Genomic DNA, 72,089 nt, shown 5'->3' on the forward strand with positions numbered 1-72,089 from the left:
TTTATGAAAGAGCTAGTTGGAGTCCAACTCTAATTGTATATATATGCATATTGGTTGGCAGAAATAATAAAAAAGTGAATACACATCTTGACAGGAAAATTATCTTTTCTGATGCTTATTGGATCATTATATTTTGGAGGAAACATCTCTCTGCAAACATGAAGTATTACGTACAATATGTAAACTTTTGTACATGTATGTCACTAGCTGCCTTTAATCAAATAGGAAAAAGAAATATGGCACAATAATTACTTGTCATAATACTTTTTACCCTAATAGACAGTTGAAAGTTGAAGCTGACAGATGAAAGAGGAGAAAATATTGGAAAAATCAATCAATCTTTGCAACAGCCTGCTGGGGCAACAAAATATATAATCTTTCGTAACGTACTGAGCTTTATATAATTGACCTCTGGCACTTGAAAACTGATTACTCATGCTGACGAAAGATGCGGGTAAAATTTAAGATACAAAGACCTGAAGCGCATTCCATATTCTGAGACCTACTTGTTTTGCCTGCAACATTCAGTGATAACTGATAGCAGAATTAATAAGATCAACCACAGCCTGGCTGGTGGCACTGAAATGAATGATGTTCAGCAATTAAAGGGGGAATTCCCTTCAGGGATCATGAACAGCTTTAGCTTTGCGTTATGCTCGCTAGCTATCCGCTGATTCGCAATCGCTTACAACCTCTTCGATCCCTGGCCGTATAGATATGATTGGAACTGCGCTTCACAGTTAATAAGGCGTTCAGACCTTCCTCACGCAGAGGGAGTAAGAGTTGGAATAGCTTCTGATCTGCTTACGATTTGCAATACATTTTCACACAGACTTTACACCAAAACAACTCGGACTTCAACTATACAAAATAGGTATTTTAACCAATACAATGCAACATCAATATCCATTCCAATTTGACTGATTATCCCCATAAACATGTTGATACGTATTATTATATATCTGCATGTTATTTCTTATAGTAATTAGTAAAAATAGTAACAATTTAGGTTGACTAACGCAGGTCTTTGCAATGATTGAACAAGACAAATGATCAGAATGTGTGATTCAAGATAAAAATTGTGGTTGCATCGTAAATAACCCATTGCCCAGTATTTATCAAGTTTATAGTAATTTTTTCACTTATATTTTAGTATATAACAAGAGACACAGCCATTGTTCTAAGCTTGTATTTTAGAGCTATCACTAGATATGATTGGTCAATTTATTGTTGTACTTCACCGATGATGAACCAACTTAGTCGGTAGCATTTCACTGAGCTTTTCTCACTTAATCAGATAAATTTATTTTACAACCGTTTAGGGTTTTAGAAATGCTTTTTAATGTGCTTTTAATGCTTTTTTATGCTTTTAATGCTTTTCCAATGATGGTTTCACAAATACCACTTCAATTACTTTGAATCAACACCCACTAAATGTTCTGATGTAAACATACCTTTATTTATAACACTTTATTCTAATGATATAAAGCTGATTTAATGTTATACCATGCAGCAACTGCTGTTTTGCTTATCACTGCTTATTAATTATATTACACAATCATGACATTGCTTCTACGAGGTTGGCTGAAAATCTAACTTGAGATAAGTAGGATTGATTTCTATTCAAATTGGAAACCTTATAATAACACTTTCCATCTGGACAAATTTTAATTTATTCATTATTAAATACATAAAAAATCTAAGCTTACCACATCACATTTTAGTATTCAGAAAAAGCATAGCTGTCAGTCAGCGGTCAAATCTGAGTCATTACATAATTTTCTTGTTGTAAAATTTGTTTAAGTAATCCTCGCAAAATGAAATTGGAACTACATGTAAATCCAACCAAATATTGAGATAAAAACATGCAAATATAGCAAACTTATCGATTTGTTTAAAAATACAATACTATTCTACATTGGTTTAAATGATTATTACAGGCATTATCAGTGGTATTAGATCAGCGGTACCCAAGGTCATGCCTAATTTTGACACTTATCACAAAAATCCAGTCTAGCATTTAAGGGGTTTCAAATCTTCGAAGTTGCTGTCTCTGTTAGTTTCTAGTTTTTAGTTCAGTGCTAGACTTGAAACGCAATTTATAATTTATTGTTTAAAACATAGCAATGTTTTTTACTACTTGTAAGTAAAGTTTATATGTCAAACATATGTTGGATACTACTACACAATGAAAGGCTAAGGTTTTGCAATCCTTCAGACAGTTAGCAGAAGATTATAATAAGGTTCTAATTATTAAACGGAACTGGTTGAGCTGTCATCATGACTCATAGCACATGCCTATCCTATGTGTGCTTTATATTCATACCACCTGCACTGCATGCCAATTTATTGTTTCCAAAATAGCTTGATCAGGCTATGTGTGTGTTATCTTCATGCAACGGAGTAGGAACAGGGCTTTTAGAATTTGTGTTAATTTTTAAAAGGGGAAGACCACGAAAAAATAGCACTTATTTCTGGTTTTGCTTAAATCAAATTAATGTTTTTAGTTCAAACAATTGAAAGAGACCAGTTTCAAATTATATCAGTGTTAAAATAGGCACTTGGGTGTTCTTTTTAAATAATAGAAGATGTGAGTTTTACGGCTCATGGTTCGGTAAATTCTAGATTATATGTAGTTTCACCACCTTTAAAAGAATAAGGATGCATTTATCAATAATCTTTAAACTAAAATTCTAAGTTTTTTTGTTGATAAATTAATTTTTTTTAGGATTTAATGAATTTCCTAATAATTACATGTATTAGGACATTAGCTAAAATGTCTTGATTTTAGTTAATACTTGGTAAAACCTAATATTTGTCCAAAGGCACTTGTAAATTATTTTAACTTTTTAACCAAATCATCTATGAAAAAAATATTTTGATGAGAAATTAATCAGCATCAGATTTTACTGCAGCTTTTGCCAAAAACGCTAGAAATGGGATACAGAATGAGCTTAACTACTTCTTCATCACTTTTTGCTATGACAGTGAGTAAAGATTTGAGCATGTTTCAATTCGGTTTGTAACCAGAATAGGCTCATAAAGATTACTCCGGTTATTGACCTTTTTCACATTAAGGTGGCTAAACCAGCAATTATACACATTTTTAATAGATTTTATAGATGTTTCATTGCAAAATGAGTTATAGTGCTACATATATCTATTATTGAGTTAAGCTGTGTTACTTTTGTCATGTCATAGTTTACATACTATCACTTGCTTTATGTAAATATAATAACAAATAAAATACAAGGAAAACCAAATATCAGCAGCTGGTTATGCATGAAAAATCAATAGGTTGAGTGTCTGGTTCATTATTAGATTGTTTAAACCATATTCATATGTTTTCTCTACAAATAACAATCAATTATGCAATGACACTATCAACTTCCATTTTTACAGTAGCTTCTCATGATTTTAACCTGTCATTCTTCCAATTTGGAAAAAAGGTGAAACCAATTTCTTCCTGAAGTTGGTCAAGTGGAATAGAAAATGTGCGAAGATTTGGTGAAGGCGTATCTGGTGAGCTGTTGCTGATAACATACGCTTCTGACATGACGTCATTTTTGTCCAATCCCAGTATTGCTTTATAGAGATGTGTTGGAACTGGTATTCTCCCTTCACCTAATAACTGAAATAGTCGATTCAGTATCAGTAGTGTAGAGCCTATCAATGGTTTATTAACATAGAAATTTTTATACAAAAATACAAATGGTTTTAAACTATCTAGATTTTGCACTGAAACATAAAATTTTAATTATGATTATTATGATAATGATCTAGAAGTTTACTTATTTAAGCTATTGTAACAAATTCTAAAGTTGATACAATGTTATCTTTTAAAAAAGATTTTTAGGTTAAATATCTAGGTTTCTATTTTAGAAACTTTGTATAACTTAAAAATACAATCTCTCAAATTTTTCAGTAAGAAAAAATATTTTAGAAGAAGCAAATAAATATTTTTATTGTATGTTTTTGAAGTGAACTCTACGGGATCGATGATGTTTTGATCGTTTATATCATAAACAATAAGTTGCCTAATGAAGCTCATAAAAACCTATAGTATATCTTATATTACCATTATGTATATTCTATAAGGTTTTCATCTAAATGTTTATGTCTATATTAGCTGTATGTTTATATATTTATGTTTATAGTTAACAACGTTTACGATAATGAATGAGTTTACAAGTAATAAGAACACCTTAAGTTTTGTCATTGTTGTAGATACAAGAAGGTTGTGCTGTCAGCCTTACCTTGTACTGGCAGCTATAACTCTCATCAGCATCCTTGGTGGCTCTGTACAGAGGTCCAGTGACCACTACAACTAGTTCAAACCGCTTAGTAAGTCTTCTGCAATAAAGCTCTAAATGTTGCCATAAGCCCTGATTTAAATGAAGGTTTTGTGGCACGATATTTGTAAGGTAGTCAACTTGTTTTCTGGCAATCTGAAATTTTAGAAATTATTAAGCTTTATGTGCGTGACCTTTTAAAGGTGATATCATTAAACTAATGACAATAGATTTCAACTAAAACATTTTAGGTTCTATTAGTTTTAAACTGTTTTTTGACACAAAAAGATGAGTTTTTTTTACATTTAAACTTAAAACCCAGTTTTTCTGCTATAATAAGAACTGTGTTTAATTGTATGTTTGAAAGCCCTGTTAAAGGTCTGAAGAAAAAACTATGTAATACAGGTTTTGACATTCAGCTTGGCATCCGAATACTTATGCCTCAGCTAATTAATCATATTCTAACATATCAGATAGCGGTGTACATGTTTGATCCTTCTACTTTATTAGTACATCTGACAACCATTGAGTTTCCATGCTCTGGAAACCAGTTTTGTTTTTATAGAGTTGACCTCTGCTTTATAATTTGCAAAATACCGTTTCAATGACTCAGACTTACAAATTATTTAAAACAGAACGCAATAAAGTAGACTCGCTTTCGGGTCACGGTAACTTTTTGATTATTGTTTTGTAGTCACTAACTCAATCAGGATGCTTGATCAAAAGGTTTTTATGGTTAACAGTGTCAATACCCTTTTATATTACAAAACAGTAACATAATTTACTACTTGCTATACAGTTATTACTCCAAAACTTGCATTAACAACAATCGCCGTTAGTAAAAACATTTCTTTAGCCTAGAAAGAGTTTGGCGCCGGTTCAGTAGGAATCTGTACAATCATTTGATTCAGTTATTTAATGTGTAAGGTAATCCAATAAACAAAAAGGTAAGTATCATCAATTATTTCATCATAATCGTATGAGCAACCTATGGTTGATAGTAATAATGAGAATACACTCGTGTGGTAGTGTGATGGAATGTGCTGAACTTTTACCCCTCTATGAGAGAGAGCTTAAAACGGTATCACATATTTTAATTTATCTGCAGTGTGCGCCTCTTTGACATCAATTGAAAGTTTCACAGTGAATGCCTATGCACAAAGTTTGTGAATCAAGATACTATCATATCTGTCCTGGTTTTACCATTTCAATGATTCAGAGTGGAAGAAACTCTGAACCCATTCAAAGCAGAGAAACCCTGCAAACCTTTTATAGCACTCTAGCCTATCAAAGTATTAATTGTGATGATAGGAAGCTAAGAACGATAGTGTAGCCATGTAATGTGTAGGTTCAACAGCAAGTGATAAACACACACAACTTAAACAAACTTTAAATTAAACTAAGAAATCTGTACTAGTATCTTTGCTGGCTGGTAAACCATGAGAAATGGCTGTTAACTATCCTTGCAATTAGTCAAAGATGTACTAAAATAGGCAAGTACTGCAGATGTTAGGGCACCATGCTGCTAAGCCACAAGTCCTAAATTAAGTCACATGTGATGCAGTATCCTTTCCAACAATTAACTGTTTTTTAAGACAGATGGACAACTTGCACAGCTTTCATTACAGCAAAAACTTCCATTACTATTGTTCTAAATTAATTTACTGCCAGATTTTGTAATTTTAATTACAAAGCCATTGAAAATTAACTTGTAAATTTTTTTTATGCTTCACTGAAAGTATCGGTATTTCTTTATAATTTGCAATTTTTTTTATGTTTTTGATGATCTGAATCCTAGCATGTTTTATGATTAAAATTGACCAAACTTGATTGCGATTGAAGCACTCAGAAGAAAAAATGCGCAAAGTGATGTCACTAGTTTTTATCGATGCGGTAGTTAATATCAGCAATAGTTTTCAAGTTGCAGCATCATGTGTCTCCATTCTATTGGTCTCTTTGTGACTATATATGTCATAATCACATGTTTGATTATTTGGAAGTTCAAATCATGATCCGTTTTTGCCGGTTTCAATCTTGAAACATCTAAGCTATCTAAACACTTGCAACGTTAAAAACAATCTCAAATGATGCAAAAATGCTTTCTCATAATATGTGTATTCACAAAAGATTTGGTGCAAATTGACATTTAACGTTTCAAAAAATGCATGCAGCTATATGTTTGCATTTTTTCATAACAGTCAAGGTCTGTTTAGAAAAGTCTAGTTTATCTATTTTACGTACACTTTACATACATCTATTTTACCGTACATTATTTTGCTACTTATTCAGACAAATTTGTTGACCAAAACTTGGCTTTTTCTGGAATCTGTTTCATAAAAACACAATTAGCTAGCGGCACACGCATTTAGATACATGTACATGCCTTGTTTGATCTATGATTGGCAACTGCCGCAAGGTGCCCTTTAGACCACTCAGAGTTTTTATAGTCCCAGAGCCTAACAAGTTCTGTTGAATCTATTTGTGGATCTTGTCGGTACTTCCTTCCGGTTTTCTTTTTACCTTTTGCTAAAAAGTGTATTTGAAGAGAATAACATATAATAAAATAATTTGTGAGATTTCATAGTAAAAACCTAGGCACTTAGTTATATTATATAGCAGTGCAACTTTAATAAAAATAAAGTCAAAGAAATAAAAAGAAAGTCAAATATTAAAGTATATAGGCAACTAAATAATAAACGGATAAATAAATAAATGAATACAAAAAACAAAATAAAAACAAATCAGAAATGTTCAGGCAAATAATCATTTTTTGAACTGTTTGAAAACTTCACACAATCTCTGCACCACAGCTCCAAGTATTTCTGTTTGCTCCTTATTGACTGACTTGTTTAAGTGTAACGGCTGTTAGGTAATCAACTTCAAAATTATTGGAGTAAATCTTTAATTCCGTAGGTGGCCTACATTTTAAAACCCACCATGTTTGTTCATGCCAACGTATATTAGTGGTATGTCATAGTTTAAATTTGACATAAATCATGAAACATTTAAAAATACTAAACTCTGTGAACTTATGTTCAACTTAGTTGTATTGACTCTGGTGTGTTTTGCTTCATGTAAACAATATGGAATGCTAGTGAATTTTTGTTGATTTCCTGTTGCAAAGAATACGCGTATTCTGTTCTGAGAATTTTAACCAAGATTAAGTTTTATTGATTTCAATCCTAAAACATCCCGGCAATCAGATCAGCACAAATATTAAAATTGATTGGGAAAGTTTGAAGAGGATCTATAGTCTCTGATAAATCAACAAAAACTCTCTGTAAGTTTATTTTTATCTTTCAACCTTCTTCATACAAAATAGAAAACATCATTTCAACTATTTGATGCTAGTAGAGCCGTTTTTTCATATTATATAAATTACGTAGAAGGCTGAAGTAATGGTTTGTAGATTTAAAAACAAAACATATTGAACCAAAGCTGGATAAAGATTTTTTATATTTTGATAAAAATTTTGCAGTTCACCATTTTGATTTGGAAAATCATTGAATTTCCTGACCTTCCAGAGAGAACTTTGTCAACTTCTCATAAACCCACAAAGCCTGCTTGCGAGATAGGTCATAGTAAATACTGTAGTCATTATATTGAAGAAGACGTTTATGGTCTACCGGAGTTCCAAATGGAAACCTTTCCATAAATCTGGCTGCAAAATAATACATTCTAGTTATAAAGTTTGAGCTTTTTCATAAATTAGTTTGTGCATTTTTATTAAAAAATAATTTCAAGGCGTAAAATCTCTGCTTCACAGTTAGGTTTAGACTTAACAATTCAGCTTTTGAGTTATTTTTTATTGTCAAATTAAAGAGGCATAAGCTGGGTTCGCAAACTCTGATCATAGCTGTCAATTTTTGCGCAAAAGTGCGTTTTTGACTGTGGTATTGGCATGGAAATGTTAATAGTTGGCTTCAGAACTAAAACTCATCGTACATCTGGTCATGGTAATTAGGAAGCACTAATTGAAACTTTTAGTAGGATCTGTTTAGTTAGTAAGAGAGTTGCCTGACTTTTGGAGTGCCGATCTCTTCTCTTCTTTGCAGTCAGTCGATGCTATTAAGACTATCTATGGTTTTGGTCTTTGATTGCTAATCAACTAGTAGAGAGAAATTTGATAGTAAAATTTGTAATGAAATAGGGTGAGCTTTATGAGAGTTGCTTAATGGATTTTTAGCAGCTAGAAAAAGAGAACAGAAAGAAAAGCTGTTTGGAAGTCAGTGATACACACAAGCTTAAGATTAGCAAACTTTTACTGTGTGTCGGCTTTGGTTAACATAATATGTTAACCAAAGTCGACACACAGTAAAATTTTGCTAATCTTAAGCTGGTTTGTATCACTGACTTCCAAACAGCTTTTCTTTCTGTTCTCTAACATATAACATAATATGTTAACCAAAGTCGACACACAGTAAAATTTTGTTAATCTCAAGCTTTTGTGTATCACTGACTTCCAAACAGCTTTTCTGTTAAAACTGTTATAACTGTTAAACATATTATGTTTAACAGTTGGAAAAAGAGGAGAAAGCTGGAAAAAGCCTAAACCACAAAACAATCATTGTAAAAATGATCGGCAGACAAATATAGAAATAGATTATATGTGTTTATGTGTGGTTATGTGTGTTTATGTGCGCAGTTGTGTGTATTCAAGCAAAACACAGTATTTAATAAACCTCGAAAGTTTTCATTTAGTACAATTTTACAATTTGCTACAAAAGCATCTTTACTTCCAAATTTCTTCAGAGTAAAACTTTCTTTAGATTTTTAAGCCGAATCATTAGATAACAGAAGCCAATTTTTACATTCACTTGCCCTCATGCTTTAGTTTCTGTTTCTTTTTTGGTGTTGCTGTGGTTCTGTTGGTTAAAAGGAGAGAACTTTTCTTCAATGTACTTCTTGATCTAAAACAAAGAGCTGTAAAAGTGTCACAACCTGGTAAGCCAATCAAAACAGAAAAAATTAAAAAATTGATTACTTACAAACAGGTACACAAACCACTTTCAGTTTTAAATAATTATCAGTTAATTGAACATTTTTATAGAGCTTGTTCTTTTTGGCTCCATTTTAATTTAGATGCTATATAGCTCAATTTGAAGGTTGTAACGCTTTTGGCCTCATACAGCATAGCCTCAAAGTTAAAGAATTATTTTAGTATTCTAATGAGAATGCATATTGCTCTATTTATTATATTTTATTTTATATGTTTATTGATATGTATAGGTTTAGGTGAATTAAAAAAGTTTTCAAAACTTCACACTGATGATAATGCAAACTTTAATGCAGTGTTTGACATTCGATCGTCTGTGAATTTAGTAATTAGTGATTATTTGCAAACATTCTACAATTTATTTTGTTGACTGCCAATAATAATAAAATAAAACATAAAACTGTGCAGAACCAAAATCTAAGGGCAGCAAAGTACTCAGCGGAAAAGAAATAGTGCAAAATCAATCCACTCTTTATTATTATAATCCTATGTATCTCTTAATCACATATTGTAAAACCATAAGTTATAATATTTTTGTCTGTTTGTTTGTTTATTTCATCATAAGGAAAATAAAACAAAAAATTGGAGTAATAAACACATCACATGGTTGTCAACATAAAGGTGTATAATTAATTTCTAATATTGAACAATAAATATAACAACACAAAGGAGGTGATGACGAGGCCTATATGCGACGGCGAACCGGTCAAGGCAAGGCCCAGTTAGACGATAGCAGAAAAAAATAGACTCTCAATCCCGCTCCTTAAGATGAACTCTAAGAATATTTTTAAATTCAGAAATGGTCCTATGTTTTTAACATATATAGACAATTGGTTCCATTGAACCGATTTTTGGTATGTTGTTTTTCGATGAATGGCAGCGGAGCTCAATGGTGGAATGGGTGAATTTATAAAATTTTGTTTTTAGTTTTAATATCTTGGCATAGTTAGCAAAGTTTTATTACCATTTTCTCTCATGAAATGATGCCTTTGTATTGTTGTTTATACAGTGTCATATTCAGTATATAGTTGTTGAGGCTAGCTTCAGATGATACTTTCAGACTGAAAGGCTTGTCTAGAGAACCAAATAATACAGAAATGGATAGTTATTATCAGAGTCTGAATACCCTTAACGCTGCTGATCTGAGTGTGTTATTAGATGTTGACTGTCTGAAATGCTCAGATCACATCTCCAAGCCGTCTTACTCTTTATCACATAGGTACTTCTCCAGAAAATATATACTGCATATTACATCAGACCCCAACACCTTGCTAATATACATTATAGAACTATGTTATTAGAAAATAACTTTCTTTTTCAATACACATAATTTTACAGTAGTTTTTGTCTCACTGTCTAACTTTCTTCAAACAGCATTAAATAATAGACCAATAATAATTCCCGCATACATAAGTTTATACCCGCCTGTTTACTCACAGTCTAAAACAAGTGCTGTTTTCTCAGACACAGATGAAAAGGTGGCACTGTAAATAAGCTCTATAGAGAATCAAAAGATATAGCTTAGGTTGGGAAAAACTATACATTAATTAAACATGTTTTTGTACAAATTTCCAAACTGGTTCTTTTGCATTAAATATCATAAGTTTCAGGAAAATTGTTTATTCTAACCATTTGTCCTCTTTTCGGTTCATTTTAACCATACTTGTCATATATGGAATCAGACGCTCACAATAAATGTTCTCTGAGCCTTACCTGAAGTTGACCAAAAGCATTGAAATCTGTAAACGAAGTGTTATTGCTCGCAACATTGGTAAAATTCAAAATTACTTTTTGCACTGGTTACAAAAATTTGACTTATGCAAACCTTCTCAATTTGTCATTAAATTCTGGCTTCACAAACTGCTTTCCTCTTAAACTATTTCAGTAACCCAATTATTTTTATTTACTTGAATGATGAGTGTTAGCTTGAAGTAAATGTAAACAAGCATGTTTTAAATTTCTTGTTATTCGTGATTGTATAAATGGTATTTTTGTTAATTGTGAAACCATAAATATATTAAAATTATATGAGCTCAGTTCCGGAATGCATTAAGTTCATGGAGCCAAGGTTTGACTGTAATTTCCAAATTTTATTGCATGTAATAACATATACGATATCTCATTTACATAAAATAGCCTAAGTCCTCTAAGGCTACTAGTTTACCATGAATTTTCCAAAGCAAATCATCCTGATTTGACTAAGACTTTGACTGATTTGAGCAAAGCTCCAGCTCATTTCTCAATTTTAAACCTTATCTATATGATTCATAAAGATTTCAACTTATAATCAAACATTACACTCGATTCATTACAAGTCTGTCACTTGAAATAAATCTAGGGAACTCGGTTCCGCAGGAAAACATTTATTCCTGATCACGTTGGTCTTCCTGAACCAGGTCCATCTTGTGTACTAGACAGAATATTCTGGCATCTTTGGAATGAGTTAGAAGGGCGTCCAAACCGCTTTGGTAGTAGTGCATATCTTTCTCAAGCTCCTGGCTTTCCATGTCAAACACATATATTAACACCTGCCAAAAGTTGGCAATATTATAATTAGCTTAAAGGCCAATGAACACCATCGCTTAAATCAACGATTAGCTGTGCGATTGATAGCAACGATGGGACACTATGAAGTCATTTTGCGATGAGCGGCCAACGTAGTCGTTGCTAGCGATGATGCTATGGACTTTTGATATGTTGACATTTGATGCCGATGATTGCAACTGTTAGCATCTTGATTGGCTGTTTGTTGACCGCATCGGATCCAATTCAACAGTTGTGGAGATTGGTGTCAATTCATATTCGACAAGCATGGTTATAATTTACATAATCAGATCATTAAAAGATAACAAAAGGACTCACGATATCCGGAATGCAATTTCACAATTTCTATTAGTTGTTGGTTAGCGATCACCTACAGCTCATCGCTCATAGTGTCTACACCTTATCCTTGATGGAGACGCTAAAGCAGTTAATCATTGCAGTCCATCGAACAGCTAAACATTGATTTGAGCAATTGTGCGCCAGCCTTAACATGGATTTGCTAAGATATTGTTTGTTTGTTCATTTCATCAGTAGGTGAATGGAACAAAAAATTGAAGTAATAAACACATCACATGGTTGTCAACCTAAGAGTGCATAATTACTTTCTAACAATGAACAATAAATATAACAACAGGAGGTGATGATGAGGTTTATGTGCAACGGTGAACCTGTCAATGCAAGGCCCAGTTAGACAAGTGCAGAAAAAAGACTCTCACTCCTGCTCCAGAAGATGAACTCTTAGACTACTTTTAAATTCAAAAATGGTCCTATGTTTTTAACATATATAGGTAGTTGGTTCCAAATCACTGATTCTTCATATTTCTTTTTTTTATGACTGGCAGCGGAGCTATATGGTGGAATGGGCAAATTTATAAAACTTTGTCTCGTAATTTTTACAAGCACAGTGTTTTGAAAACAATCTTGAAATGTTATAAAATCACGAAGCAAAGTACGATATTTATATAACCAAAAATTGTCAACTAGTTTTAAGGTATTAAAAAGCTCTTTAGTATGATATAGAAAATCTTTTTTACAAATAATATGAACTAGCCTTTTTTGAAAGAGAAATAAAGGATTTAAGTACACAGCTGGAGCATTTCCCCACACATCAACAGAGTAAGTTAGTTTTGAGTTTACGCAAGAATTGTAAATCAGTAGTGAAATATATTCAAGAAGACACTTTGAGCATCTAAACAATAACCCTGAAATAGGACGTAATTTTAATTTTTGAATAAAATTTCAATTTTAATTTTCCATATTATGGTTGCATATTAGAGATAGGTCAAAACCTTTATGACAAATATGCACAGGTGCTACCATAAAAATGACAAATATGCACAGGTGCTACCATAAAAAACATTACTGATGGTATCATGCTGGAGATGCAGTGGTATTTCAATATTCATGATACTCAGGTATTGGCGGTTGTTGAGATGTTAAGAGGACCGATAAGTCCAAAATCTCGCTTAAAGATGAACTTACAAAGGTTTTAGTAGATTTTATCAGAAAGTATCGATGTTTTTCTATCATTTACGGTGTTTAAGGTGTCTTATGTTTGAGGTTGTCTGATTGCCAGGGTGTCTCAAGATTAAAGGTGACAAAACTTAGTCACAGGTAAAATGATTCGAAGAAGAAACATGCTAAAATGATGTCGCTAGATCTACTGCTGCCGTGTTATTGATATCAAACTTTTGTGTTCAAGTTGCAGCATTACGCGTTTCTATTCCGTTGATATCTTAGCTGAAGTGAAGTCATAATTGTACATTCATTTGAATCTGAAGATTTTTTTAACCACAATGAAGTTTTGTCAATTTTAATCTTTAAACATCACGGCAGTCATATCACCTCAAACTTCAAAAACAATTACAATGGATAGAAAAACATCGATAATTTTTTACCTTTGAAAACCTTTTAAAATTTAATGTGAGTTCATCTTTAAAGGAAAAGGGATGATAAAAAGAACATAAAACAGTAACAACATGACCTGTTTTAAATTCTAGTTTTGTTACAAATTGTGGGCCTATATGGCCTAAAATGACATGTGCCACTTTTGATTTGACTTTGAACATGAATGTCAACTTTCCATGAAAAGAGGTCAACTCTCTGACACTTTTCCATGTTTCGCAGTGAATGCCAAACTCAGAGAGCTAACTTTTAAATGCACCCAACGCTGAGATGGCTGTGATTGACTCACAACGGTTTAAAAGAATAAATAAACCGACACTGTTAGAGATAAGCAATTTACCTCTACGTGTTTGAATATGCTATTTCTTTGGCTCACAAAGTATTGCTCCATAAAGGCCTCCCGTCTGAAATAACAGAACAAGGTAGTACGGAAGTGAACAGTTGTGTAAGTAACTGATACAAATGACTAGCGAGTAGGTTTAGACTATCGTACACAAATGATGTAAAATAAAAAGTAGTCTACAAACAAAACATCTAGTAATACCCTGCGAATAAAATTTGCATTATTGTACATTTTTGTGTATATTGCGACAGCAAAACTGAAATAAAAAACAAGTTCAAAAATTGAGTAACAAGTGAGCAACTACTTTACTGCTGCCTCCGACAAAAGGAATTTCATGAACACTTGTTAATATGATTGCTTATCTATATAAATTTAATTGTTTGTTTGTTGGTCTGCCGTATGTCCAGTTATAGCAATAAAATACACACTTACAGCGGTTGATATTGCTTGGAACAAAAAATTGCTTTGCACTGGAATTAAACTGGTTTTGCAGACAGGTGTGCTAACCACTTAACCATACGACCACTTTGCCATACTATGGAATAATTGTGAACATACTTATTAGACCTGCCATTTTTTAATGACGCACGGGACTACTAGTGTACTAGAAAAAAATACAGGGCCAGACTTCTCCAAAATGCTATAAATATATTAGCCTAATGGCCGGCGTTGCCAGCAATAAAAGTCTTTGGAAAGAAAATTCGTTTTTATTTAACATATACAACATTTACCATTTTAAATTCTAAACCTCATATCTCGAGTAAAATTGTTCTGCGCAGTTTAAAGAAATTAAGAAAAAATAACACTGAATGCCTATAAAAATGCTAATACAATACAACATAATGGTAATAACAACGCTAATACAACATGATGCTAGTAACAGTGCTGATGCAATACAACATAATGCTAATAACAATGCTGATTTAATACAACATAATGGTTATAAAAATGCTGATGCAATACAACATAATGGTAAAAAATGCTGATGCAATATAACATATTGCTAATAACAATGCTGATACAATACAACATAATGCTAATAACAATGCTGATTTAATACAACATAATGCTAAAAACAATGCTGATGCAATACAACATAATTGTGAAAAATGCTGATGCGATATAACATATTGCTAATAACAATGCTGATGCAATACAACATAATGGTGAAAAATGCTTATGCAATATAACATATTGCTAATAATAATGCTGATACAATACAGCATAATGCTAATACAAATGCTAATACTGACTTTATGATCTGACCATAATTTCACCTTTCAATTTACTTTGAGAAAGAAATTGGACTTGTCTTCCCTTGGTTTGCTCACATTTGATAACACGCTTAACATTTGCTAAAAATAGATATTATGCAACTTTTGCTTGGCACTATTAAAAAAAATAATTTTAGTAATATTTGGCATTAAGGATATCATTCGTTTTATAGAACTAACAAGTATATAAAAGGTGTCTGTTACATTTGTATTTCATAAACTGAATAGCAACAAGTAAGTCCTAGCCTGTGAGCACTGGCTCTGAGTAACAAGATCTAATTAATCACAATGATTACTAGACAACGGCTGCTCTCTATATCTGCTATGTTTTCTCTATATGCTCTACTCTCTAGAGTTTTATAAATGTCTCACATACATGACAGGTAGCATCTGATTGATATATGTTATTATTGACACCATGAAGACTTCTGTGTGAACCGAGTACAATCAAACCTCAACACGCTAGCATACCACGTTCTGAGACTGACCTGGTATGTCAGCTCTCTGGTTTACAAATTAGCTACAAATTAATTTGTACCAAGTAAAATATTAAAATGTTAAATTACAGTCATACTTCAACTTACGAGCTTAATGCGTTCCGAGACTGAGCTCGTATGTTAATATACTCGCATGTTGGTGCAATTTATTTATATATAGAACAATTAAATATATATTGATTGGTTTCCATACTCTAAAAAAAGCAAATAAAACACTCAAAACAAGATATTGTAACAGAAAAAATATGTTGGTTATTCTCCTTATATACGTACTGCATGCTTTTAAAAAGCAGCAAATAAAAAATAATGCAAGGAAATGTGATTAATTAAAATGTAAAATTAAATACATACAATAGCAGTTAACACTCGCGTTTGCCAGGGAGGGAGATATAACTTATCCTTCGTTACAACAGTTGACTTTTATAAATTTGGATTTTATCAAAGTGTTAAAAGACAAACTTAGAAGCAAACCTAAAAGCAAACTTTCATTTTCAACTAAACGTAATTAAAATTTCTTCGGCGTTCATAGTTGGAAGTTTCTTGCTGGTCCGCGAGAAATTTTTCCTTTTTTTCGCTTTCACGACTAGCCGGCCGTTTTAAGATAAACCTATCTAAGGACGTTTGCCTTTGTCGCCCTTGCAACATGTTGCGATTAGGACGAACACAGGTTTCGTCACAAATGGTTAATGCACGACCACTAGCCAGCTTGTCCGAATGTCTATTAAACAGTTTGGATAGATAGCGCCGGCCTTTTCACATAGCATCGTTTCAGTTACGCTGTCACCGGCTAATTGTTTGTTCAATGCCATCAGCGGTCGTGAAGATCGCTGCACCGTTTAGAAACTATGGTTAGTCCTTTTGCGAACTAAATGCCCTGAATATAATCCTTCTGTTTGATAATTATGAATGTATTTCTGTCATATTGCCGAGCTAGCTCAATCACGCATACACATTTCGCATATTTTTCAATATTTTTCCATTTAATATCAATTGTTATTATTTGCTTTTTCTTTGTATTATCTTTCATTTTACTGGCAAACTTTCGGTCTACGCACAGTACGTTTAATTCACATAATTCTGCACAGAAAATCGTGCACAAAAAACACAGTACAAAAATATAACCTGAGCAGTTGAAAAATACAGAGTGATGATGTTCTCAGAAAACACCTCCGGCATACTTGGCAACTTACACAAGGGCTCGTATCTCAAACATGGCTCGTATGTTAGTGCTAAAACGTGCTTAAAAACTGGCTCGTATCTCAAGTTTCTCGTACGTTGGAGCACTCGTAAGTTGAAGTATTACTGTATTGAAGTTATTATAATTTATAATTACAATTATTATGAGTTTATTTACTGAAATAAATTCATTTCCACCCACTAAACAAAAACCAAATGTTACGAAAAATTACAATGAAAAGGTGTTTTTGTAATTGTTTTATATCACTACATACACTCACAAAATAACAAATACCTATCTAGTGGTTATGATATGCAATAAAATGCAAACATATTATGTACATTACTGAGCAGAGTTCCTACCTTCAGGACAGGCTCTAGTGGCTATTAGTGGTGTAAAAGAGACTTGATGAAAACATGTTTGGTAAGCCACACTTTTGTTACACTTTGTTACATAACAACTTTTAAAATTTTAATTAAATCAGCGAATCTTACTACACACACATTACAATAAGTTTCTATCTTATGTTACACAAAACGTAATATAAACTTGTCTTCAATGTTTTGTTTTTCTCTTTTTATTCTCGTGCTCGGTCACTACTACTACGCGAGCTGTATAATATTTTGGTGTTTCATAAACAACAGGCGTACCCTAAGGTCTTGAATTTTTTGCCTTGCTTTCGACTTCCTTTCATCTTCGATTCTACCAAGGCTATTTAAAACTTTTAAAAAAAAGTTCAAGTTTTAAAAACCGAATGATGCTATTTTTACGAGTGGCTTCTCTCTTCATAAGTGGCCAACTAGTAGCCACATGGAGAACTGTTTCATATACCTGTATTTAACATTTGCATCCGTATCTATTAGCAAATATTTGTTCAGAAGTTTTGTCATATCTAAATAATCTCGTATGTTGGGCACTCATATGACTAGGTATAACTGTAGCATTACATATAAGTAAACTATAGAACATCCTTTTAATTATTGATATCTAAATATTGGCATAATGCCAGAAGACAAAAATTTAAAAACAACCAGCGAATAAGTTTAGGGAACTTCACAAGGTTTTTAATTAAATTCAAACCAAACTGTAGTTATTTAATAAATGGAGATTTCCTTTCAACCTATATTAGGTTGATAATTACATAAACCCTTTAGATATTGTGAAACACTCACACATCTCACGTCTCTGTGTGTCTTGTTACTCTCTGGATGGCTAGTCACCCTCTGCTTGTTCAGCCACTGTCTCCTTGACTATCCATCTTGTTCATGTCCAGCCACTTGTTCAGTCTGTTTCACCTCTTCCTGACATACCTAACCAATTTCTACCCAACCATTTGCAGTATTAAACACTAATTTAGACAATCTATTTCCATAGATTGTACATAGCCTTACCATCAAGCCAAAGGAGTCAACATTGAGTATTCAATTAGCAGCCATTAGGCTAGGCTACACTCTCAAAGATATTGCATAATGAACCTCAAGGGTAGACAGCTGCAGTCAGGACACACCAATGCTAGTAAACAAAGCTTTGCAACAAAGAAGCAATTAAAAAGGAGATTTGGCTTTTTTGGCTAAATTAGCAAATTTTATTGCGGGCCCTGACATCTCAACTGATCTGCCACAACAAATGTGAGTTTACAATCCTGGGCACAGTGCTAAAAATGAAGGCGTTGATGTTTTTAATGACATGTGTCACCAACAGCATCATTCTAATTCTTTGCTAACTAGTAAATAATTTGCTAGTTAGCAAATAATTACTACACTTTTTTTAACAACGTTCTTTTAGAAATATATACCAAGAAAGAGTACAGTTTAGCTTTAAAAACATTCAGAGAACCAATCAGAAAAGAGGCAATAATTGATGAGGCATCTGGGTAATGAGATTGAACTGAACTAAGACATTGTGTTAGACAGCAAACTCTGTAAGATGTTATACTTACCATTAACCTGGCAGTCTAGTCAGCCACGAGAAATCATCAAATATAATAATAATCTACAGCAAATGATTAGCATATACAATAGTGTCAGAGTTGGCCAACCGAGAGGTTGTCGGTTCAAACATATAGAGCTTTTATTACAGTAATAAAGATAATAGAAAATATTAAGCACACTAGGAGTTGCTCTCACATGACTGTTCATGATTGAATTGTTTTTCATTTTTTACTGCACAAATGGCTTCATGTCCTGAAAATTACAGAATATCAATTTTAACCAATTTCCCTTGGTTGGAGAGTGCTTGGATAGTTACGAATCACCCGCCGGCATCAGAAAATTATAAAATTAACTTATTAGTTTCGAGTAGATAAAATAAAGGTTCATTCGCAATTATATGACTTACATTGCTTACTTACAGCTCAGCATTAAAAAACTGAACTGAAGAACTAGCAGGCGCTACCCATCACTTGACATCTCTAACAGGTGCTTCCTATCACTTGACATCTCTAACAGGTATAAAAACTAGAGCGAACATATATATATCATGATGTCATGATGAAAGCCATTGGGGTAGAATGGTTAAACATACTTATAAAGATATATCACGTGTAACATCATAAACCGATGTCTATGGTACTGTTATTCTTTGATTTTCCAGTAGTTACATTAATTACTTGTTCACACCTGCTTATAACCCTTGCGAAATACTCGATGTTATAAATAATACACCAATTCTTTTTAATAAGAAAAATATTATTAAAAATAATATAATTGTCGTAATAATTATCTGCATAGCTATACCAAAAGGCCACAAAATGAATGATTCACGCATGATAGTATGGCAGTTGGTAAACCCGGATGCCGTGGGTTCGAATCCAGGCCGATGCAATTTTTTCTGCAACTATCATACCAGTTTTGATTAGAGTGATGCTGGCTTGCATCAGATAAGTTGACCAAAGGAGTTATCTTATCTATATATATGAAATGTTTTCTTTTTGTCTTTTTGTTAAACCCTATATTCAGTTGTAGCAGTTAAAATCTAGCAATGAAAAATCCGTGAAGTACTGAATTTCATCTTAGCGCCTCCAGGTGGCGAACATAACAATTAAGCCGGACACGAAAAACAATGGATTCTGCAGTAAGATGCTCACGCTGAAATCGCTTGCTTGAGGTTAATAACTAGCACTGTTAACTGTTATGCGTAACGATTGTTATGCTGGCCCAAAACTCGCGTATTGTTTCAGTAACAATTATAATAAAGATCAAGCTTTCCAGGTAAGCCACTCAATTTCATTAGGTAGTTATTCTATCATCCATTGCAATGGGGGCCTTCATCTAGTTAACTATAAATACAGCTAATACAAGTTCATGTGCAAGTATATAAATTTCATATATAGACCAATGTTTGATGAAAAACAGTGTCAAATAAGAAATGCCTCAAAAGTTGCTGAAAAAAGTTTAACAATGTTTAAATGTGTCCGCTGCAGACATTGGTACAGGTTTGTGTAAATAGCATTAGGTAAACGACAAGACAACTCCAAAAAGACTTACAATTAATGTGGAAAAAAACATTTCCTACTTTGTTTGAGACCATAGACCTATTAACTATACATGACTGGGCAATTTAATGCATCATGGCTCAGCATTGTGTCCTACCTAAACAGTCACATTCACATTAGTATAGTTAATAGGTCTATGTTTGAGACAGACAATACAAAACTTCCAACAATACATTACAAATCTAAAGTTATAAGGAAAGACAACTCAGAAAATATAGGCTCTAGAAATGTATCCATAAAATTATTTCTTTTAAGATTTCAAACGATTATTTTGACAAAAATGGGCTGGTGGTTGAAAAAACATCTAACGCAAGCAAAAACCTTTGACAATGAATGGTGATACAAAGGAACCACAGAGGTGTAGAGGATTCAGAGAAAGTGTCGCGTGTTTTGAATAGAATATGGTATTTGAGTTGCTGAAAATGAAGGTGTTACTACCCTGTATGATGCAAGTTCCCTTAAAGCGTGGCCAAAACCCCAGGTTACTACTGCTTTTTTAACACCTCAGAAAACCTTTTACATAGTAAACAAGTTAAAAAGCAGGTCTCACTTACATATTTTGGCGCAAATAAAATCAAACATTTTAGTGAGCACTCCTGGGCGATTAATTTGGTAACCTGCAGAAGCCTACACACAAAAGATTTAATAATAAGCCAAAGAGCAAACTTCAAGGAATAGTCATAGTGACAGAGAAATAATAATTATATTAGTAGTTTTTATTGCTACAATAAATGGCTATTATAAACAGTTTAACTAGAAACAAGTTAAGCAGCATCAAGTTTATCAGGGGTGTAGATTAACTTGTTACGAATATAAAAAAGGGGGGGTCAGCTAGATATGATCGGTACACTTGGACTAGCATCAATACTACTTTTACTAATTTTATGATCTGACAATAATTTCCCCTTTCAATTTACTTTGAGAAAGAAATTGGACTTGTCTTCCTCTGGTTTGCTCACATTTGATAACACGCTTAACATTAATTTTGCAAAAATTAGAAATTATGCAGCTTTTGCTCGGCAATAGTAAAAAGAAGATTTTTAGTAATATTTGGCATTAAGGAAATCATTCGTTTTACAGAACTAACAAGTATATAAAAGGGTGTCTGTTACATTTGCATTTCAAAAAATATGCTGATATAAATTATCACTGGATAGCAAAAAGAAAGTCTTAGCCTGTGAGCACTGGTTCTGAGCAACAAGATCTAATAAATAACAATGACTATTAGACAATGGCTGTTCTCTATATCTGCTATGTTTTCTCTATATGCTCCACTCTAGAGTTTTACGAATTTCTCACATGCATTGGTAGCATCTGATTGATATATATTATTATTGACACCATGAAGACTTCTCTGTGAGCCGAGTACAGTTAGACCTCAACATGCTAGCATACCACATTCTGAGACTGACCATGTGTGTCAGCTCTCTGGTATCTCAACTCAATTTGTACCATGTAAAATATTAAAACGTTAATTAGATTATTGAAATTCTTAACATTTTATAATTATCATTATTATGAATTCAAAACCCTTCAAAACAGACTGTAGTGGCCATTGGTGGAGTGGGAAAGAGTTGATAGCAACTTGTTTGGTAAGCTATATTTTTGTTACACTTCGTTACATAACAACTTTTAAAATTTTAATTAAATCAGCGCATCTTACTACACACACATTACAATAAGTTTCCATCTTACGTTACACAAAACGTAATTAAAACTTGTATTTAATTTTTAGTTTTTCTCATTTTAGTTTCCTTCTCGGTCACGAATACTTAGCCTGTCTTGATAAACTGTTGTTTTTTGCGGAGTTGTTCCCCCGTCGAGCGGCCGAGCAACACAGCAGCGTGTCAGGAGACGTACTGCACCTGATGCATCAGCTGCGCTGAAAAGGAGTTGTTCTCTTCTGTCAATGCGGCTTGGTCGCGATGTTATGTCGGTCGCTCCATCGGTTATCATAACGAATTTCGCGCAAAAATTTATGTAGAAAAAATAATATTATAACGTTTAACCAGTCTCTGCGGTAAACTTTAGTAGAACGTTGTGTTGCTCACCCGCTCGACGGGGAAACAACTTCACAAAAACAATAGTTTTTCAAGACAGGCTAACGAATACTATGCGAGTTGTAAAACATTCTAGCATTTCATACACAACAGGCGTACCACAAGGCTGTGCCATTTTGATGAGGTTACAATATATTTAGATAATCTAGAATTACTGACATAATATTATATTTATTTACCAGAACAATAGCTACAAACATCAGAGTACTTGGCATCACACAATATATTTATCTGTGACTTGTAGCTTGATAATTAGTAATGTATGTACGCAAACTCTTTGCTAATACGCAAATAATTTACTAACTCTCAAAGGATCTTCAAACTAGCAAATAATTTGCTAGTTAGAAAATCATTTGCTGACTTTATTTCTACTACACTATTACTAGAATTTTCTTCAGGAAAGTTTTTTTTTAAAAAGCTTGAAATTAAGCTTTAAAAACATTCATAGAACCAATCAGAAAAGAGACAATAATTGATGAGGCATCTGGGTAAGGAGATTGAACTGAAATAAGACATTGTATTAGACAGTAAACTCTGTAAGATGTTATACTTACCATTAACCTGGCAATCTAGTCAGCCATGAGAAATCATCAAATTTAATAATAATCTACAACAAATGATTAACATATACAATAGTGTCAGAGTTGGACAACCCAGAGGTTGTCGGTTCAAATCTGGAATGAGTCACTCTTTTTCCAATATCCAAGTTGCTGCAAGAGTCTGGAAAAAAATCAAATGGGCCAACCACAATCTAAATTATAAAGTGCAAAAACTGGAAATAATCTTCATTTTAATAAATTTAAAATAAACTTAAAACTAGAAAAAAAATTCAAATGTTTTTAAAATCCAACGAAACTTTTTGTATTCAAAAAGCGAAGATATCCTTGTAAACTAGGTTAAAAATTTCATAAACTCTTTAGATATTGTAAAACACTGACACAGCCAGTGTCTCACTGCGTAGTCTTGTCACTTTCTGCATGGCTAGTCACCCTCTGCTTGTACAACCACTGTCTCCTTGACTATCCATCTTGTTCATGTCCAGCCACTTGTTCAGTCTGTTTCACCTCTTCCTGACATACCTAACCACCTTCTACCAGTTCATTAGCAGTATTAAACACTAATTTAGACAATCTATTACAATAGGTCAACACAGCTTTGCCATCAAGCCAAAGGATTAAACATTGAGTATTCAATTAGCAGCCATTAGGCCAGCTAGGCTACCCTCTCAAAGATATTGCGTAATGAACCTCAAGGAGTTGACAGCTGCAGTCAGGACTGACCAATGCTAGTAGGCAACAAACTGCACCGATAAATCAAAAACCAACTAAGAGATGACCTTGACCTTACGAAGATACTGGGATTTTAGCTGGCTGTACCGTAACAGAGGTATATTTATACCGACTTGCAGTTCTAAAAATCAAGGTGCTGGTGTCGTTGATGCCATGTCATAAGTGTGACCAACATCAGCAGTCTTCATGTGAGCAGCATGAGCAGTACTGCTGGTGTTTAAATGCATGATATGAAACAGTACGTTATTTTGAGCATCTAAACACAATATGGTAGCCAATCAGAGCTTTTATTACAATAGTGTCAAAAATGGCAATCATTAAAATATTTTAAGCAATTTGCACCCTTTTCGACGTGAGCAGTTCTAAAAACATATATTCATTTCAATTATTCATTGCATATTATAAGAATGACAGAGTGATAAGACAGCTATTAAGAAGATGAGTATGTTTGGGAGAAAAAATAAGCACCTTCCTGACGTGTCACATTATTCCAAAACACAACTCATCAACTGAACAGAAATAAATATTATATTTCATACAGCTACGTATGACCAGACTAAATTACAGAGCTGCAGCTGGAGAGCTATAATAAATATCTACTGATATCTTATTGGCTAATGTAAAACGCTGCTCAAAAACTGCAAAGTATTTAGCAAAACCTAATAGATTTGCTTTTTGGTAATGCAATTTTTGTCAGCAATGGATTAGCTTATTTGCAAATGATTGGCTGAAAAGGACATCATTTGCTGATATGTAAAGGATTTGCTTATTTGCAAATGTTTGCCTGAAAAGGACACCATTTGCTGATACGTAAAGGATTTGCTTATTTGCAAATGATTGGCTAAAAAGGACATCATTTACTGATACGTAAAGGAGTTGCTCATTTTCAAATGATTGGCTGAAAACGACATCATTTGCTGATACGCAATGGATTTGATTGTTTGGACATCATTCATTTTTATTAAAAATTGATGTTTTCAACCACCTGGCATTTCATAAGCAATAGAAAATAAGTCTATAATTTGGTAAGTTAATTCAAAAGAAGCAATTAGGTCAAAATGTTTTCTTCATAAAATATTGAGTATTTATGATGCTCTGTGGATAGTAGGCCCATGTTTTTAACTGTTTCACTGTTTGTAGTTATGCTAGGCTTTATTACTCATCTCCAACTCCCCGTATCTCACATGATGACCGGCTGACACTCACTCAATGCTCCAGAAATCCATTACGTAAGTCCTGATGAAAACATGATTACTTACCCTTGTTATATGCAACATCCAGCCATGCCTCTTTACTTCATGTAGTTTTTGGTTTTTCAACATAGGAATGCTATTTTTGGGTCACAACTAGAGAAGAACAACTAATATTATTGGGAAAACATCAATTCATGCGAACTCAATGACTACAAGTAAAACTGCTTCATTTCTTTCTATTGTCATTGACACGACTTGCTTAAAATTTAAGAGTGGCTCTCACCATCACAGATATTTTTATTTTGTGGTCAAGTTCTGCGACTTCAAGATGGTATGTTCTCTAACATTTCAAGCCGCAATGGTTAGTATGATCTTTGATCATATTGTTTATTCTTCCACCTATTGGTTGCACAATTGACAAACAAGAGATCAAGGAGGTAAGCCGCTATCATCAGAGTATATTTAAGGGTCAGAGGTATATGTCTATAACATCAATATTCATAGTAAACTACAGTCAGTTTCATAATATTCCTGGATACTACGGACATTGATAAATTGCACTGAAACATATCAATAGAGTAAAGCAACTTCATGGTAGTTTTATGAAATTACTCATTAAGTGTCTACTTATAAGAGCAAATAGCAAAGCTCACAGAAACACAAAACATACCAACTTTTTGTTGGAATAAAATATTCTGAAATCACAAATTTCCTGTAACTATTTAAATACCTGATGGTATATGATGGAAGGATTTGTAAGTGTCAAAACTAACCATAACTAACCTCAGATAGGAAATGAGGCTATGGATGATTATGAAGACTATGAGTTTATGAGTTGTCCCTACAGTAATGCATCGATGAAATCTCATTTAATCAACTGTAATTTGAACTGCCGTTGGAGAGGCAATTTGCCGTCACATCTGCACTGTCAGTTTTTCTCTGAGTACTAAGCGATAAGGGTTTGATTTTTTGTCAGCCATGGGGATGGGACCCTGAAAAATGAAATGGTTCTAAGAATATAAATTGACAATGAATAGATACAACATAGGACTTCAAAACATTAGATATATACGTTTGAAAAGGACAAGGTGTGTGCGAAAAAAATACTAACAGTTGGCCAATCAGGGTTCAGCTTACAGAGCCAAGAAAACATTTGACCAATCAACACCTCTATGACGGAATATCTAAAGCTAAGAAAATGACTAATATTATGACTAAATATTATATTTAAAGTGATATAAATAATTCTATGGCTAAGAATCTAATGCTACAAGCCTATGAATAGCTATTGGACTAAGAACCTTAACCTTTTGAACCCTGGCAGTTCTTGACAATGCGCGTCAGTAACCCTGGGCAATTTGTCCAATGATCTAAAGATTCTAAACTTTCATTAAATATATCTGACTATGCTCATAATGCCATGATATTTGGTAAACACTAGCAAAAAAGTAGAGTAATCCACAGCAAATGTCACTACACAGCAAAAAAACAGTAATTCTTCATTCCCGGAGCTAAAGCCATAAAAATTTGTACAATTTAAAAAACCTCTAAAAAAATAATTACAGTAGCATCATATCCATTGTGCACACATTCATTTTTAGTTAATGGCTCAAACTAGACTGGATAAGTATAGTAAGTAGCATAAAATTCTTCCTCTGTATAGCAATCATCTATGACCTACCATAAAACGAGACATCGTTTTTTTCGCGATAAAATTTTCCTATAAAATTTGTTATTAGAATGAATGAAATAAAGATATTTGAAAACTGTTACAAATGGAAGAGAAATATTTGGTCTAACGCTATGCGCAAGAAGTAATTTGATTTGTTTACTCTGTTACTTAAAAATAACTTTGGTGAATTCAGCAATGCTAATGACGGTATTCCAGCTGCTAAGGCTTCTGACACACTCTACGCGATGCCAGACCAACAGCTGTTAGGATTGAGAAGGTTAAGCCAAAACAAATTATTAGCTAAAATGAATAGCTCTATGATTGAAGTACTCAAACTGAAAGGTTTTAAATATGTCTATGATTAAGTACTAATATTGGGCCGGTAAAGAGTTATCCGCTCTTACCGACACCGAGGGTTTATCGGTATCCGGGAAAGCCAACCATTTCGGTGACAGTTAGTTATTCGCGGCCGGTTTGATATGATCGGTATTTATCCGTAAAAGCCTATCGGTAATTGGTTATGCGGATAGATTTTTGTATTGGACAGGCTACAGCATTACTAGCAACCTGTTGCGCGGGAGAATCTCACGCATAATGAGCTGTTTATGAAAGAGCTCATTTGACGTCTCACTCACAATCGCCATGTAACGGAATGAGATTACAATTGTGCGTCAATTGATGTTATGGTTAATTGCTAATCAAAAAGAGTCTCTCAGCGCACATTGGCAATCACAACTTTTTTTCTCAGACATTCTGAAAACACAACACATGCAAATTATATTATAACTCTTTCTTCAACAAGTATTTTCACGCTTACCTAAATGTATCTAGTATAATATTACATCTTAAATGTAAAATGTAATATACGTTTTATATTATATCAAAAAGAAAACGTATATTACGTTTTATATTTGATAAACCCCGTTTGATATTTGATACGTTTGATATTTTTAAACGTTTTATATTTGATTTATAACCCCACCTGCGTTATATAAAAATGACAATAAAAATGACCGATTGCAGGTGTGCACCATAAACAGACACATACTATACACAGCACATACCATGCACAAGCGGATACCACTCACGGACGGAAACCATTCACGGGCGCATACCATATACAGGCTTAGACACAGGCGCGTACGTTGCACGGGTATATACCATACAATAGCGGACACCATTCATGGGCAAATATCATATATACAGACATGTACCACACACGGGTGGTAACTATACAATGGCTCATACACAGTTTCATATCATATACAGGTGTGTACCATGCATGGGTATATACCGTACACGGGTACATACCATCCACACGGAAAATCCACAGGTACATCCACAGGTACATCCACAGGTACATCCACAGGTACATCCACAGGAAACCATTCACGGGTTCCTACACAGGCGCATACATTTCACGGGTACATATCATATACAGGTAAACACCATAGACAAGTGCATACCATACACATGTACAAGCGCAAACCATATACATATGCATACCATACACATATGCATACCATATAGGAGTGCAAAGCATGCACGGATGCATACCAAACATTGGTAAATACCATATACAGGTACATACCATACAGACATTTAGGCCTACCACACCCAAATATACTACATTCATATATTACATGTAATTGATTAACCACACTAAACTATTGTCACCCTGCACAAAACAGACTTGAATTCAACTTGAATGAATTTCGTACATTAAACACATACGCGAAGCTATATTTTAAATATTTACCAGATGTGCTTTAATTATGTCATCTAATTTTTCTAGTATAATTAGCCTCGGTTTGCCTCGCGTAGCCTCTATCTTTTTGCCAACCTTTAATAAGCGTTTTTTCAAATGAATTCAAGAAGAAATACCAAACGATAGTGTTTTCGAAAGCGGCTTCTCGGATACTTGGCCATGTAATGGCTATATAGTGGCCAACGACAACCAGCTTTTATGTTCGTATCTCCAAGATTACTCGTATCTCAAGGAAAAAACTTGAAAGAAAGTCAACTTGTATACCAAGTTTTTTGCATGTTGGAGTTGTCATATCATAACTCATATGTAGAGTTATGACTGTAACTACAGTACTTTTCTGACTATAAACTGCACCCCTATATAAGGCCCATCTGCTTTATTTTTCAAAAAAACGATAATAGAACAATACATAGGCCGCACCTTTGTATAGGCCGCAGAACTCAGGACGGTGCTTTTTAACACGACAGCAACTTTCTGGTTTAAAACAGAACAGTGCCTAACGGCACTGTTTCGTATTAACCGACGCTTTTTAACCTAGTGCCTAACGGACCAGTATTGTTAGGCATTGTTTCGTATTTTCTTTCACTGCTAGAGGTACACTAACTAGATATTCTGGTTAATGGGCCCTTGTGATGAAAGAAGAAGCCACAGAATAGCTTATATAAGCCGCATGGTTCAAATCATCAGAAAAAAGTAGCGGCTAATAGTCTGAAAAGTATGGTAATGTAGAGGAGTATAGACGTTGTATACACATATAGTACAGTGTACACACTGTCATAAAAATATATTTTAAACACGGGTATAAAACCAAAGTTAAAAAAACTATTTTTGTTTCCCTATCAAAAAGAAGAACCTTGATAAGAGAAACTTAAAGGTATGCCCACACGTAATGATGTTTTCTTTGGTTCTGACTGAAATCACGAAATAAACGAAAAACAGAATTATTCGGCTGAAATTCACAGAATGGTCAATGCTGTGCATGCACACAGAAATCGTTCACGAAATGCTTCAAATAGGCTAAGCAGATTATTAGCGATCACGATTTTAGCAACTTTTGCAATTTATATAGTCCGGGCACATAACGTGACACGCAAGAAAAATACTAATGTAACTTGCCATAGTAAATACATTAAACTGACTCGATTGCACTAAATCTGGCAAGTCTTGCTACAACGGGAATTGTGTGCTGCTAAATAAAAATTGTCATTGTTAGAAAAAGTTGATTTTTAGCCGTAGTGTGTGAAGGATAAAAACCAACGATAGCGCAATTTAAGCAATTGCATTGTATGTTCTATGTTGAATTACAACGGTACTTCAATTGTGAGTCGTAATACATTTTTTGGACTGTAGCAATTGCGAAAGCTGCAAAAATCATGCTTGCTAATAATTTGTTTAGACAATTAAAAGCGTTTTGTCGACTATTTTGGTGTGCATGCTAGTGTTGGGACAGTATATAATTTAGTGCCGGTTAGGATATCCTTGCACTTTTTTACCGGTTTTCCCGGTGTTGGTATCCTTGGTATTTACCGTCTTTGGTATCCTTTGCCAACTAATAAAGTTCGGTATTGTTGGTATTGCAGTTCGATATATGGTTTTCGGTGTGTTTAACTTCAGCTTACCTACTGCCCATTTTTATATAACGCAGGTAGGGGTATAAATCAAATATAAAACGTATAAATATATCAAACGTATCAAATATCAAACGGAGGGTTTTATCAAATATAAAACGTACATGTATATTACGTTTTATATTTATCAATGTAAGACGTAATATAATACTAGATACATTTAGGTAAGCGTGGAAATGTTTGTTGAAGAAAGAGTTATAATATAATTCACATGTGTTGTGTTTTTAGAATGTCGAAGAAAAAAGTTGTGATTGCCAATGTGCGCTGAGACTTTTTTTAATTAGCGTGTTCGTCAAAGAGACATTTTTTGCAATGAACCATAACATCAATTGAAGTGCGATTGTAATCTCGTTCCAACACATGGCGATTGTGCGCGAGACGTCAAATGAGCTCTTTCATAAGCAGCTCATTGTGCCGGAGATTTTCCCACGCATTGCGTCACTGGTAATGCTGTAGCCTGCCAAATACAAAAATCTATCAGGATAACTATTTGCCGATAGGCTTTTACGGATAAATACCGATCATATCAAATCGGCCATGGACAACTAGCTGTCACTGAAAATGATTGTTTTTCCCGGATACCGATAATCCCTCGATGTCGGTAAGAGCAGATAACTTCTTACTGGCCCAACACTGGTGCATGCACAGCTCAGAAAATTCTGTGAATTTCGGCCCATTAATTCTGTGTTTTCGTACATTTCATGATTTTGCTCAGAACCAAGGAAAGAATTGTTAGTGTGGCCATACTTTTACTCATCCTAGACCGCTTATAGAAAGAAGGCTGGCACAGTACTTGGACTAGTGCCAAATTCAGAAGCCTTATGTATATGAGGCTTTTTGTTGGGCGATGGGGAAGTATAAGCCTCAAACTGCTAATTTTAGATATCAACTCACCTCAGTCTATGTAAGGATGATCCATAGAGTAGTAGAAATCTAGGTGAGTACAAGTAGACGTGGAGCAGAGGTGAGACAGTCCTATCACTGCCCTCATCTACCTACAAACTATGAACATAAGAAAACACTGCACTATCTTATCATTGAGCAAAACAAGAATAATTCGCAAACCAACATTGTTAAAATTTCACAAATACGTAAGGAATTTGACTATGCACATGATCAGCTATGCAAGTCAGTTTGATTTTAGAAAACCCGCAGTATACCATACCCATGCGCATATCATCTACAGGAGCGTATCATATACGGGTGCATACTATACACGGGTGCATGCTAGTGCTGGGCATGAGTAATATAACTCGTTGAACTCGCGGGTTTATCTTCTCTCGAGTCTTGGGTGATAGAGATTTCGAGCACTTCGATCTTGCCAGTTCAGGTTTTGACTTACGAGTTCAGATTTTGGTACACGGATCCCTCGAGTAGAGTGGACAAAAAATTGGTCTATTGCGGCGGCACTCTAAACACTGTTAAATAACCCGCCTATTAACCCTTTGAACTCTGGCATTTTTTGTCCATGCATGTTAGTAACCTTGGGCAATCTGTCCAATGATCCAAAGTTATCAAACTTTCATTATATATATATATATATATATATATATATATATATATATATATATATCTGAAAACGCTCATAATACAACGATATTAGCTGAAACACTAGTAAAAATAGTCGGGCCACCCAGTGCAAATGTCATTAAACAGAATAAAACAGTACCTTACCATTTTTCGGGCTGAAACTGAAAGTTCGTACGATTGAAAAAAACTCGTAAAAACATTTACAATAGCATCATATCCATTGAGCACATGTTCATCATTGTTTTATGACTCAAAATACACTGAAAAAATGTAACTAGTATTCACACAACCATTCACACAACCATTCACATCCTACCAATAAACCAGTTGTGGCCATTCTCTTGCGATATCATTCAAATAAAAATTCTTATTAAAACCAAGAAGGCAAATAGAGACATTTGAAAACTATTCCAAATGGAAGTGAAATTTCTGGTCTAACAACTTGTGCAAAAATCAATTTGGGTAGTTTACGCTGTTACTTAAAATTGGCTTTTGTGAACAATGCCAAGTGAATTCCTGCCAATAGAGATTCTGACACACCCTACGCCATGCCTGAAGACTGACAGTTGGGGTTCAAACTTCAAAAGGTTAAAGCTGCGAGCACCAATATCGGTCGTTAGAACATAGTAAAAATAAGATTAAAAAGTTGAATAAAATTATAATTGCATTGTGAAATTTAAAATATGTCTGATGTTTGGAAATTTTAGACATAAAACCTTTATCAACAAACCCGATACCCGAAAAACACGTTGGCCAAGTACTCATGCCGCGCACTACCATCTACCCGATACTCGAAAAACTCAAACGGAAGGAGACGAGTCTAAACTCGTTGGCAAAGAAGTACTCGTGTCCAGCACTAGTGCGTACCATATAAAGGTGCACACCATACATGGATGCATATCATATACTTTGAACTCTGGCATAAGGTCAAGGTACAACTTGGAGTTGTTTGCCAGCTAGCAATAACTGCAGCCCAACAAGGCCAAAAGAAGACAACCGCCACTTATCAAATGCAGCACATCTACAACGGCTAAAACAGATACAGGGACCTGCTCAAATAATCTTGTCAAAATAAGTTAATTTCAAATTCTTCCTTGACAGCTTCTGCAGGAATTTCATAGTCATTTCCTTTTCAAACCTTTGATAAGCCCTTTCTGTTTTAATACACCATCCTATTCATTTTCCTTCCGAGGCAGATGATATAGCATAAGTTTCCACAACAACGATGTTTACGGCAAAAATCTATTAGACTGTAACCATACTAATGCACGGTGATCAGGATTAATCATTACCTGAAGAAATATTAGAAGGTTTTGGAGCATATGTTGGCTTTATAACGGCTCGTTTTAGTACCTACACAAAAACCTTGATCATGGATGACAGGGTTAACCAATTTTACCAAAATTATGCCATCGTAAGTTTAGGATCTCAGTCTATCATTTAGCACAAACAAACAACAAGTAAGTTTTCTTTTCACTCAGAGATAACAGAGCAATATCGCTGTTATATTTTGACATTTATATTGAATGAACAACAATTGCAAAATCGACTTGAAGACATTTTCGCTAGCAAACTTCTTTAACATTAGGCCAAAGATATTTCAGATAAATATATTTTTATAAGAAAATGGTGTCCACATTTTGGTCACACTGCAAAAACAATGGCGTTATTTGTTGGCAGCAGGCTTCCTTGAACACAAAAAACCAGATCACTTGTGCGTGTGGAAAGGCCTTATTTTTCTGTCACTCCGTATGCAGACATGCCTTGACATGATGGTCCCACAACCATCACTCTACTATATAGCCGTATGGAAACATATCTACTTGTCAGCACAGCATATCGCTTCAGCACTGGCTCACCCAGGCGTCTCTACACTATCACTGTATGGAAACTTGGTAAATTACTCATCCAATAGGCTATTATTAGAACGCTGGCACACAACGTTTGGACTAGTGCCAAATTCAGTAGCCTTATGTAGATGAGGCTACTACTGGTCAGATGGGGAGTGTAGGCCTCAAACTGCTAATATATCCTTAAGATCTTGACTCACCTCCATTCCATGCCAAGAAGATCCATAAAAGTATTAGCAGAAGTCAATGTAAATACAGCCAGATGTAGAGCAGAGGTGAGACAGTCCTGGCACTGCCCCAATGTACCTACAAACAATGAACAGAGGAAATCACTGCACCATCTTATCATTGAGCAATACAAAAGAATAATTTAAAAACTAACATTGTTAAAATTTCACAAACACGGAGTTTCATCAAGGAATTCAACAATACACAGAGACAGCTATTCAAGTGAGTTTGACTTTAGAAAAACCTGCATGGTTTTGGGAGTATTGTGTTTTCAAGGAAAAATCAGAGGCCTTCCCAAAATAACCACTAATAAGTCTACATGTAAAATGCTATGTACAGCAGCAAAGAAAGATCGCTGTAGAATACATTTATCTCAACAAACCTTTTCGTTAAAACTTCCCTTTCCAAACGGAATTCTACCAGACGAGCTAAATTCAACCAAGTCAAATGTATTAAATTAAGAAGTAATTAGTGTTCTATCATTTTAGGAGGATCAGACTAGTTATATAGTATTATATAGCTAGTCACAAAGGAAAGTCATCGGAGTTGAGTAAAGGCTAAAGTACATTAAAGTAAGATCCACTATAATTCGCTGACTTTGAATCCTGCCGCTAACTCTAGTTATAGACACTATAAGTTGTATGTACTAGGAGTGCTTAATATTTACCCCTGCTGCTTTGTCACGATTGGCTAGGTAAGTCCAAGTAAATATTTAAAGGTTGACTTGCAACAAAATTCATATCACAGCTATCTGGTATCAAAAGATTCACCATGTCTTACTCTGTTGTGTTGCAGGTACCAAATATGTGGGAATGCGATTACAAGCTCTTAATTAAGCTACCATGTAATAAATGTTGAATGGAAATTGCATGTTGCAGATTAACACAAGTGAGTAGTTAACAAAGATGAGAACTTCTATAGCAGAGATAATAGTAGCACATTTTTGGCTTACTGGCAGTTCCTGAAAAAGGAATGAATAGAGTATAAAATATGTTTAAAATGAAATAGCTCGCCTTGCATTTTCTCGCACATCGTTTTCATGTGCTGTTTCCATCTTTCGTAACCCTTTGGCAGGGGAAACAACAAAAATGTCGTTTATCGGTTGCATGAGAAACGACTTTTATGTCGCTTTCGGTAGACGTTTATAAAGCTCTCGCTTAGTAACACTAAACAAAGGATATGAACACTAGTAAGTTTTAAATATCATCAACAAGAGGTTAGTCGATAAATTACAATATATGAAACGATTATCTGAGAGGCATTGCCTTGCGCTAAAATCTAAAGAAATCGCGACTCCTTAGAAAAATATGTAAGTAGGGAAAACCTGTCAACATTGGCTCGACGTTCAAAATTGTAAAATATAAATTTATTGGATCCTGCGATCGTTAGTGATCTTTAGTCTGATCAGGATAAAGTAATTCAGATGATAGAAGTGATGTAAACTGTTAAAACTTTGGAATATAAAGAGAAGAGTGACCGTTGTGGTAGCTTGTACAGCTACGCTGTCGCGTTTGACTCCACCGAAAGGAATGCTTCCAAGCATTTCACATAGGAAAAATTGTACATGGTTGTAACATTTTTTTAGCAGTACATATGTAAACTAGTAGTGTTTGTACAAAAGATTCCGTTAACAAAAATAAATTTCAGTTTGAGCTACGCATGTTCATAGAATATTGATTTTATTGAATTTTTAAAAATAAGTTACGCGATTTTCGAGTGTTTTTGCGGGGCCATAACCCAGCTAAAGGGTGAAAGGGATGAAAACATTTGGCCAAAAGTTGTGAGTAGCATAATTTTCTTGACTCACTGGTTTTGGCCAGTTCAATCTTGCGTATGTTACAGATTGTTACAGATGTCACAGATTAATTGAGTCATGGAGATTTAGTGATATAAATGGACATCCACAAGTTTTCTATTTTAAATGTATGCTGTGATCAACATAAGGTTTCATTACCAGCTGAGACATTGTGTATGACATGACGTCTTCTCAAGCCAGCAAACGCTACTACAACAGTATCTATTGCTATTGGCTGCTGGCCAACAGGGTCAATTGGCACGCAGCCAAGAGACTGCCTCGCTTCTTTGGAGAGCTGTTTACTGTTTGAGTAGAGTATGGACATGGCAGTGAATAGAGATTAAATATTAATACTCAGCATCATTGCTTTAATCTAAAAGAAATTACATTTACAAGCTTAACAAACTTAGATATAGATATACAATAACAGAAATAAATAAAAAGTGTGATAGATAAAAAATTCACCACCTTTTATTAACCCTTTACTGTGACCAACGTCTGCAGTCCCCTGCAGACGAACTGCGAGTGACTAAACGAGCAGTTCAGTTGGTGTGACTAGAGATTTCTAGCTGTATTTTTTATTATATTATTATTTATTGTTTTATCACCACATGTATATATGTTCGGCCTATTTTACATTTTTGTAAAGTACTAGCAGCGAGTCCGGAGTTGTCTAGGATTTTTGAAATTTTCAATCATGTAGACCCAGTAGGCTTGTAGAATTACAACACAAATAGCTATACAATGAACCCTTGCCATAGAGTAGACCCTTGCCATAGAGTAGACCCTTGCCATAGAGTAGACCCTTGCCATAGAGTAGACCCTTGCCATAGAGTAGACCCTTGCCATAGAGAAGACCCTTGTCATAGAGTAGACCCTTGCCATAGAGTAGACCCTTGCCATAGAGTAGACCCTTGCCATAGAGTAGACCCTTGCCATAGAGTAGACCCTTGCCATAGAGTAGAACCTTGCCATAGAGTCGACCCTTGCCATAGAGTAGACCCTTGCCATACGACTTTAATTCGTTCCACATGGGATCATAAGACAGACGTGTCCCATAGAAGTGCATAGAAACCCATAGTGTTTATCTAATACAAACACTCCTTACAAAACTCATCCAAATTTCATAACAAACTTTATTTTGATTTGCAAATTTTGCCGGTTTTACCTTGCAGATTGATGCAAACATGCGCATTATGGAAACAGCAATTGAACTCGCGAAACGATACAATTTTGGCAACAGACGGCCACTGATTTCCAGTAGTTGTATACAAACATCTGATACACTAAATACTAAGCGAATGCACACAAGTGCATACAATACGGATGCCAACACTAAATGAGCCAGTGTGCTATGTAGCAATAGTAAAGATAGCCCACTCTCTATAAGACATGGTCTGATACTAACCAAGTCATGTACATACTACTTCCTTACACACGCTAGTAAAACCATGTTAACATCATTTCTTATGTAATAGTTTTAGCTGAATCATGCTATCGGCCTACTTCCTTTCATGGAGTACCAACTAACCAATATTCTCATAACACACGGCATCAACGGCTGACCCACCTCTATAGATGACGTTAGTTCCTATGTCCCGACCATTATCATGGTTTGTGGAAGTTTCTGATTAGCAGTGGTTTGTAGGAGCTCAGCATCGTCTGTATATATTCAGGGATGCGATCTCAACAGACAAGAAGAATACGTCTGCAAAGACAGTGGTTAGTAGGAGCTCAGCATCGTCTGTATATATTCAGGGATGCGATCTCAACAGACAAGAATAATACGTCTGCAAAGACAGTGGTTTGTAGGAGCTTAGCATCGTCTGTATATATTCAGGGATGCGATCTCAACAGACAAGAAGAATACGTCTGCAAAGACAGTGGTTTGTAGGAGCTTAGCATCGTCTGTATATATTCAGGGATGCGATCTCAACAGACAAGAATAATACGTCTGCAAAGACAGTGGTTTGTAGGAGCTTAGCATCGTCTGTATATATTCAGGGATGCGATCTCAACAGACAAGAAGAATACGTCTACAAAGACAGAATAGAAAAAACTTCAAATATGATTTTGACGCAGTGCAACTATAGATTTACTGGTAATAAGAAACAAAAAGTGATTAGATTATAATTATAATACAGTCACACCTCGACATATGAGTGTCCCAACATCCAACTTGAGACACGAGTAAATTGACAGCATGACTGTAGAGAGTTTAACCACAGACTATAATATTCAAGTCAGCTATGAACAGCCTAGCTAGCTAGATAGAACTAGCCTAGTTTATTTATAGAACATTGACACACAGCCAGGACAGGTTAAGAACTAAGATCATTGCAGAGATTGGGCAGAATGCTGGCTTATGGATTCCTAGAGCAGATACATCAGAAACCACTTCAATGCAACAATGGACCCTCGTCAAAGGATTATAATTCATTCCGGTGTTGGCTTCGTAAGGAGCACATTTTGTATAGGAGGGTATCAAAACCATAGTTGATATCTAAAATTTTATATACCTACTGTACCGTACATATAAAAAATAGTGAAGAGATAATATGTTAACCTTAGTAACTATAGTTACCTATAGTAACTTTAGTGTGTTTAATGGTTATGATCTACAATAAAAATGCCATGCTATAATGTAATACGTACAGTACGTACCGTAGGGAGTTTGTACAACATAAACGTTGAACTTGACTGGAAGAAATTTAGCTTAATACACACACACTTGATGATAAACTTCAGTATGTATTTTAGTTATTTTACTGAATTTCAACTTTTTACTCGCTAAATTTTTATCTACCTGTTCCTGGCTCGCTTTCACTATAAATTTTAGTCGAGCTCATTGAAACCTTTTTCCGCCTAATTTGACAGGCAAGTTGAGGGATGCTGTGTTCGAAAGTGGCCTCTCGAAAAGTCGTTTGGATCAATTTGGTTAGAATAGCGAGTTTAGTTCAGTAGTGAAAGAGTTAAATTGCATGCTGTGATCAACAGAAGTTTCTGTTACCAGCTGAGACATTGTGTCTGACCCGATGTCTTCTCAAGCCAGCTACTGTAACTACAGCTATCTCTATTGGCTACTGATAAATTAGGTCAGCCGGCAAGTTTCCAAGTGACTCAGTGATCTTTAGGAGCTGTCTACTGCTTGATATTATAGATTAGAGTACAAAATGCTATACAGTAATACTTCAACTTACGAGTGCTCCAACGTACGAGAAACTTGAGATACGAGCCAGCTTTTAAGCAAGTTTTAGCACTAACATACGAGCCATGTTTGAGATACGAGCACGTGAGTCAGTTGCCAAGTATGCCGGAGGTGTTTTATGGGAACACCAACACTCTGTATTTTTCAACTGCTCAGGTTATACTTTTGTACCGTGTTTTTTGTGCACGATTTTCAGTGCAGAATTATATGAATTAAAAGTATTGTGTGTAGACCGATTGTTTGCCAGTAAAATGAAAGATGAAATGCATAGCAAAAGCAAATGATAACAATTATTAAACGGAAAATTATTGAAAATATGCAAAATGTGTATGCATGATTGAGCTAGCTCAGCAATATGACAGAAATACGTCCACAATTATCAAACAGAAGGATTATATTCAGAGCATTTATTTAGTTCGCAAAAGGACTAACCATAGTTTCTAAACGGCGCAGCGATCTTCATGACCGCTAATGGAGAGACTGCTCAGGCATTGGATAAAAGATCAACAATGCTAGAACGATGCTATGTGAAAAGGCCGGTGCTATCTAGCAAAACTATAAACATTCGGACAAGTTGGCTAGTGGTCATGCATTAACTGTTTGTGACGACACCTGTGTTCGTCCTAATCGCAACATGTAGAAAGGGCGACAAAGGCAAACGTCCTTAGATAGGTTTATCTTAAAACGGCTGGCTAGTCGTGAAAGCGAAACAAAGGAAAAATTAGCTAACCAGCGAGAAACTTCAAACTATGAACGCCGAAGAAATTTTAATTACGTTATCAAAGTCAACTGTTGTAATGAAGGATAACTCTCTATAACTTCCTAGGATATCTCCCTCTCTGGCAAATGCTAGCGTTAGCTGCTTCTGTATCATATTTAATTTTACATTTTAATTAATCACATTTCCTTGCATTATTTTTTATTTGTTGCTTTTTAAAACTGCTATGAGAAATTTAAGATACAAGCATACAGAACGGTTTCAACTTTGCTAGGAAGCAGGGGCGACTTAGGAGAATAGCATCGCTCGGTCTATATCATCAGATCGGTTTGAAAGTTTTAACGAAGTCAGCCAAAATTGAAAGTAAGACGACAAGTGCAAAGTCCGAAGATAAATACAAAAACTGAAAATACAAACCAAATTAAACCTATATCTAGCGCGAGATATATGTAGCACAACATCCGAACATATTTTAAGAGTAGGAATAGAAAGCCAAGTTATTGCAAATTACATTACAGAAAAAGGTGTCGCTGTCATGTCTATTTCAAACCACCATTAGCCCCTACGTCTGTCTCGAAGATACGAACTCCATACAGTATGCTACTTACTATATAGACTATGCTATGTACTGATCGTACTCCATATTATACTACATAATACTGTTACAATTTGTTGCAGATAATAACCACTATATAGTTATTTGTTACTTCATGAGCGTAAGTAGTGAATTATAACAAAAACACTTTTTCCAATGTAAAATGACTGTTATTATGTTTTAAGTATTTGGTTCATAGGGAGAAAAACAAATTAATTAGTATTTAGTTATGTTATAGTGGACAAATTGATTTGAAATACTAGAAAATTGACATACAAGCTCGGTTTTGAAACGATTCATGCTCACATGTTGAGCTATGACTGTATATATGGTAACAATGATTCCCATAGAGTACAGCATCAACTTCCGACCTACCTCTCTGCATGACACTAGTGTTGAATAGATCAGGTTGCCATCTACCCCAGTATCATCACGGTTCGCGCATATTTTCTATGTCCCTGCAGTTTTTTGGAGATCGGCAGTGGCTGTATATATCGAGGGAGGCAACTTCTGCAGACACAAAGAGCACTTCTGAAAATAAAAGAATATGAAAACTACAAATAAAGTAACTATAGACTTAAATGTTATAAGAACAAAAAGTGAAGACACTATCAAAAGTACGCAATCGCCGTCAACTCGAACTCAGAAGCGCATGATCGCTTCTGAGTTTGCCGTCGATTCGAACGCAAAAGCGTGCTACCGCTGTCGACTCGAAGGCAAAAGCGCGCTACTGTTTTCGACTCAAAGGCAAAAGCATGCGATCGCTCTCAACTCAATTGCAAAAAACGTAGACGTAAAAACGCGCTATTACCATCGACTTGAACCAAAAAGCGCGCTATCATCGTCGACTCGAAGGCAAAAACGCCCTGATACTGTCGACTTAAAGGCAAAAGCGCGCCATCGACGAAGGCAAAAGCGTGCTACTGTTGTTGACTCCAAAGCAAAAGCTCGCTGTCGCCGTCGACTCAAAGGCAAAAGCGCATGATTGTTTTTGACTCGAATGTATTTCGTCGTCGATTTCCTTTATATTCACTCTATAGACCAATAAATAAATATTCCCCATTAGAATGCTTAATCAACATTCTGAAGTTTTAGTCAAATTAGACCAAACCATTTCACTTTTAAACAATTACGAATTTGAGAGTACAAATTTACAAGTAGCATGGACGGATATTCAAATTTGTAAAATGAAAATGGATAGACAAGCGACAACTTGTTAATGTAAAGATACAAAACTCATTTCAGATCTTTTAACTTTTGAGAAACGGACATAAAAGTCTATCAATCTTGGCAACCTGTCAACATGTTGGTCAATTAGATTGTTAATAGTTGTGCAGTCCGGGTCACAAATGGTAAAAATAGCAATTCTATCCGTTTTTTTATTTACGAAGAGAAATTAGTTAAAATCTCGCCATCTACACTATACCACATTTACAATTGTTAATTTAATAGGCAACTCCTGTTATTTACCCGAATACTCTATATAATATTGTGTTAATTTGTGGATAGTTGGAGATTTCATTTTTGGTATATTCCAAGGAGCTCCATGCAACAATTTTAAAAACTGTGCATGAAATGACAAACTACACAAACAATCATAAATAATAAATAGCAACAATAATGCTAACTTTTAGTGACAGACAATGACTAGAGGCGTATCAATCTGCAACCTGTATCGTCAATCATAGAATAGTTGTATGCAAGTTACACAAAGAGTTTAAAATTTGCGAGTGGCCTGTGCAATCTAAAGCTTTATGTACGCCAGCTCAAAATCAATGAAATTTTATTTTTAAAGATTTCGGCTGACAAATGTCTCGCAAAATCTGCAAGCAGCAGTTTGAAATTTTTCAATAAGCTAACGCTTGTTGGATTTCAACAGTTAATGCGAACCGATCGATTCCAGTTCTGTTTCCTCACATAGATCAAGTTGACATGTAATGATAACATCAAAATTAATCGTGTAGTAATCTGAACAAATTTATTAGCAAACAATTGCAATTTTGCAAATTTGGGTGGAAAAATGTCAAAAGCCAGTACCATATTATCGACATATGTACACACAGCTTAGGGTTTGCTACTAAGTGGCCCTGCTGTGATCCACTAATTAAAGCAGACCCAAAGCATGTAGCATAAAAATGGTAACAAAATATCAACATGTTATATGCACCGTTTCTTTTCACTTCCTAGTGAACCAGGTGAATAGCATTTTTATTATCATTGTCACTGATGTGAAAGACTAACAGAAATAAATTATTTAAATATGATAAACAGGCAAAACGCCACATCCTGCTGTTTTATCAGTAAAATTAGTACAGATATCTGCTCCCAAGGTTTTGCTACACAGGCTGACTTTTTATTTAATAGGCTACTCTCAAATTGAAAATAAGTTCAAAGTTATCCTATAACATCTCTTACTATTTAAAAAAAAAAATAATTCTCACTTTGATTGAGCTTGTAAAGAACCAAAAGTGTGCTACACTAACAGAAGCCAAAGACGCAGCGAGCAATGCATGAGTGAAAGGAACACGGCCCACATCCGTATTACATTGGAACATAACAACGTTTCTAGCCAAACAGGGAAAAAAGAATGTATGACAATTGCATTATATGAAGTTTTTGTTTCATTCATAAAAAAAAAATTTTATTTACCGTTATGTTTTCCTACAACAATCGATGAGAATTTTCTTGAGATGCCGATTCATGTCAATCGTGTTGCTCGTTACCTAATAGGCCTATACATGTACGTTGCAAGAGTGCCGATATTCTTGCATTTAATTTTGAAACATGTAATTTGTTTAATAATTTGCCAAGCTCTTAGACCATCACTCGTCCTTAGGTAGGATTTTCATTAGCAACCTGATTCATGCACTAAATACAACATACATCTTACCATCAAATGCAGTGGTTACACCAGAGTCCATAATATTTGAGATCCCAGTTACTAGCTCACTAACAGCCGTAGCTGGCTATCGCCTTGAAATCAACAAGAACGCTTCAGCCAATCACATCGAGCTTACAACAGCTACTCACGCCTTCCTCAGCGTATACGATATGTCTCCTCAGGCGGAGACAATTCATCCCTAGTATTTCACCATATGCGTTCAGTAGATTTGAAGGTCGGCATTGCCAGCGCCGGTCACATACACAGCGCTAAGTCTTACTGTGTCTTGATTGGTTCAAAACATGTGATTACAGTTAGGTAGAGGAACAATGTATTCAAGAGTTCCTAGCCAGATTCAGTGATGTTTTGACCTAGCTACAACCTGCAAAATGTTGACACATTGACTTATTGATGCAGTCAATTTGGAGATACCATCTTGTTCACTAAATAAAACTGCAGCAGTAAGTAATGGCTGCAAAATACTCTTCCCTACCATCACAAAAGAAAAAATGGTGGTTGTTAAGCTACCGCCACTGAAAACTATCACAATTGTCTAACTTTGTGTTCAGGCGAGCAGAGGCAACATATACTAAATATTTAGTTTTCTGTAATTTGTTATAAATAGTCATATTATTATAAAGTTTACCAAGGAAGCACTTTGTGTTTTTTCACTTTTTTTTATGGTGCATTTGTTTTTAACAAATATTTTCTGATCTTCAGCACTTGCAGGTTCTATCCTGCAAGTAAAATTATATAATGACAGATGGTCAATGGTGTGGTAGGTGTGATAGGTGAGAGAAAGAGCGTTTGGCAACTTCAAAGCAACGCCTTTGTAGTCATGGCCCAACATTATTTAACCTTCAGGCGCTGAGTGTCCACAACTCCAAAGTGCTTAAATATGGAGGTTTTAGTAGCACAATTTTGACAGCAAAAAATGCTGTACTTTTAAAATGTTATTGAGCCTTAAATAAATATGCTTTAGAAAGCTGAGAAATATTTTTACGAGCTGATATATGTTGTTTGCAAATAATATATAACGAACTTACAATATGAGCTACAAATCTTTGTTAAGTATTTTCCAATGCCCAATATTTACAACATTTTACAATAGAAAAGGCTGGGGTCCTCTGAAACAATTTAGATTTTTAAGTAGCTCCTAATAAAAATTAATTACCCTGAAAAATTGCCTTGTATTGCTAGCTATTTATCTGTATTCAGTTGAAACAATCAAACATGGTTTCACAGAGAGTTAGGAACTCAGTTTTGTAAGAATTATAATAGTCAAAACTACCTGGATGATTCAACAGGTGAATAGTAGCGCATGTTTATATTAAAAATATTATAAACTGGTGAGTTGTCTATAAAACAACTACTAGCCTGTACTCTCATTTGCATTAAGAATGATGAGTGTGATCATCTCTAGCACATGAGACGACAACTTCTAATAGACTAATATTTTCTTGCTATATTATAGTCCAGTGATCTTTACTAAAGTGATATTGCACTTATGCCATGTTAGTTCTGTATAGAAACAAAAGATCATTTTTATCAAATATATACACACGAGTGTCCTAGTTCTCAAACATATTTCAATACTTAAAGGTCTATTTTATGATACATAGTTGTTTACATTATGCTTCAATGGCGAAGCTGCTCCCAAGCAAATAACATCAAAATATATGAGTAAGAAGCAGGGAAGTCTTAACACACCATCTTGTTTAGTTCTCATTGTTTGTTGAGCGGTGGGTTTAAATGAGAATGAAAGGTGACTTTAAAGAATCTAGAGCAGCAGTTTCAAAAGAAGTATTACCAGTATATAATTGTGGTCACATCTGCCATAACTCTTTGTAAGGAGAGTGGGTTGCGCATAGAAGTATACAATACCGAGACAACTATGCCAGGGTCAAAGCAATTCTTCTCTAACAGATTTAAATTCAAAACAAATATGAAACATGTAATTAGGTTTATTAGTACAAAGATGAGTGACTAAATGAAGATAATAATCTTGAAATGATTTTTAGTTTTAAATATTGGGGGAGACAATTCTTAATAAGGCTTGACCGGCTTAACTCGAAATTGAACCCGGGACCTCTCACACTGAAAGCTAGAAACATACCTGAGACTCCTAGTGCTATGGATATTTAAAGTTCCCTTTTACATCAATATCAAGAATGTTATTTGACTTCACAAGGATTTGAACCCAGGACCTTTTGCACACGAAATGAGAATCACACCCAAAGACGATCGAGCCACGAATGTTGTAACCAAAACGTGACTTCTCGATACGTTCTCTCAAACAACAAATGAATTGTTTTTGACTTTCTCTGTTGTTGCAAGTACTGATGCTTCACCTTGGAGCAACTGAAATCTCTAAACAATGTAGTTTTTGGGAAAGCAAATTGACGATAAACCTATAAGAAGAGCACGTTCAATGAAATAATTTATAGAAAAGATATTTGCAAAATCATATGAACAAACTTTAAAAATGTGCACAATACAAATTATATTGAAACAACAAGATCTAGCAAAAATGTTTTAAGATGAAGGTGTATTGGTGTAAAGTAAGGTTTAACGTGTAATGTAAGTTAGGTTTATGTGTAAGTATTACTTACAGTATTGATATCAAGCTATTGCCGGTGTTTCATTTTTTGGAAACATAATTTTAATATAGCGTTTTAAGTTTAAACATTGTTAAGTTTTAGCACTTGGCTAATTAGCAAATATAAAACAATTGAATACATAAGTAAAAAAACAGTTTAATTCAATAGCAAAACTAATAAATGTTGTATATGGTAAAAAAAATTGTGCAACAACTTTGTTATTACTGGCACAATGCACAGGTGATTAGATAGGAATATGAGTAACTGTTAAAAAGTGAGTAGATTTCACATAATGAGATTAGTTACTGATGCCTTATATGCTCTGCAGTTAATAATAGTCAATAACAAGGATTATAAATTTAATTCCCAAATGAGACAATGATGTCAGATGATGTTGGTGACACAGAGAATTCAAGACATACCAAGGCTCCTTAACCTTGAGTTAGATTAATGGCCAGTAATAGTCAAGCAATCGCTCAAAATTTTCAAATACTACGTGTTGGACAAATGAATTGAGTTTTTAACGGGGACATTCTAACAATACACCATATCTAAATCAATGTTGGTTAATAATTGGTGATCATGAAATTAGTGCTGACACATATACACACATCGTTTCTACGATTGAGAAGAAAATGGCTAACTTTTAATAACCTTAAGGCGCTTCCAGATTTAGGGTGCACCACTTATGCTTACAACATTAATAAACAAAACTTTAAAAATTACATGAACGAACAAGCTACAACTTTCTTTTTATACAGGAGTTTATACAGACGCGTTGGATTCTTGTAAAAAATCTTACTTCTTTGAAACCAATTTAACAGAAGAATTTTGGCGAAGAATTTAAAAATGAATATACTAATAGCTTCGCAAGCTAATTTTATTTTAGAAAATCTGCAGAGGGTTTTAAAATATTTTTGACTTGGGTGTTTTTATTTAACTAGCTGCATTACCCATCAAGGAAAACAAATTCACGAACAGCAAAGAGATTGATTGAGAGCGATCTTTCAGACTGTAAAACAACTCCAAATATGCAGTCTACTGAAATTTGCGCTGATCAGTCTATGCAAACCAACTTTTTTATTACTCATGCAACGCGGGGGTGATTAGATAGCAGCCATACATGTCAATAATGTTGGGGAGAACAATGGAAATCTGCAAAGTGTTTTACAGCTAGTCTACAATGCATCAGTCTCAAACCACTTTAATTGGAGTTGTCCTATTTTTGTACAGAGAATTGAAGAAGAAATTCACATTGCTATGCAAACTGTTGTTTTTCAAACTGGCAGTATTGAAAAATTTTGCAGCTTTCAAGAAGTTCTATAAAATATTCTGACTGACACACGCACACGCCCACGCACACGCCCACGCGCACGCACACGCCCACGCACACGCCCACGCACACGCCCACGCAAACAACCTTTAAAAGAGACATGATGACCGATTTCCTTTAGTTAAAATCCTTCAAATTAGGAAATTTTGTGAAAAAAGTGAGAGTGAAATTTTATTTTGAGCATTATAATCATACTTACTATAACCTTGTATTCATCAAACATATATAACTACAGAGATATATAGTTAAATAATGGTCTATAGAATTTATAGATAAAAATGTTACCAAAAGGAAAAAAATGATTTACATGATAACAAAGTTAGAGATTATAAATAAGCACAAAGAAAGGACCTTTATTGTTAATTAATGTTGCCAAAGAATATGGCCGCAACCACTCAAAAATTGCAACATTGTCAAAAACAAAAAAGCCATTATACATTAAAATCGTTCATTAAGATCGTTCTTGAGCACACTTTCTACGAAACAAATTTAAAAAATTGCTAGGGCTTATTTCAAAAGATTAGCTATAGCTAGCAAATGTCTGAATTGTACCAGCATTCATAGTAAACCAGCAAGTATCATCCTCAATAAGTAATGAAGTGGGCAATTTCCTACATCGCACCGAGTTGGCATGTTTTTATTTCAAGGACAGAAATAATATACAATAAACAATGAATCCAAAAATAAATATATTCCGTCACAATGCAGACCCAAATAACTGCAGACCAATTTTGTACTTATGAGCTGACACTTAACAAAATTGGAATTCTTTGCATAATCTATCCACGGCAGAAAAACAAAGGAAGCGAACAACCCCAATCTGTTTTTCTCAGACTGATCAGACTTATGAGTATGACAACTCCTAATAATAACATTTCGGACTAGAAATTTTGATCAATCTAAACATGGGTTGCGACTTGATCTGTTAATGGGCACTTACCCTGCAGGTCATCACAGCTGCCTACCATGATAAGTTTAGCATGCGAGTGTTGATTCAGCCATCATGTAGAAACAGGGAATACATCATTTGTTGGCCCAACATGAAATTCATTGTAGGCTTATTTGTTTCTTTGTTAGTTTAAACATGTAGAGTAAATCAAGATAGCAGGGTGCAACCATCGATGAAGCCTTCTGTAATGATAAACAATGTCTGGATAAAACAGTAGATAATATCAAAATGCATACATATAGTGTTTCCCAGGCAACAACAAAGCACATACTAAAACATGTGTGTTGAAAATCTTTTTTGGCTTAGTCAGGTTTAAACCCAGGACTTCTCGCACCCAAGACAAGAAGCGTACCCTAGGTCATAAATCTAACACGATAAAACTAATTGATAAAACAGCATTTAATAACTCATTGTGCGTATGCACAAACATTTGCGTTGGTAAATAATAAATATAAATTGTGTTTATTATTGTGCCTAGCCACGTGTCAACTTATCTAGTTGAAGCATGAATGAACTAAATATTATTTTGCTGGATTCAAACACACATTTTTTAGTGTGAAGGACTGACACTGACAAAAGAAGCAATCGATGACCAATTGGTGTTCCAGAATAATTGTACATTTAGCTATTACACCCGCTGATTACCCATAGCACACCAGACTCCAAAGGTAATGGTAATTATGAAACTATGGTAGGAGAATAGTTGGGGCAGGTGACAGTACGACAGGTGGGTATGTCAAATGTTGCTGGTTTGATTTCTGAACAAAGAAATCAGCAGCGCAACTTCAAACATGACTTCAAGGGACAAAAATGGCTCTTATTATAGTAAAAGCTAGTAACCGGGCAGTCCGGTGAGTTGTGATAGGTCATCAGGTGTGTCGATAAAGCCAAAAGAATAAGCATTTTATAAGTATTCCGGATTTCAGAGAGGTGAATGTTTAGCCTAGGCGGTTGTGTGCCGGTCTGGTGGACTAAATGTTGCAAGTTCAAACCCTGTGGTGGGCAATCTTTTTTCACTCTGTTTCAGTTGCTTCACACAGACGGACAGATGCGGCTCTTGTTATAGTAAAAACCAGCTAAAATATGTCATATGGTGATGCTAAACTTTACAAAATCTGAGCTGGTTAATTTAAGTAACAAGACTGGTACTTAAATATGAACTCACACAAAATTTTAGTAACTTTTATAAGAAAGTTGCAGTCATTTTTTATCCTTTGCAATTGTTTTGATGTTTGAAACTGGCTAAAGTATGGAATATGATGATGCTAAACTTTATTACATCTGAACTGGTTAATTCAAGTAACAAGACTGGTACTTAAATATGAACTCACACAAAATTTTAGTAAATTTTATAAGAAAGTGTCGGTATTTTTCTATTGCTTGCAGTTGTTTTGATGTTTGAAACCAGCTAAAGTATGTCATATGGTTATGCTATATTTTATAACATCAAAAGTTGCAACCGACAAAAAACGATTGAATGAAAAGAAGTGGAGAATTTCTAGAATAATTAATTCATACAGGAAGTCAGCATAAAGAACTGCCACTTAACCTACTCAATTGTCAGCCTGACACCTGCTTTCCTATAATAATACTAGCACATGCCTATCTTAATAATATTGTAAATTAGTAAGTTGTCTGTAAAACGACCAGCCTGTATTCTCACTCACATAGTGAATGACAAGAGTGAAAATCTCTAGCACAGGTGGTGACAACTTCTGAAAGTATAATATTTTAGATCTATACAGGCAACAGACATTTACTAAAGTTATCACTTAATATGCCAATTGATTTCCAAATCAATTATTAAAGTAATTTGTAGACAAACAGATGAAACCATTTGGTTAAAATTCCAGAAAATTCTTTGGTGAGTTGAAAAGTCGTTGCTCATTGATGCAGATGACCATGAGCGAGAGTGCATTGAATTCAAACAACAAATTATTGCTTGCCTTTAGGATAGCTTCAGCACTATAACATAATTACTTCAAAAAGGTATTACCAGCACTTAATTTGTAGGAAACTCGCGATATTTGGTTAGCAGTTGATATTGAGTCAGTCATCAAATGTATGGATTATAATTTTAACTAACAAATAAAACAATGACGTTTGATGAGATTGGAGATATGAAGAATTAAAAGTCACATCGTGACTCCCTAACACTAAGTTTGATCAATAGCCAGAAGTCACTAAAAATTCTCAATATATGTATTGGACATCCTATGCCCAATACATATTTTACGAGTTTTGCTCATAAACCTGCCGTCGGATTCCACGCACATTTGTGTATACGTTTAGAATTTAGTGACATATATTTGACATTTACAGGAAGAACGCAGTAGCTTAACCCTGTCTGTATTTTGTAGTGATAAATGTTGAGCAACAAAGATGAGCTAAGTAAGATATTAAAATCAATTATGTATGACATGTTGTGTAATTAGTTTCAAAAGTTACTTTTAATAATTATTACGAGCAATATTTTTTGGTGAGCTTTCATGCCGCACCAGTATCTACACTAATTTCATTTATAAAAGGAATGCTATTATAAAAAAAACTGTGCATATGTAATACGCCTACCAAAGTGATATGCCTAAGTGAGCTACAAAGCTTTTCCTACTAAATCAATTATGTTAGGAGGTCATGCCTGATTACAATATAATGTAGCAACATATTTCATAGAAATTCCTTTCTGATGTGAGGAAATCTACTTTATTGAAAAAGGTGGTAATGAGAAAACAAGCATAGGAAAAGCAAATTTTTGTTTGCATTTTTACCAAATAACAACATAGTCATAGATTTAGAATAACTTCAAAGACTATGACATAATTGCTTCATAGAAAACATTAACAGGGCAAAGATAGTGGACGCTTGCCATATTTGTTCAACAGCTATTCTTGAGTAAGTTGTCAATTGGAAGGAATATAATTATACATGTAACTCACAAACAAGACAATGATGTCAAACAACATATGAAAGACAGAGAAATAGAGTTACACCCGGACTTTTTGATATCAGGTTACATCGCATGACCTAACGAATGCATTTTTTAGCTCTAAGTATTTTTGTAAACTTGGAGTTATCTTCTACATGTCAATGTTGAGGATATATGTTAGTTGCGGTTAATGCTTTGTAAAAATACCATGACAGATTAAAAATAAAATTTTAGCATAAATAAACTGATTTTGCATAAAGACAGCGCGCAAACTTTACAATAATATTGGAAATCTTGAGCTATGGCTTTTAACAATGCTTTGCTCATCAGTTCTGTAAAGAAAAGTATTATTTTTGTATGAAAATTTTAAGGATTGTGAAATCGGAACCTGGATTCCTCGCATGTACTGACTAGTGTATGACTTATAAATGTAAGGACAGTGTGTTCCAACGTACCTACAAGTTATTGGGTGTCAACATCAAGCATCTCTTAGACAAGCGAACATGAAACATTCAATGCTACCACCGACTGTAGCAGCCGCAAAAACAGATTCTTTTGAAAAATGCACTCAATCTTACTTCATTATGTTTGAACTATCTTATAAGGGTTACAAAAGACTGCGAATGATAAAGCTGATACAGTTAAACCTATACTTACGTCCATTCCATCAAACCAACTTCCTAACATGCAATGACAAACTGTGGTGGACACTGACTCCATGGTGGGAGTAATTTTAAATATTACACTTGCAAAGTTTTCAAATATTTCAGTTTTTTTGACAAAAATAATGAGGCTAGTATAAATTGAAAAGTAAATCTAAAAAGATATATTTATTTTAAATATATTCCTTAACTAACTTGCACTAAATTAGCATGAAAGTTAGTGCAAGTTAGTAACTTTGAACTATCTTTCACGGTAAGTTAGTTTGAAGTTGCTCTGGTATAACGCAGAATAAACTGTTAAAATAATTATGTATGAAAGTAACAGGTTGCAAGGTAATGCTAGGTATTCATTTGTATGTACTCAGTTGAAGCAATCAAACATGGCCTTATAGCGAGTAAATAACTCTTTTTGTAAACCAATTTCAGCACCCAAAACATGAATCGTACACTAGACCATCAAGCTTTGCATTAACCAAACAAAATATCACTTCTTGGTAGTGTTTCCCAAACAACAACAAAGCAAATATGGAAGCGAACTTAAAGATAATTCCTCAAATTGTTTTATGGCTTCACCGGGATTTGAACCCGGGATCTCAAGTGTAGTTCCAGTATGGTGAAAACATGTATTGTTGGCATAAATGATAATTTTACCTTTGAAACAAAGCAACAATATCAGACAGCAGGCAGGATTAAAATAATCAAGTTACGCCTCACTTAGCCTTGACATTTTGGAGACGTTACTTCGTGTGGAACTCAGAAATATATATTACCGATACAAACAGGCCGAAGCAATATTTTACGCTCTGGATGGTTCTATACCAAACTTGATATGAAACATTATAACACTCTGGGTTATCAGTGCAATGACCAATAACTAAAAATGAAAATCCTGTTGAAATGATAAGTGGTTTTACATCTTTGCGAACTAATCATGCACCATTCAGTACATCCTTGTCTAGCCGATAAAAATTGATCGGCTTGACAAGGATTTGAACCCTGGACCTCTCACACTCACAATCTGTGCAATCTCACTCTGCAAAAAGCAACAAGATGCACGAATATTAAGACACCATTGTAGCCTTGTGTCTAATTCATTTGTATGAACAATTATTTTCTATGACATTTTTAAAAGATTTTGTAAGTTTTTTAAATATTCTTCGTAAAGGATTGACTTTTCAAACAAGTTGCCAATAAATTACTTAATTTTGTATAAATGCTTTGAATTTTCGATGCAAAATTTAAAAGTGCTCACTTGAGAAAATATTGCAAAGTAATTATCACGGAAATATTGTGGAGTTTGGTGCTCAATAATCATTTGTTTAGTTTTATGCATATCTGTTAGGTTGGAGTTATCATCTACGTGCCACTCGCAGCGATTTGTGATAGACACAGTTATTGTTTATCAAAGAGCGATGAACGAAACAATTAAAACCTTCAAACACAAACCATTTTGGCATGAAGACAAGATTGAACTATCCTGGCCTGAAATCATGACAATATTTCCAAAGGTACTAGGGCAATAGCACTTAGGAATGCTTTGCACAATTGTTTTAGTACAAAAAATAAACCACCATGTTTCTACTACAATTTTAAGGTTTACACAATTAAAACCTATATATTTCACACATACTGAATAGCATATCATGTACCGATAAATCTAAAATCATCTTAAATCCAGTGACAGCGCGTTTAGACATACTTACAAGCTATTTGGGGCTAACATCAATAGGTCCCCAACACACATAAACATGAGAGCCTCAAGCTTCTGAATCTGCATCCACAAATTCCTACAGAATGTGTGCAATCATGTACCATTGTGTTGCAGCCTTGTGAGCAATACAGTCAAAGCCTGGATACAGTCAAACATATACTTATGCTCATTTCAGCCAACCACCGATTTCTTTAACATACGCTGTTAAATTACAGCAGGTACTTGGCTCTATATTGGAAGTAGTTTACAGTATTCAACGTTCAAAGTTTTCAAATATTTCATATTTTTTTGCCAGAAAATAATAAGACTGCCAAAATTTAAAATACAATGTTAAAAATTACATATAAGCTGAGTTTTAATTGCCCTAGTGCTAGATAGTGTAAGCTCCAAATATAATTACATACCAAGCAACTTGCCAGGTATTGGTAGCTATTACTCATCTGTACTCAGTTCCAGCAATAAAACATGGCTTCACAGAGATTCAAGAACTCACTTTTTGTAAGAATTAAATTAATCAAAACTAAATGGGTGATTCGATGGGCTTCATGCCTCGCTGTATGATAGATGAGGAGATAGCGGTTGGTTACCTCAATGTAATGCCATAGTAGTTATGGACTATAATATATTCCTTTTGTTACTGAGTGCACACAACTCCAAAGTAGGGTGATATGGAGCTATTCAGGAGCACAATTTATACCAAATTTGGGCTAATATTATATTAATAATACTATATTGAGATTTGGGATTGGAATAATCCTAATCTATAATTATAGATTGGGATTTGAACCGAGTACTTACCGTGCTCAAAATGAGAATCATATCCTACATGTACAACAGCAAGCTATCAAATAATGCTAACAAGACTTCACTTTTTAATGATAGCTCCAAAGCAAAAAGGTGTGTATTAAAACACACTTTCATATTTTTGTTTAAAAGGTTGGTAGGCCTAACAGAATTTGAACCCACAAACACTTGAATCCTAAATGAAAAAAAAAAACAAATATTTAGACCGTCATACCAGTAATGATGTAGTCAAACAGCTGTTTCTTTGTTCTTTCAGTGAAGCTGCAAGCATTTTTTTAAACTGTTTCATAATTTTTGCTGCAGAAAGTACTAAAGCCTCACATCAAAATTATTTTTGAAACCACAAATAGATGATGAACCTGTATGTGTTGTGACTTGTAATGTAAATTCAGTTTATATGCAAGTGTTACCTACAGCATTGCTATTTGGTCATTATTAATGCTCGTGGTTTGAAACAAATTAACCAATAAAGTGTATTAGTATGGAAACATACTCCAATCTGCAGCTATTTTAACCAAGTAGTTTAACTTCTGCACAAATTACCTTCATAAATAGAAGTTGGGTTATGCATGTAGACCATGTAGACCAGCCTATAATAGCGAGCAAGTTCCATTTTATAGGCTAAAAAGAAAAAACTGTATGCCAGTCAACCATTTTTTTACAAAAGCACCAAAAGTTTAGAAAAACTTAAAAATACGACAAAACTCAGTAAAACTATTAGCAAAATACATAACAAAATCAACAAAATACATAACAAAATCAACAAAATAATTAAATTTTACACTTACAAAACGGAAAAAAATATTTTTGTCATTTATTTTATTCTAAAGTACATACATTATGAGTTTTGCTCATAAACCTGCTGTCGGATTCCACTCACATTTGTGTATACGTTAAGAATTTAGTGACATATATTTGACATTTACAGGAAGAACGCAGTAGCTTAACCCTGTCTGTGTTTTGTAGTGATAGATGATGAGCAACAAAGATGAGCTAGGTAAGATATTAAAATCAATTATGTATGACATGTTGTGTAATTCATTTCAAATTTGGACTAAATGTTGCAAGTTCAAACCCTGTCGCGGACAATCTTTTTTTTACTTTGTTTCAGTCGCTTCACACAAACGGACAGATGCGGCTTTTGTTATAGTAAAAACCAACTAAAATATATCATATGGCGATGCTAAACTTTATAACATCTGAACTAGTTAATTCAAGTAACAAGACAGGTACTTAAATATGAACTCACACAAAATTTTAGTAACCTTTATAGGAAAGTTGCAGTCATTTTTTATCCTTTGCAATTGTTTTGATGTTTGAAACTGGCTAAAGTATGGAATATGATGATGCTAAACTTTATAATATCTGAACTAGTTAATTCAAGTAACAAGACAGGTACTTAAATATGAACTCACACAAACTTTTAGTAACTTTTATAAGAAAGTTGCAGTCATTTTTTATCCTTTGCAATTGTTTTGATGTTTGAAACCAGCTAAAGTATGTCATATGGTTATGCTATATTTTATAACATCAAAAATTGCAGCCGACAAAAAACGATTGAATGAAAAGAAGTGGAGAATTTCTAGAATGATTAATTCATACAGGAAGTTAGCATAAAGAACTGCCACTTAACCTACGCAATTGTCAGTCGGACACCTGCTTTCCTATAAAAATACTAGCACATGCCTATCTTAAAAATATTTTAAATTAGTAAGTTGTCTGTAAAAGGACCAGCCTGTATTCTCACTCATATAGTGAATGACAAGTGTGAAAATCTTTAGCACAGGTGGTGACAACTTCTGAAAGTATAATATTTTAGATCTATACAGGCAACAGACATTTACTAAAGTTACTACTTAATATGCCAATTGATTTCCATATCAGTTATGAAAGTAATTTGTAGACAAACAGATGAAACCATTTGGTTAAAATTCCAGAACATTTTTTTGTGAGTTGAAAAGTCGTTGCTCATTGATGCAGATGACATGAGCAAGTGTGCATTGAATTCAAAAAACAAATTATTGCTTGCCTTTAGGATAGCTTCAGCACTATAACATAATTACTTCAAAAAGGTATTACCAGCACTTAATTTGTAGGAAACTCGCGATATTTAGTTAGCAGTTGATATTGAGTCAGTCATCAAATGTATGGATTATAATTTTAACTCACAAATAAAACAAGACGTTCGATGAGATTGGAAATATGAAGAATTAAAAGTTACATCGTGACTCCCTAACACTCAGTTTGATCAATAGCCGGAAGTCACTAAAAATTTTCAATATATGTATTGGACATCATATGCCCAATACATATATTACGAGTTTTGCTCATAAACCTGCCGTCGGATTTCACGCACATTTGTGTATTCGTTTAGAATTTAGTGACATATATTTCACATTTACAGGAAGAACGCAGTAGCTTAACCCTGTCTGTGTTTTGCAGTGATAAATGTTGAGCAACAAAGATGAGCTAGGTAAGATATTAAAATCAATTATGTATGACATGTTGTGTAATTAATTTCAAAAGTTACTTTTAATAATTACTACGAGCAATACTTTTTGGTGAGGTTCCATGCCCCACCAGTATCTAATTTCATTTATAAAAGGAATGCCATTATAAAAAAACAATGGATATGTAATACGCCTAACAAAGTGATATGCCTAAGTGAGCTACAAAATTTTTCATAATAAATAAATTATATTAGGAGGTCATGCCTGATTACAATATAATGTAGCAACATATTGCATAGAAATTCCTTTCTGATGTGAGGAAATCTATTTTATTGAAGAAGGTAGTAATGAGGAAACAAGCATAGGAAAAGCAAATTTTTGTTTGCATTTTTACCAAATAACAACATACCCTAGGACACTTAAGTATTCGCGGCATCTAACTTCGCGTTTTCGCGGAGTCATCATCACGCGAAAAATTCATGCGCGAAACTAAACTATCATAACAAACTAGCGAAAATTCGAAATTAAATAGCTATGTTCTACGCAGGCCTGTATTCACTGGTTGCAAGTTGGGTGGCTAATGTTAGACGACTAGTTATGAACATCTGGGGTGTGGAGAAGGAGGGGGGGTGCTATAAGCTCCCAACAGGTTTCTCTTATGTAGGGCCTCAGCCGGGCCTCTCACGTGAAGTTTTAAAAATTTTTATTGGCAAGTATCAACATTTTTCTATTTTTTGAGATTTGCTTTGTTTTAGCTGATGTGACTGACAAAACGTTTTAAAATTAAAACAGGCAAAACTTGTATGCAGTTAAAAAGCTCAGAAAGAAGACATCTTTTTCTTTTAAGCGTTTTAACAAAGATCATTTTTGCCGATTTTATTTCAAGTTCATTAAGTAGGATATGGGCAAGCAGAAGTTTGCTAAAACTTGATATTTTGCAAACCTTTATAAAAGTCGTTTACAATAATATTTTGCCGCTGATGAAGATAATAATGACGCCTAAGAACTACTAAAAGTTGATGTTTGTATCTATGGCTTCGAATAAAGTGATATTCTACAGCGATAAAGACCTTTCTATAGCCGTTGGACTATGAAATTCCTAAAAAGTTGGGGCGTCTTAGCCGGCCAACTGTCCAAGGGAATACGGCCCTGTAGTTCATTGATATCCACAACAAAATCGTTATATTAGAAATGCAGATAATTTTGTGTGTGATTGAGCTCATTGGGAAATTTCTAGTAAATTCGTTAATACACCGAATGAGCAGCATGGCGAAGCAAATTAAGATAACAAGTTTTTTTTGGAAAAGCCAAGACAAACGAAGAAGATGATGATATCAGTTTAGTCACCGAATTTGTAACTGATGAGGATGAAAGTCTGGTAGGTGAAGTCATACAATTAAATAATACTTATTGTAGTGATGAATTTTACTGCCAACCAAAAACGATAACAACCCTCACCAGGTTCAACCATGTTATACAGTTCTGGTTGTGATGTTGGTTGTTATCTATTTTCTTTTTTATGAGACATGTACTGTATTTGATTTTTTTTAAATTTGAAATATTGTGAACTCAAAACGTGCCATGGCCATCGCTTGCTATAAATACTTGAGATCTAATATTGGTACCATATCGGTCACGACGGAAAGGACCGAGACGTCATTGATAGTCCAAGAAACAAATGGCAGCAAGCGATCACGTTGAATTATCGATTTCTGCCATACATTTATACCTGCGGGTTACAAATACAAACTAGTCGCAAATATAACAACTTTTTTACTAGAGGACCGGACCTGAGGAATCTAATTTGTTTGTTCCACTGTATTTATTTTCACATCACTATATTTTCGCACTCATCAGAGCTGCGAAATTAAGTTGCAGCGAATTTTTACTCTGTGTGCTACTCACGAAACTAAATACTAGCGAAATATTAGTGTCCTAGGGTAGTCATAGATTTAGAATAGCTTCAAAGACTATAACATAATTGCTTCAAAGAAAATATTAACAGGGCAAAGATAGTGAGACGCTTGCCATATTTGTTCAACAGCTATTCTTGAGTGAGTCGTCAATTGGAAGGAATATAATTATACATGTAGCTCACAAACAAGACAATGATGTCAAACGACATATGAAAGACAGAGAAATAGAGTTACACCCGGACTCTTTGATCTTAGGTTACATCACGTGACCTCAGAAAGGCATTTTTAGCTCTAAGTATTGTTGTAAACTTGGAGTTATCTTCTACATGTCAATGTCGAGGATATATGTTAGTTGTGGTTAATGCTTTGTAAAAATACCATGACAGATTAAAAATAAAATTTTAGCATAAATAAACTGATTTGGCATAAAGACAGCGCGCAAACTTTACAATGACTTTGGAAATCTTGAGCTATGGCTTTTAACAATGCTTTGCTCATCAGTTCTGTAAAGAAAAGTATGATTTTTGTATGAAAATTTTAAGGATTGTGAAATCGGAACCTGGATTCCTCGCATGTACTGACTAGTGTATGACTTATAAATGTAGGGACAGCGTGTTCTAACGTACCTACAAGTTATTGGGTGTCAACATCAAGCATCTCTTAGACAAGCGAACATGAAACATTCAATGCTAGCACCGACTGTAGCAGTCACAAAAACAGATTCTTTTAAAAAGTGCACTCAATCTTACTTCATTATGTTTAAGCTATCTTATAAGGGTTTCAACAGACTGGGAATGATAAAGCTGATACAATTAAACCTATACTTACATCCATTCCATCAAACAAACTTCCTAACATACAATGACAAACTGTGGTGGACACTGACTCCATGGTGGGAGTAATTTTAAATATTACACTTGCAAAGTTTTCAAATATTTCAGTTTTTTTGGCAAAAATAATGAGGCTAGTATAAATTGAAAAGTAAATCTAAAAAGATATATTTATTTTAAATATATTCCTTAACTAACTTGCACTAAATTAGCATGAAAGTTAGTGCAAGTTAGTAACTTTGAACTAATTTTCACAGTAAGTTAGTTTGAAGTTGCTCTGGTATAACGCAGAATAAACTGTTAAAATAATTATATATGAAAGTAACAGGTTGCAAGGTAATGCTAGGTATTCATTTGTATGTACTCAGTTGAAGCAATCAAACATGGCCTTATAGCGAGTAAATAAATCTTTTTGTAAACCAATTTCAGCACCCAAAACATGAATCGTACACTAGACCATCAAGCTTTGCGTTAACCAAACAAAATATCACTTCTTGGTAGTGTTTCCCAAACAACAACAACAAAGCAAATATGGAAGCGAACTTGAAGATAATTCCTCAATTTGTTTTATGGCTTCACCGGGATTTGAACCCGGGATCTCAAGTGTAGTTCCAGTATGGTGAAAACATGTATTGTTGGCATAAAGGATAATTTTACCTTTGAAACAAAGCAACAATATCAGACAGCAGGCAGGATTAAAATAATCAAGTTACGCCTCACTTAGCCTTGACATTTTGGAGACGTTACTTCGTGCGGAACTCAGAAATGTATATTAACGATAACAACAGGCCGAAGCAATATTTTACGCTCTGGATGGTTCTATACCAAACTTGATATGAAACATTATAACACTCTGGGTTATCAGTGCAATGACTAATAACTAAAAATGAAAATCCTGTTGAAATGATAAGTGGTTTTACATCTTTGCGAACTAATCATGCACCATTCAGTACATCCTTGTCTAGCTGATAAAAATTGATCGGCTTGACAAGGATTTGAACCCTGGACCTCTCACACTAGCAATCTGTGCAATCTCACTCTGCAAAAAGCAACAAGATGCACAAATATTAAGACACCATTGTAGCCTTGTGTCTAATTCATTTGTATGAACAATTATTTCCTATGACATTTTTAAAATATTTTGTAAGTTTTTTAAATATTCTTCGTAAAGGATTGACTTTTCAAACAAGTTGCCAATAAATTACTTAAATTTGTATAAATGCTTTGGATTTTCGATGCAAAATTTAAAAGTGCTCACTTGAGAAAATATTGCAAAGTAATTATCACGGAAATATTGTGGAGTTTGGTGCTCAATAATCATTTGTTTAGTTTTATGCATATCGGTTAGGTTGGAGTTATCATCTACATGCCACTCGCAGCGATTTGTGATAGACACAGTTATTGTTTATCAAAGAGCGATGAACGAAACAATTAAAACCTTCAAACACAAACCATTTTGGCATGAAGACAAGATTGAACTATCCTGGCCTGTAATCATGACAATATTTCCAAAGGTCTTAGGGCAATAGCACTTAGGAATGCTTTGCACAATTGTTTTAGTACAAAAAATAAACCACCATGTTTCTACTACAATTTTAAGGTTTACACAACTAAAACCTATATATTTCACACATACTGAATAGCATATCATGTACCGATAAATCTAAAATCATCTTAAATCCAGTGACAGCGTGTTTAGACATACTTACAAGCTATTTGGGGCTAACATCAATAGGTCCCCAACACACATAAACATGAGAGCCTAAAGCTTCTGAATCTGCATCCACAAATTCCTACAGAATGTGTGCAATCATGTACCATTGTGTTGCAGCCTTGTGAGCAATACAGTCAAAGCCTGGATACAGTCAAACATATACTTATGCTCATTTCAGCAAACCACCGATTTCTTTAACATACGATGTTAAATTACAGCAGGTACTTGGCTCTATATTGGAAGTAGTTTACAGTATTCAACGTTCAAAGTTTTCAAATATTTCATATTTTTTTGCCAGAAAATAATAAGACTGCCAAAATTTAAAATACAATGTTAAAAATTACATATAAGCTGAGTTTTAATTGCCCTAGTGCTAGATAGTGTAAGCTCCAAATATAATTACATACCAAGCAACTTGCCAGGTATTGGTAGCTATTACTCATCTGTACTCGGTTCCAGCAATAAAACATGGCTTCACAGAGATTCAAGAACTCACTTTTTGTAAGAATTAAATTAATCAAAACTAAATGGGTGATTCGATGGGCTCCATGCCTCGCTGTATGATAGATGAGGAGATAGCGGTTGGTTACCTCAATGTAATGCCATAGTAGTTATGGACTAGTTTAATATATTCTTTTTGTTACTGAGTGCACACAACTCCAAAGTAGGGTAATATGGAGCTATTCAGGAGCACAATTTATACCAAATTTATACTAATATTATATTAATAATACTATATTGAGATTTGGGATTGGAATAATCCTAATCTATAATTATAGATTGGGATTTGAACCGAGTACTTACCGTGCTCAAAATGAGAATCATATCCTACATGTACAACAGCAAGCTATCAAATAATGCTAACAAGACTTCACTTTTTAATGATAGCTCTGAAGCAAAAAGGTGTGTATTAAAACACACTTTCATATTTTTGTTTAAAAGGTTGGTAGGCCAAACAGAATTTGAACCCACAAACACTTGAACCCTAAATGAAAAAAACAAATATTTAGACCGTCATACCAGTAATGATGTAGTCAAACAGCTGTTTCTTTGTTCTTTCAATGAAGCTGCAAGCATTTTTTTAAATTGTTTCATAATTTTTGCTGTAGAAAGTACTAAAGCCTCACATCAAAATTATTTTTGAAACCGCAAATAGATGATGAACCTGTATGTGTTGTGACTTGTAATGTAAATTCAGTTTATATGCAAGTGTTACCTACAGCATTGCTATTTGGTCATTATTAATGCTTGTGGTTTGAAACAAATTAACCAATAAATTGTATTAGTATGGAAACATACTCCAATCTGCAGCTATTTTAACCAAGTAGTTTAACTTCTGCACAAATTACCTTCCTAAACAGAAGTTGGGTTATGCATGTAGACCATGTAGACCAGCCCATAACAGCGAGCAAGTTCTATTTTATAGGCTAAAGAGAAAAAACTGTATGCCAGTCAACCATTTTTTTACAAAAGCACCAAAAATTTAGAAAAACTTAAAAATACAAAAAAACTCAGTAAAACTAATAACAAAATGCATAACAAAATCAACAAAATAATTAAATTTTACACTTACAAAACGAAAAAAAAATTTTTTTTCATTTATATGGCCTTTATGTTAATATATCTCAGTAGATACCATTGTTAATGTTAAAAGGTAGAGAAAGTAAAGATTCAACTGAATTGAGGGTGTTGGCAGGTGTTGGCAGGCGTTGGCAGGTGTTGGCAGGTGTTGGCAGGTGTTTTGGCATATGCACGAATAAAAGAAATAGTTTGTGCACTCACTCTGATAATACCAATATATGTAATTTAATGACATTGCATTAAAACACTTAAAGGATAAATATTATTTGTAAAACCTACTCTAAGCAGGGTTTACAAAGGATTAGAAAAGCTTTTGATGTATGCATAAAACTGTTTTGACAAAATTCATTCACGCGTCATTCTTTAATTGATAGAGAAATTACAGTGTCAAAAATTAAGAATACCTTTCAAGAATATAATATAATTACCTCTAAAAATATAAAAAGGGAAAAGTTAATTATGTCCTTTCTATAATTGGTCATCAGTTATACTTGAGTGATTAGTATTTTGTATTGATTATAATTTTAACCACCAATAATTATAAGTACTGCAATGCCGAGACAACCCATGACGGATCCGAAGCAGTCTTTCATGCTCTAATTTAAAAATCCTATTAATTACATGATGGCATGATGAATTGTGCCAGAATGGTATTGATCTTGTTTGAATAGATACATGTACTACACTTTGACATTATTCATTAGGCCAAAAAGTGATAAATGACCCAGATAGAGGCTCATCGGCAATCGTTTCATGCTGCCTCCTCGAAGTCTTGACGGATAGTTTGCATAAAGTATTGAAACTTTGTCCAAATTAATTCATAGCAGTACTTAAAATTTCCTTTAAAAACTTATCGTCGCCCACTCTTCTTTAAAAGGGAACAAAAATATTGCACGTAATTCAGCAATTTAAAAGGTTTTTTAATAATTCAGCAGCAGTTTTGGTCGATATCTTACAAATATCAAAAGTTTTTTCACTTTGTCGTCGTTGGAAAATGGGGATAATAGCGGGCACTTGTAATGATTACACAAAATTACTAAAACATTTTAGTTGGCAATGTTGGGTGCTACTGATTTGGCATTCAACTTAGTATTGGCTTTTGTTATTGTGTTAATGTGGCATTATGATTGCAGTATATTGCAATAGTGCAAGTATTGCAAACAAAAATGTTTGTTCATCATATATGTAAAAACAGAAAGGACACTGCCAAAGACTATTACACGATTGCTTGATATGAATTATTAATTAGTGGTGCGCTTGTCATAATTGGTCAAGAGTTATTCTTGAGTGAGAATAATTGCTTGGTGCAGTTACAATTTTAACTCAAAAACAAGACAATTATATCATACGAGACAAGAATTAAAACTATGGTCAGACTCCCTAATCTTAGGTTACATAGAATGCTGAGAAATAGCCAAATATTTACTAAACATCAGCAGGTGTTAGGTATCAAATATATAAACATTAATACCAAAAATGATATTTTATTTTGAATATTTGACTATCAAAGTTTTCAAATGCCTCAGATGTTTTGACAGAATGTTATGATAATGTCGAAAACCAAAACATAATATAAAAATAATACCATTGGTTTAAAAGCAATTTTAGTTTTAACTTCCACTAGTCTACGCTAGATTAAGCTGTGACACGAGTGTCTCTGCAACAGCCTTCAGCAAGATAGCTGATACTCTTTAATATAAGATAACAATTAAATCCTAATCTATCAATTATTAATTTTATTAATTAGTTTTATAGATATTTTTGCTTGTTAAATTTAATAATGTACATTAATTTACACAACGTATTTTAAAGTTAGCCTGTAACAATATATTACCTACAGCATTGTTATAAAAGTATTCTTAGTGTTGCGGCTTAGTTGGTGATTAAACTGAATAAAATATATTACTATAGAAACATTCGTTTAGTTACAGATATTTACAAGAATTAGGCAGACCTCAGACAAATTAACTTTATCTAGAGATGTTTGGTTACAAGGTATTTAGACTGACCCACAAAAGTAGACAGTTTTTATTCCAAAGAAGTTGCAGTGTTATAAATCACTATCATAACTCAGTCATCCAAAGTCATAATAAATTGAATTAAACCTGACACAGAGCTGTTTTTATAAGAAAATAGTAAAAAAACTGGAGATGCTTCTCTAGATTGTTGTTTGGTAGTCTTTAATGGTGCACAAAGTTCTGGAAGGGTGTAGCTGTTGGTAGACAGAAAAGGTGCCAATACTAGTTGTTATCAAACACTACATGATGGCATATGAACTCAAAGATTGTTATGTATTGATAAATGAACGGAGACATCAAAAGCTGAAGTTAAATTCAAAGACTCTAGAGCAATAACTAACACAAAAGGATTAAAGTGTATAATGGGTGTCTGCTATATTTTAGTAAGAGTCTGCAGTGAGAATTAGTATTACCTAATATTGGCAGAGATTATAATTTAACTCACGACATCAGACAGCGGGTAAGATCAAATGAAACAAAGTTACACCTCATTTGGCCATGATATTGTTTGTTGAGTTGCATTTCAAATAACTAAATTTTTTTCTAATTCTTTGTAAATAAATACTCATTGGGTTAGGCAATGATTCCATGCATAGCCGTGAATGTCTGCTTAAAGGTTGTCTTGCAACAAAATTCACATTACAGTTATTTGATATCAAAAGATTCACCATTTCTTACTCTGTATGTGAAAAATATGTGGGAATGTGATTACAAGCTCTTAAAAGCTCAAAAACAAAAAGCCGCCATAGATTGGAATCCATTTATTCCTCAGACGCAGCCGTGACAGCTTGGTTATTGTCTTGTCATGCAGTTGCAAAAAGCGTAAAACAATATCCATAGATTCTAGCTACATGTGCTGAATTTCTATTTCCTAGAAATTCCACTGTCATACATCCCACGACCAAAGCGATATTGGAAAAAAAGAAAGGGTACTGATAGTTAAGAAAAGCAATATTAGCAGTCAAATGGCACTGCAGTGCAATAGGATAACTGCAATGGTAGCTGTAATGTACTGGGTGTGGGTGTTATTGTATTCAACAAATAGCAATAATGAAAGGAAAAGATTATATGTTTATATCTCTCCCCTTGCAATAGGAGAAATGCAATATTGGCCAATATTAGAAGTAAAATGCACTGATATTATTAGAATAATAATCTCATAAATATAATCTCATAAGTATGATCTCATAATCTTAAAATCTCATAAGAATAGTTAGAAAAAAATAACATCGTCATTTCCTTTACTTACACTGCGTTGCACATCAGTTAGAACACCGAAGTACTCAAGAGTCTAAAATGTCAGTTACTTTGAAATCGGCAAAAATGAAACGATTTCAGTACCTCTATGTTAATTACAGAAACCTTCACTAATGCTATAGACTGGTGAAATGTGCACGTTACTTTTTCGTGAAATGCGCACGACTTTATCGTTCTATTCTCTGTCACTCGTTGTTTCAATTTCCGGTTTTAACTTTTATTAAACCTAAAAGTTAAGACCAAAAGTGGTCTGCGATGACCAAACCATTGATTTTAAAAAAAACCCGGTTCATAAATGCATTTTCCAATAATATTTTAAAATATTGAGCCAGACTGTTTGACTGACTTTTGAAATTCATTTTTTAATTATATCAATACAACTCTTTTTAGACTCTGACTTTTGACTGTCTGAACAAGTCAAATCTGCAACTATAATTTAACAAGGCTAATTATTCAACAGAACGTAACGTTGTACACAAACTATATCATCTCATTTGATCATCAAATGGCTAGACAAACAGATAATGTGCTGGTTAGCCAGTCTGCCAGTAGGGCAGACTACTGAGAACATACTACCTTTTACGTTCTCCAATATTAGCAAATATATTATTACGACTAAAGACAATTTTTGAGGATGACTTGAGAACCCCTAACTTCAATTGTATGGTAGAACTATAGAAACGACTTTTTTTAAAAGAGTGAAAAAAAGCTTTAAAAGCATTTAAACAACCAATCAGAAAAGAGACAATAATTGATGAGGCATCTGGGTAATGTGATTGAACTGAAATAAGACATTGTATTAGACAGTAAACTCTGTAAGATGTTATACTTACCATTAACATGGCAATCTAGTGAGCCGTGAGAAATCATCGATTGTAATAATAATATACAACAAATGATTAGCATATACAAAAGTGTCAGAGTTGGCCAATTCAGAGGTGGGTTCAAATCTCAAACGAGTCACTCTTTTTCCAATATCCAACTGTAGCTTTAGACATATACAGCTTCTATTACAGTAATAAAGATAATAGAAAATATTCAGTGCACGAGAAGTTGCTCTCACATGACTGTTCATGATTGAATTGTTTTTATTTTTTACTACACAAAAGACTTCATGTCTTGAAGTTTACAGAATATCTTGAAGTTTATCAATTTCACTTGGTTGGAGGGAGCTTGGATAGTTAAGAGTTACCCGCCGGCATCAAAAACATTATAAAAATAACTTATTAGTTTCGAGTAGATAAAATAATGGTTCATTCGCAATTATATGACTTACATAGCTTACTTACAGCTCAGCATTAAGTAAGCTGACCTGAAAAACTGGCAGTTGCTACCCATCACTTGACAGCTCTAACAGGTGCTTCCTATCACTTGACATCTCTAACAGGTATAAAAACTAGAGCTAACATATATATACCTTGTTGTCAGGATGAAAGCCCTGAGGGGTAAAATGGTTAAACATACTTACAAAGATATCTCACATGTAACATCATTAACCGATGTCTATGGTACTGTTATTCTTTGATTTTCCAGTCGTTACATCAATTAATTGCTCACACCTGCTTATAACCCTTGCGAAACACTCGGCGTTATAAATAATATAACAATTCTTTTAAATACCAAAGATATTAATAAAAATAGTGTAATTGTCATAATAATTATCTGCGTAGTTTTTTCAAAAGGCGACAAAATAAATGATTCGCGCATGATAGTATGGCAGTTGGTGAACCCAGATGCCGTGGGTTCGAATCCAGGCCAATGCAACCTTTTTTCCGCTATCATACCAGTTTTGATTAGAGTAAAGATTAAGCATAATATGAAGTATTCACTATCAAAAATACCATTCATGATGGAGTTGGCTACATTTATTTCTACACCAAATATTCCATGTCCCTGAGTAAGTTTACAAAGGACTCATTTTTTCAAAATTTGCCAAAAACTGCAAGATTTTACATCACATCAATTTTCTTCTAATTTATTTTATGCTGTTATCTAATTTAGAGTTGTTGCCCTTATTTTGATGTTCTTTTTAAAACAAACTTGATCGATTCAAATGGTGTTGCCTGATTCCTAAACACCACTTTATTAAACATGTTTTGTTTCCGTGGAAACCAGTTTAATTTATAGGAAGCAACAACGTCAGCATGCCATATATTAATTAAATAAATATAGCGATAGTATTATATTTTCTTGCTGAGAGTTGCTGGCTGGCATCAGATAAGTTGACCAAAGGAGTTATCTTATCTATACCCTACAGGATGAAAATATTCGTTGGTTGAAAAAATTTGCGATTTCGCGAACAGCCATTTCCGCGAATTATTAAATTCCGCGAACAATTAGTTCTATTTTTAATCACAAGGGAGTATAACTACTGCATCAAATTAAAAACTAGTCGCTAGGCTAGTTTTTAATATAAATACTAAACGTATTTGAGTTCCAAAACTTTCTTAAAATCATTGCCTGGGCTTTGAGCTAACACCATTGCCAATGCAACACATTTATTTACAAAATTATTTAAGGTTGTCACAAGATATGCAGAATGGCGTCATCGCGAAAATAGCCGCTAGGCGGAAGCACTAAACGTAGCCGAGTTTCAAAACTTTTTTAAAATCATCGCCGGGCTTCGAGTTTTATTGCCATTGCATAAACTTTGCAAAATTATTCAAGATTTTTACAAGTTATTCGGCATGGCTTCGTCATCGCAAAAAAAATCTCTCCTAGTCTTTTTACATTGAAATCAACTCCAATCTCTAATGCCGAAGTTGAGGACGATCATGATTCTGATCTGGACATTATGGTATGTATTTGATTTGCAGTGCAGATACGTTTTTCCATAATTAACTGCATTAGTTGACTATTTTGGTTTAAAAACTGATCGCTTTCATTAAATACTTCAGCTATTGTTGTTGTACTTCCTTAACACTTATTAATATTTTTATTTTTTGTGTTTACTGCAAATTGAGAATGAAACAACCTACTCCGATTACGAAAACTAAAGACAAGTAGTAATATTCATCAAGGCAGGAATACTGGCAGAGAAGCAACCAGTCAACCTAGACCCCTTCATCGACAACAACTCCTTGATATCGCTGCAGCAAACATGATTAAATTATATATTTTATTTCATGTATAGATATATTATAATTTATTACAAACTTTGAGTGTACAAATAAATGCTTCAAATACAAATACAATTTTACAAACGATGAATGGAGTAAATATAAACAGTTTAGTCTATATGGCGGTTGTCTAGAGCAATAAAATTAAACTGATACTTTTGATAAGTGAATACTAGCGTGTAATGGTGCTCTCTAACTAGTTATTTTGGCATTAGCAGCTCTATATCGCTGTCACTGTCTTGGGTAGATGTTAAAGTCAATGCTCTCGCTACTACATGGCTGGTAAGGAAGTGATCATCAGAACTCCTCGTGGCTTACTATTGCAAAGTTCTGCCGGTTGGCCAAAAATTTGTGCTCGTAAAGGCGTCTTTGTTCTTTTTTTAAACAGATATATTCTCCTCGTAAGTAGCTGCGGTCACTTCTACCTCAATTTCCAGACCTCCCTGAATGATTGATGATCTTTTAAGAATGACATATATTACCCTTGCAGTCATTGTGCTTGCGTGTATGATGAAAAATCTCTCTCTCTCACACAAAAACAAATAATGAAGCAGTATGGACAGAAAAATAAATATTGCATTATACCGAAGAACCAAAATAAAATTCAACTAATTTAGTAAAGGGTTTTGAAAAAACTCATTACTTACCACAAATTGTTGGTTCATCAAAGACCTCCAAATCTATGAATATTCGAAAAAATCTCTGAACGCAGCAAAAAATGTATAGCATAGCACGATTTACTCGTAGTTGTAAGCTAAATAGAAAACGAAACATGTATTGCGCGCGTACGTATGATTAACTCTATTGGTAGACATAATAGAGTTAACTCTTCATAATGAGTGACAGTTTTCAGCCGCGAATAAATTAATCTGCGAATATGCATGAAATGGCAATTTTTGCGAAATATAACTCCGCGAGGGTTATATTTATCCTATAGGGTAGATATATTGGCAGTTTGAGGCTCACACGTCCCCATCTCACCAGTAGTAGTAGCCTTTTCATGTAAATAAGGATACTGAATTTGGCACTAGTTAAAACGTTATGTGCCAACCTTCTATGAATAGCGTATGATGAGTATTTTACTTAGTCTCTGTGTGTTCTCTTAGTCCGGTAGATGTAAAACACACTGATTTTCACCCTTTCAATATGAAATTTTGTTCGCTATACAAAAATCAACAAAGATTTTTCTCAAACTTCCAACCTGGCATCGACATGCTGATTACATCGGAATAACAAATATGCTAGTATGCTATTCGTCAGAATCCCTATAACAAAGAATGAAAGAGATGTGAGGCCTGGTCTCACTCAGTTCAGCGTTATTCATTATTAGTTATCATAGACCCATTACCTATACTATGATGACCTGGTTATGATCGTTATTAGTTATCATAGACCTATTAACTATACTATGATGACCAGGTTATGATCGTTGTTAGTTATCATAGACCTATTAACTATACTAAGATGAGCAGGTTATGATCGTTATTAGTTATCATAGACCTATTAACTATACTATGATGACCTGGTTATGATCATTATTAGTTATCATAGACCTATTAACAATACTAAGATGACCTGGTTTTGATCGTTCTTAATTATCACAGACCTATAAACTATACTGTGATGACCTGGTTATGATCGTTATTAGTTATCATAGACTTATAAAATATACTATGATGACCTGGTTATGATCGTTATTAGTTATCATAGACCTATTAACTATACTATGATGACCTGGTTATGATCGTTGTTAGTTATCATAGACCTATTAACAATACTATGATGACCTGGTTTTGATCGTTATTAGTTATCACAGACCTATAAACAATACTGTGATGACCTGGTTATGATCGTTATTAGTTAACATAGACCTATTAACTATACTATGATGACCTGGTTATGATCGTTATTAGTTATCATAGACATATTAACTATACTATGATGATCGGGTTATGATCGTTATTAGTTATCATAGACCTATTAACCCATATATGGAAAACGTGAGTCATCACAAAACCTAAACATAAAAACATTTTTGTGATTCAGTACGAGAGGTCATTACACCTTCCACATTGGCTACGAATTGTTAGCCAAAAACCCAACTCCGTAACTTACCTTCCGTCATTCTACCTCTCTATATTTCTTCATGTCCAAGAAGCCTGAGTACCTACATGTATGAGCCCTATGTAAGTCAAATAATACCGATAAGTGAGTTTTCAGCGTTTGTGGCCTTGACTTTTGATCTGATACACTGTGGGATCTTGACCTAGACTGCGGATGAAACATACTGACTAGAAAAGATTACAACAGTGTCGGTGTTTGAAATAAATGAATCAGTTGGGTTCAAGTGATGATGTAGAGACAGCACAAGTAAGACGAATCCTGTGAATATGGAAACGAATTGAAATCGTTAAAATTCACCACAGCCATACCATGCATATTATGTGTTTCCATGCTTTGAATTAAGTCAGAGTTGCTTCCCCTCCAAATCATAGAAACATAAAATCCAAAAGCGTCTGACATCGTTTTGCTTTGGTAAATTTGTGTGAAACCATTTGCTGTAAGCATACAATTCAACATGATAAAACTGCTCGCTGCTGATGGATCCAAGTCAATAATACTCGGCTAAGCTCTCCCCAGAAGAGGTGAAAGAATTTCATCACGCAACACCAATTTCAACCACGAAGACACTGTACTGCTAATCACTACTGTTTCTACTTAGATTTTTACCTTTATACTAGCGTTTACAGACAAAGGATGGGCTGCTCGTACAAGGATGATATAATAACTACTCCTTAGTGCAACTAGTTGACTACGCATGAATTAAAAAATTGAAAAATGTGTTAAATGGGTTAATACAAAAAAGCAATGGGTGATTGTATTAAATTGTTACTGAATTATTATATTAATGCTCTGACTTTAGTCAAAATTGTGCTACTAATAGCTCCAAATTCACTCATTTTGGAGTCGTGTGCCCTCAGTAGTGAGTGAGTCGGAGAAGTAAACTTTGCCATGACTACAATGGCATTAAAATGAACTTAGAAAGGTTTTTGCAACTTTTTATAGACATTGTCAGGATATATCAGCAATTTACTATTACTTAAGGCTGTTTTTGACGTTTCAGGCGATCTGATTGCTACAATGTTTCTAAATTAAAATTGATAAAAATTGATCACAAAAACCGCTCGGAAGATAAATCTTGACAATTTTCATAAAAATAGGACTATTTATAAACAAATTACATGAAGTTTAATATTAAATGGCTATTATTTCTGCTCACATG

At 34.1% G+C, this 72,089-nt stretch overlaps 2 long non-coding RNA genes across 2 annotated transcripts; both read right to left on the reverse strand.

The window, feature by feature from the left end:
• Nucleotides 1-25,599: 25,599 nt before the first annotated feature.
• LOC137402044 (uncharacterized) lies at nucleotides 25,600-37,377 on the reverse strand. Its single transcript, XR_010979428.1, has 4 exons — nucleotides 37,105-37,377; nucleotides 33,712-33,817; nucleotides 31,026-31,133; nucleotides 25,600-26,055 (listed from the first exon to the last, which is right to left on the reverse strand). It is a non-coding gene; the product is annotated as an uncharacterized lncRNA (long non-coding RNA).
• A 3-nt stretch (nucleotides 37,378-37,380) lies between these two features.
• LOC137402045 (uncharacterized) lies at nucleotides 37,381-42,986 on the reverse strand. Its single transcript, XR_010979429.1, has 3 exons — nucleotides 42,946-42,986; nucleotides 40,431-40,586; nucleotides 37,381-37,570 (listed from the first exon to the last, which is right to left on the reverse strand). It is a non-coding gene; the product is annotated as an uncharacterized lncRNA (long non-coding RNA).
• Nucleotides 42,987-72,089: the final 29,103 nt, after the last annotated feature.

This window comes from Watersipora subatra, chromosome 8 (genome assembly GCF_963576615.1).
Source record: "Watersipora subatra chromosome 8, tzWatSuba1.1, whole genome shotgun sequence".
In the NCBI taxonomy this organism is placed as follows: domain Eukaryota; kingdom Metazoa; phylum Bryozoa; class Gymnolaemata; order Cheilostomatida; family Watersiporidae; genus Watersipora; species Watersipora subatra.